Here is a 60948-nt window from a genome sequence, read left to right as displayed (position 1 = left end):
CAGGGATTTACATTATAAGAGTTTCCAAAAGAAGTACGAAGTTTCAAATTAAGAGAAAAGGATTACAAACCATTAAAGCTATGGTTTTGGCAGCGGAAAACATACGCGACGATTACAACACGTCGTTAAGACGGATGTCATGCTAAGCCCAGGCACGACATCACTCGGTATCACCAATGTTGGTCGGGGACGGATTCTATTCCACGGACCAATCATCTGGAAGAGCACAGGGCCAAGGCCAGGGAAGAGTAGGGTCTTCAAAAACTTAACCTGAAAAACATAAAACTAGCAAGGCTGAGTATACTAATACTCAGCAAGGCTTACCCGGGGTTGGGTATACTTTAGCCCGTAACTAGACTTATGAAGGCATTGCAAAGGCTCTGGGTTTATTTTCAGCTGAAAAGTAACAAAGAGTATGAACTACTTTCAGATTTTAACTTTCAGGTTCTAACTTGATTAGCCATTCAAGGTTAGCACCTACACTAAGCAAGCAAGGTAGTGATTATCATCCATCAAGATTATCTCATCAACATTTACGTTTATTTACTTAATGTGGCAGAAGTGATAAGCAATCTCAAGCTTCGTGAGAGGCGGACGATTCGAATCGAATTTAACCTTGCAAGGTAGACCTAACACACACGCTTGGGATTACCGGCAGGGCTTTCCGAAGCAACCGTTTACCTTTCATTCCGACTTGTGGGCAGGCCACCTCAAGCGACTTGCAGGACCGTACGCACATCACTCGTGCAGGACATACGTCTGTAGCGCGACTACAAAACCCGTATTCCTGTCTGCCATGCAGAACGTACTCCCACAGGTCGGTGCGTGTGAACATAACATAAAATTCGAGTGGTGGAAATATACCCACTTGCCGGGCCGATCGGTTACTAGGCTTACCGCTTTACACCATTTCACGGCATGTGGCTAGTACTGTTCAAACGCTTAGCCACCACTACCATACATTTCGGCCTTAAAGCTTTTATCAAAACAGACAGGGTAAACTTCCAGGTCATGATACAGCACATGACCCTGTCCGTCATCCTTATAGTGACTGCAATAATGTAAACATGCAACTCCTATATCGCGCGAGTGACAGGAAATCACTCGACTTCTACCGGTCCTATCAGCGGAGCATCTATCCGATAAGGACTCGGGAGCATTACATTGGATTCCTAAGATTCATGCATCTAGGGTTTCATCACAACTCCTAGACCTAATGCAAGATATAATACAGATAGTTATAGATTGTAGTGTAAATAAAATAATGGGATATGTCCGGGGCTTGCCTTTACTGGTGGGACTGAAGTCAGAAATGTTAATATCTTCCGAACTTTGGTTCGGGGCTTCTGATATTCCCTTGGTGACATTCCTTTGGTCTTCAGGAACATCTTCCGTAGACTCCGGGGAGATCTCGCAGGTACCGTTACCGAACGTAGTCGTATCTACATGCAATGCAACATTTCATTCAAAGTGTGCACATAACACTACTTTACTTCCCAATACAATTGCAATTTAGCATTCATATAACACACTATTCACCTAACACGCAAAAAGATCTGAAACTAAACTTAGATAGAGCTTTAAGAGGACATCTAATTATGATCGGCTACTTGCTGAAGATTGCAACAGAGCCGATTGGAAACAATGAGGGTTTAGCCGATGGAATGGTGCGTCGATTTCCTAGGTGATCGATAAAAGCATCGATTACCCTGGCAGAAGGATGATTCCTAAAACAGTTGTCTTAACTGAGATGTGCTTAAGTGTTACTCTAGGTAACTAAGTGTGGTTATATCGACTTGATTACGTCAACACAACAATTGAGTGACGTATATCCAATCTTTCAGTCGATAAATCGACTGATAGGAGTATGTAGATAAGGAAACGGAAACTAAGGATCGATCGGCCGTGTTTGACTGATACGAAAAACGACTAGAATCGGCTTGGGTCGGCCGATGGCAAGAACCCTAAGATTGTGTGTGCACTTTAAATTGATCAGCTGCGTGGCAGTTGAGGTAGGACAGGACAACAGAAGTATTACTGGCAGTAGCCGATATTAGAAAGATAACAACCGTTTCAGTTAACCAGCCGATGGTAGAAACATATCAAAAGAAATGTATCGGCTGACAGCTGTTACGCAGAAACATCCTAGACTCAAGGAAAAGGGTGCTTAGCGGCTGAGCTAATAGCCGACACTGAAGCACAGCTACAGAGATGTATCAGCTAAGCAGCAGATATACCTGAACTAACAAGGATCTTTATACGACATGGAACTCAAGGAAATAGCAATTAAGACGAGGACAGTGTCTTGATGGTAGGGATATGAATGTTTGTGTGATGGATTAACTAATTATCACACTTTTCCACTTGAAACACACATTTTATAATCTATACCTAGCTACAACACATGCATAACACAAAAGACACAAATCAAGCATACATTTCCTAATATTTAACCTAGACTACAAATCAAGGCTTTTAATTCAAGAGCACAACATAAAACTTGTAGAGTTTGACTTAGGGTTTCAAACAAAACTGATTTTACATTTTTATGAACTTCTTACGAAAATCTATAAAATGTAGAAGTTCATCGATTTGAAATACAGAAAGCTTTGGAAATTTTACAAAGAACACCCTAGAACTTTCTAAAACATAGCAATCAAGTCCCTGGTCCAGAAAAACAGATAACAGAAAGTTAACGACGATATCTCGACAAAGGAATTGCCGGCATTAGAAAGATTCATTGGATTAGGGCAAACCTTGGGGTAGACTTAGTCGTGGAGAAGAATACGCGGAAAGTAAATTCCCGCGGTGAATAGGATTGGCGACGATAAGATGAGCTCGACGATGACGAGATCCTGAGGATGACGAAGAAGTTTGTCGGGGATGGTTGCCGTGGGTGGAAGATGGCCTGTTGTCTTGTACACGCACGCGCTTGCTGAATCGAGTCGAGCCGGTCACCGGTAGAGCACTCTCGCTCGTATCCGTGGACGTGCTAGTCCAAATCCGTCCGGACCTTCGCTTTCGCCTCGCCGCGCCACACTCACCCTCTTTGCCTCGACTTCCGCACGGATGAAGGGAACTCGCCGTGCGTGGCTCCTCCGAGCTCATTGCACCCGGTCGCCACCTCCGCGTTGCCGCCTTTCCTTTCGGCTCGCCGCTCCTCGTGCATCTCATGAGCGAGCGAGCTCGCATCCTTCCTTTCAATTCGTCGGTCTTCGTCGGGCGTGCTCCATTGATGGCGGTGCCCCTGAACTGGCGACCGCCTCCTCCCCGTGCTTGCTAGCGTCGGCGCCGGCCTGATGATTGGGTTCGCGTCCCTGAATAACAGCCGCCATCGTCACTCCTGCACTATCACCGACAGCCTCGCCGACACTCCCACATACGTGTGCCTGCGCGTTCCCGCATTCGCGAACTCCGCGCTCAAGCTCGCGCAGACCGTTCCACAACGTGCCGCCGGTCTCGCATCCGCACACGCACGCCTGCACGTCGTCGTCCTGCTCGGCCTCCACTCCACCTGCGCGCGCTCGTTCGCGCCACGGCCGTATCCTCACCGGCTCCCTGTGTCTGCGCTCACCGGCTCAGTTCACGCCGCTCGCTCGGGCCGCTCCTGCTCTGCCGCGCTGACGCCCGCAGCTGCGCGCGTCCGCCTGCCTGGGACCCGCCAGCCCGCGCGCCTCCGGTCTTGCGCCGCACTACCGCACGCCGCCAGCGACAGCCACTCGCCCACGCGCCTTAGCTCCGCCAATGCCGCGCGCTGCCACACCTCCACATGGGCCGAGCCGTTGCGCCAACGTCTGCTACCTGGAGCCGCGCCGCTCCTGCGCTCCACCCGCGCGCCTCCCGAGCGGCGCGCATCCACGCCCGCCTCGCTCTGGCGCCACCGCGCTTCCACGCCAGGCCGCCCAGCCACGCGCACCGCTTGGGACCGCCGGCTCCTCGCCGCCAGCCGCGCCGAGCTGCCTGCCTGCGCACGCCCGCGAGCCGAGCCAGCGCCGCTCCCTGGCTCCCGCGCGCCTGGGCCCGCCGCGCGCGCCCGCCAGCGCCCCGCCTGGGCCCGCAGCTCGCGCCGCTCCTCGGGCTCGCCCGCGTGGGGCCGCTGCCGCTGCGCGCCGGCCCCGCGCGCCCCGCACCGCCTGCTGCCGCCTGGGCCGGCCGCCGTCGCCTGCTGCGGTGGCTGCTACTGCCTGTGTTGAAGAGAGGAAGGGGATAGGTGTGCTGCCCGTGAGAGGAGGAAAAGAAGGAGACGGCAGGGAACAGATAAGGCAGAGGGAGAAGAAAAACAGAGAAGAAAGGGAATTGGAACTTCCCAAGGACTTAAGCGCAAAATCAGAAAATTGCAGGGACCTATTTGTAAAGTAAAATTTTCCATCGATCTAAAACCCGAATAAAGAAATGCCCAAAACGAAAGTTGGAGAGTTTTTCAAGCTCTACAACATTGCTTTAGGGCTCAAGTTCAAAAACTCAAAATTTATATTTTTATACGTGAAGTTTTGAATAAAAGTTGGATTTGTACTGTGTTTGTCCTAAAGAATGAAATTTTATAAAATTCAGGACCTAAATGCAAGCATTTATGACATGTCATAATGACGGGATAGAATCGTCATAATGATCGGATAGACATGTCATGATGACTTGCACTTTTTACACTTTAGCCCTGAGTAACCGTGAAAATTACTTTTGTAAATGAAACATTTGCATAAAAGGACTTGTACTTTTATAAAATTACATAAACACCCTTATTTTTACCATTTTACCCAAACTTTTTACCCACTTCAACAGATGCATTTCAAATGCAACTTTTGGATAAATATATATTTTTTTACAGGGAATAAAATATGAAAAACACGTTTGCAAAACCACCCTTTACTTATTTCGAAATTACCTCCCATCCAAACACATTTTGCAAAAACAACCCTAGGTTTTCTGTAATTACAAAAATACCCTTTTTTTACTTGCACTTTTAAGTTTTCAAAAGTTTCACATAAACACACACAAGCTTTACACCTAACAAACACATATTTCACACTAACAAATTATATGCCTAGCATTACAAATACACGAACTGTCACAGCCTCCCCCCCTAAAAAGAATCTCGTCCCGAGATTCGGACGAAAGACTTTTAAGGGAAGAGAAGCAAATCATACATTAAGAGTAACAGGAAACAATCATACCAGAGAAATAAAAGTCGTTGGAATATGAGAAGATAAGTATATCGAAAACGTGGACAGATGGTATATGGATGAGTTTGACGAGAAAAGAGAGAAAAAGGTGATCAAGTTTTTCAAGAATCGAGATCACAACAGGAAATCACAACATGAGGACGATAAATATCGGTGATATTCATCAGAAAACTTATGGATAGCAAGTGAAGATAGTACGAGAGATTGATGAGTGATGTTTGAAACATTCTTGCTCAGAGTTTATTATCTGAATGATTTAGATGATATTGATTGTAAAACATGCCTATTGATGCTGATGCAATCAAGGGATAATGATAAGATGCTCCAATTCAGAGTGCAATGCTCGGTATATAACCATGAACATGATGCACTGTTGAGATGTATGATTGCGATGATGGTGCAACATGAGGATGGAGGACTCCATGCACGACCGAGATGGTGCATATGATACAATGCATTACCATGATGCTGACCAAATGATGCATACACTATGATGCAAGGATGATGATATTTGCAATGTATGCACGTTTGAAATGCATGAAGTATGATGCATACCCTCATGAGTTGATGATGCATGTGACTCGCACCCTACAACCGTTCTCTCGTAGCTAACACCTGGATAGTCCTATATCCTTAGACAAGGATTTGAAGTTAGGACACTAGTAAGACTGCATAAGAAGAGATTGCAGTGGGGTTACATCACATAGACCTAGTCACCAGTGCGCCCCTAATGGCTCAATCATATGGCTGCAGCGCACATGAGGCCTTAGGTTCCGACACGGCATCATGGTCATGTGATTAAACACCACCACAAAAGAGGAATAACAACCTTATAGTGCCAACAGCAACAAGATAGGTCTTAAGAAGCCGAAGACAACCTAAAGCTGTACAGGAGGCACACTCGTTAGTTAGTCTACGGGCTTTCGATGATGATGCAACACCATGCATTGACCAAAATGGTATATGTTATGATGCATGACTTTTTGCCGGGAGAATTGTATGCAAAATGTAATTATTGTCATACATCTTTTTAATTTATCCAAAATCATCTGAGCAAAAAAAAAAAATTGAAGGTACAGCTCTCAGATGTTGTAACCAGATTAGTCAACGATATACGGTACAACACCAAGAGAGGATAGATAGATCACTAAATGATGGATTGAAGGATTTGATGATAACCATCAAGGTTTAACCATCAAAGAAGAAACTCAATGTTTCTGCCAAAGCAGATTCAAAGCGAAATCAAGGGTTTGATTTAGCTGTCGAGCTAAGATCGGCGATAAGGTTCAAACTAGCAGATTATGTTGGCTCCTACAACACAAAGTCTAGGCAAGCATTCAGATACAAGCACATATTTCAGTATATCAACGTAACAAACAAGGCAATCGAATCAATCCAAAATGTCAGGATGCATGCACGTTGTACACGTCCTCACAACCAAAAATAACTGCCAAGTAATCTTGGTCTTACATGGTTAAGTACGGTGGCATCATATAGATACGTCTCTCCCTATATATATACTAGTCGTTCTTACGTTCAAGCTTACGTAACGAGGTTAGCATACCTGCAGAAAATCACAATATATATATATTGAACCTTCATGCCAGCATGTCATGAAAGCGCCCCCAATCATTACTGTTCACTATAGAAACAGCATCTGTACAATTACCGCCGTACAGACAACGTTAACATACGTTATCGAGATAACGTATTCACGGGGGTACCGCAAAATGCGGGGGTATGATCTGCGATCGCCATACCCTGCGCCGAACCATATACTCCCAATATAATCAACCTAAGTTGGTATATTGGCAGCATCTCAAGTAGGCCACTGCTTGAGAAACAGCGTTCGGTTCGCATCACCGACGGGAAGGCCAAGCTCCCTCAGTTGGCTGAGGATCCTTACCTCCTTACCTCACCATCGAAGATGTCGTTACAGAAAGTAAGGTTGGGTTGTGCATGAATTTAAGTTTTGACAGGAAGGTAATGCTGGTAGTTAGGATTATATATATATAGCCACCTCTATTTCCCTCATAAACATTACCCTAGGGCTTTACGGACTAGGCATAATCCTTAACGAATCCAACGCGGCTTTGCCAAACATTTTGTTGGTCAAACTTTTATACTGAAAGCATTTTTAAGGTAAAATGTATCTCTAGGGTAACCTTATAGCTCTGATACCAGCTGTGGCAGAACCAACCTGAATTATACCGGCTCAAGTACGTGAGTCCATTCCTGAGGGCTCCAACGTGCTTCAAACGGTATAATCCCTTGGCCTGTCGGGTAACGTCCCGATAAACCACCGATACACAGGATCAAATAAGGTTACCTCACTCGAAGGTGAGTCCAGAGATACAATTACCATCACATTTTTACATCACAGGGATTTACATTATAAGAGTTTCCAAAAGAAGTACGAAGTTTCAAATTAAGAGAAAAGGATTACAAACCATTAAAGCTATGGTTTTGGCAGCGGAAAACATACGCGACGATTACAACACGTCGTTAAGACGGATGTCATGCTAAGCCCAGGCACGACATCACTCGGTATCACCAATGTTGGTCGGGGACGGATTCTATTCCACGGACCAATCATCTGGAAGAGCACAGGGCCAAGGCCAGGGAAGAGTAGGGTCTTCAAAAACTTAACCTGAAAAACATAAAACTAGCAAGGCTGAGTATACTAATACTCAGCAAGGCTTACCCGGGGTTGGGTATACTTTAGCCCGTAACTAGACTTATGAAGGCATTGCAAAGGCTCTGGGTTTATTTTCAGCTGAAAAGTAACAAAGAGTATGAACTACTTTCAGATTTTAACTTTCAGGTTCTAACTTGATTAGCCATTCAAGGTTAGCACCTACACTAAGCAAGCAAGGTAGTGATTATCATCCATCAAGATTATCTCATCAACATTTACGTTTATTTACTTAATGTGGCAGAAGTGATAAGCAATCTCAAGCTTCGTGAGAGGCGGACGATTCGAATCGAATTTAACCTTGCAAGGTAGACCTAACACACACGCTTGGGATTACCGGCAGGGCTTTCCGAAGCAACCGTTTACCTTTCATTCCGACTTGTGGGCAGGCCACCTCAAGCGACTTGCAGGACCGTACGCACATCACTCGTGCAGGACATACGTCTGTAGCGCGACTACAAAACCCGTATTCCTGTCTGCCATGCAGAACGTACTCCCACAGGTCGGTGCGTGTGAACATAACATAAAATTCGAGTGGTGGAAATATACCCACTTGCCGGGCCGATCGGTTACTAGGCTTACCGCTTTACACCATTTCACGGCATGTGGCTAGTACTGTTCAAACGCTTAGCCACCACTACCATACATTTCGGCCTTAAAGCTTTTATCAAAACAGACAGGGTAAACTTCCAGGTCATGATACAGCACATGACCCTGTCCGTCATCCTTATAGTGACTGCAATAATGTAAACATGCAACTCCTATATCGCGCGAGTGACAGGAAATCACTCGACTTCTACCGGTCCTATCAGCGGAGCATCTATCCGATAAGGACTCGGGAGCATTACATTGGATTCCTAAGATTCATGCATCTAGGGTTTCATCACAACTCCTAGACCTAATGCAAGATATAATACAGATAGTTATAGATTGTAGTGTAAATAAAATAATGGGATATGTCCGGGGCTTGCCTTTACTGGTGGGACTGAAGTCAGAAATGTTAATATCTTCCGAACTTTGGTTCGGGGCTTCTGATATTCCCTTGGTGACATTCCTTTGGTCTTCAGGAACATCTTCCGTAGACTCCGGGGAGATCTCGCAGGTACCGTTACCGAACGTAGTCGTATCTACATGCAATGCAACATTTCATTCAAAGTGTGCACATAACACTACTTTACTTCCCAATACAATTGCAATTTAGCATTCATATAACACACTATTCACCTAACACGCAAAAAGATCTGAAACTAAACTTAGATAGAGCTTTAAGAGGACATCTAATTATGATCGGCTACTTGCTGAAGATTGCAACAGAGCCGATTGGAAACAATGAGGGTTTAGCCGATGGAATGGTGCGTCGATTTCCTAGGTGATCGATAAAAGCATCGATTACCCTGGCAGAAGGATGATTCCTAAAACAGTTGTCTTAACTGAGATGTGCTTAAGTGTTACTCTAGGTAACTAAGTGTGGTTATATCGACTTGATTACGTCAACACAACAATTGAGTGACGTATATCCAATCTTTCAGTCGATAAATCGACTGATAGGAGTATGTAGATAAGGAAACGGAAACTAAGGATCGATCGGCCGTGTTTGACTGATACGAAAAACGACTAGAATCGGCTTGGGTCGGCCGATGGCAAGAACCCTAAGATTGTGTGTGCACTTTAAATTGATCAGCTGCGTGGCAGTTGAGGTAGGACAGGACAACAGAAGTATTACTGGCAGTAGCCGATATTAGAAAGATAACAACCGTTTCAGTTAACCAGCCGATGGTAGAAACATATCAAAAGAAATGTATCGGCTGACAGCTGTTACGCAGAAACATCCTAGACTCAAGGAAAAGGGTGCTTAGCGGCTGAGCTAATAGCCGACACTGAAGCACAGCTACAGAGATGTATCAGCTAAGCAGCAGATATACCTGAACTAACAAGGATCTTTATACGACATGGAACTCAAGGAAATAGCAATTAAGACGAGGACAGTGTCTTGATGGTAGGGATATGAATGTTTGTGTGATGGATTAACTAATTATCACACTTTTCCACTTGAAACACACATTTTATAATCTATACCTAGCTACAACACATGCATAACACAAAAGACACAAATCAAGCATACATTTCCTAATATTTAACCTAGACTACAAATCAAGGCTTTTAATTCAAGAGCACAACATAAAACTTGTAGAGTTTGACTTAGGGTTTCAAACAAAACTGATTTTACATTTTTATGAACTTCTTACGAAAATCTATAAAATGTAGAAGTTCATCGATTTGAAATACAGAAAGCTTTGGAAATTTTACAAAGAACACCCTAGAACTTTCTAAAACATAGCAATCAAGTCCCTGGTCCAGAAAAACAGATAACAGAAAGTTAACGACGATATCTCGACAAAGGAATTGCCGGCATTAGAAAGATTCATTGGATTAGGGCAAACCTTGGGGTAGACTTAGTCGTGGAGAAGAATACGCGGAAAGTAAATTCCCGCGGTGAATAGGATTGGCGACGATAAGATGAGCTCGACGATGACGAGATCCTGAGGATGACGAAGAAGTTTGTCGGGGATGGTTGCCGTGGGTGGAAGATGGCCTGTTGTCTTGTACACGCACGCGCTTGCTGAATCGAGTCGAGCCGGTCACCGGTAGAGCACTCTCGCTCGTATCCGTGGACGTGCTAGTCCAAATCCGTCCGGACCTTCGCTTTCGCCTCGCCGCGCCACACTCACCCTCTTTGCCTCGACTTCCGCACGGATGAAGGGAACTCGCCGTGCGTGGCTCCTCCGAGCTCATTGCACCCGGTCGCCACCTCCGCGTTGCCGCCTTTCCTTTCGGCTCGCCGCTCCTCGTGCATCTCATGAGCGAGCGAGCTCGCATCCTTCCTTTCAATTCGTCGGTCTTCGTCGGGCGTGCTCCATTGATGGCGGTGCCCCTGAACTGGCGACCGCCTCCTCCCCGTGCTTGCTAGCGTCGGCGCCGGCCTGATGATTGGGTTCGCGTCCCTGAATAACAGCCGCCATCGTCACTCCTGCACTATCACCGACAGCCTCGCCGACACTCCCACATACGTGTGCCTGCGCGTTCCCGCATTCGCGAACTCCGCGCTCAAGCTCGCGCAGACCGTTCCACAACGTGCCGCCGGTCTCGCATCCGCACACGCACGCCTGCACGTCGTCGTCCTGCTCGGCCTCCACTCCACCTGCGCGCGCTCGTTCGCGCCACGGCCGTATCCTCACCGGCTCCCTGTGTCTGCGCTCACCGGCTCAGTTCACGCCGCTCGCTCGGGCCGCTCCTGCTCTGCCGCGCTGACGCCCGCAGCTGCGCGCGTCCGCCTGCCTGGGACCCGCCAGCCCGCGCGCCTCCGGTCTTGCGCCGCACTACCGCACGCCGCCAGCGACAGCCACTCGCCCACGCGCCTTAGCTCCGCCAATGCCGCGCGCTGCCACACCTCCACATGGGCCGAGCCGTTGCGCCAACGTCTGCTACCTGGAGCCGCGCCGCTCCTGCGCTCCACCCGCGCGCCTCCCGAGCGGCGCGCATCCACGCCCGCCTCGCTCTGGCGCCACCGCGCTTCCACGCCAGGCCGCCCAGCCACGCGCACCGCTTGGGACCGCCGGCTCCTCGCCGCCAGCCGCGCCGAGCTGCCTGCCTGCGCACGCCCGCGAGCCGAGCCAGCGCCGCTCCCTGGCTCCCGCGCGCCTGGGCCCGCCGCGCGCGCCCGCCAGCGCCCCGCCTGGGCCCGCAGCTCGCGCCGCTCCTCGGGCTCGCCCGCGTGGGGCCGCTGCCGCTGCGCGCCGGCCCCGCGCGCCCCGCACCGCCTGCTGCCGCCTGGGCCGGCCGCCGTCGCCTGCTGCGGTGGCTGCTACTGCCTGTGTTGAAGAGAGGAAGGGGATAGGTGTGCTGCCCGTGAGAGGAGGAAAAGAAGGAGACGGCAGGGAACAGATAAGGCAGAGGGAGAAGAAAAACAGAGAAGAAAGGGAATTGGAACTTCCCAAGGACTTAAGCGCAAAATCAGAAAATTGCAGGGACCTATTTGTAAAGTAAAATTTTCCATCGATCTAAAACCCGAATAAAGAAATGCCCAAAACGAAAGTTGGAGAGTTTTTCAAGCTCTACAACATTGCTTTAGGGCTCAAGTTCAAAAACTCAAAATTTATATTTTTATACGTGAAGTTTTGAATAAAAGTTGGATTTGTACTGTGTTTGTCCTAAAGAATGAAATTTTATAAAATTCAGGACCTAAATGCAAGCATTTATGACATGTCATAATGACGGGATAGAATCGTCATAATGATCGGATAGACATGTCATGATGACTTGCACTTTTTACACTTTAGCCCTGAGTAACCGTGAAAATTACTTTTGTAAATGAAACATTTGCATAAAAGGACTTGTACTTTTATAAAATTACATAAACACCCTTATTTTTACCATTTTACCCAAACTTTTTACCCACTTCAACAGATGCATTTCAAATGCAACTTTTGGATAAATATATATTTTTTTACAGGGAATAAAATATGAAAAACACGTTTGCAAAACCACCCTTTACTTATTTCGAAATTACCTCCCATCCAAACACATTTTGCAAAAACAACCCTAGGTTTTCTGTAATTACAAAAATACCCTTTTTTTACTTGCACTTTTAAGTTTTCAAAAGTTTCACATAAACACACACAAGCTTTACACCTAACAAACACATATTTCACACTAACAAATTATATGCCTAGCATTACAAATACACGAACTGTCACAAATACTTTAATATTTTAGCCATCGGTACTTGTTCTTCACTGCTACTCACGCAGAACATCAAGAAGATCAAGAAGTCAAGAACTGAGTACGCTCCATTGACGATGTCGGCGCAACACGCAGTCACCGGCGACCGTTCCCTGCGACCAAGACGTCCAGCATCCATCAGAAAAAGAAGAGCAGAGGTGTTCAAACCTCACCCACGGTCCCCAGGACAGGCCACGACGACGACTGCAGTTCGCAGGAAAAGAACTGGCAGCCCCCCACAGACAGGACTGTACATTCATCAACAACAAAGATTTGGCCTGAACAGATGAAGAAGATTAAGAACAGCAATTCCCGAGTTCAATTTGTCTATACATTCTTTCCTAATCTTGTCCTTGCATTGCTAATCCACAAACATGCAGGAATATTTCATTCTCCGGCCAACAAGAAAAACAAGATTGCTGCAAAGAGAAAGATCAGAGGCAAACTTTTCCCTGGTAATCCAGAAGGGCATCTGGTAAAGAACAATGACTACCAGTGCATAGTGAATCCAAACGGTCAAATGGTCTCTGTAAATTGCACCATCATGTGTAATTTTACATTTTACAAATGGATATTCAATCTTGAGACCCAATTTGATCCGGATATTATTATTATTTAATGTGTTTGTGTCTATGCAATCACTAGAACAACATACAGTACATAGTGGTCTGTTAGTTTTGCAATTTGCTACTTGTTGCAATTTTAACGACAATAATTCATCTTGATTAAGCACCAAATGTCATGCAACAATGCGCTTAATTCAAGCGAAATTATATGCAAAAAAACAAGTGTCACCTCATCATTTTGTACAATATAAAATTCTAAAATTTATATATTGGCCATACGCAAGGTAGTATCTTATTACTACTGCAGGATATATATACTCATCCTCAACGTGCATATCATATCAAAGTTTGGAATAATTAAAGGCTACACCTTCTCCAGTGATTACCTTAATTCATAAATCATATTGGCCCTACACAAGATAGTATCGTAATACTACTGCGGGATCTACACTATCATATAGTGACTATCCTCAACGTGTGTACCCAATTTTGAATACGAATTAAACAAGGTCTACACCAACATGGTGATTGTCAGGGATAGATCCCCTGGATACCGCAAGAAAGCTACCCGAGAGCTAAAAGAAGTCTGATTCCTATTAGGATTCCGATATAATCCTATTAGGACTCATATGCTGTAATCCAATTGGGACTCCTACCTTGTAATCCTACTAGAAATCCCGCCCCCTGGGATATATAAAGGAGGGCAGGGGTACCTAGATAGGCAGAGCAACTAGAAGAGCAATCAGAGCCACCAAGAGGGAGAGATCCAACAGAGAGCCGCCTACAGGCAGCTCAACACCCAAGCGCAGGGCGCAATATTCAACACCACCAAACAGGACGTAGGGTATTACGTTACTCTAGCGGCCCGAACCTGTCTAAATCTGTATCTTGTGTCCTTGCGTTCACCTTCAAGTTCCAGATCCGACGATCCCTCATCAAATAAACACCTACCTTAGGGTATCCCTAGGTAGGCCGACGGTAAAAACACCGACAGCTGGCGCCCACCGTGGGGCTGATCGTCGCGATCATTGGGCGAATTTGAAGGACCTCTTCATCAACATTAATCCACTCAAGGCGGCGGATTGCTACTTCATGCATATGCATCGGCGGATCGATTCATCGAGTTCGAGTTTGGATCCTTCAGCAAACGGCTACATCGACCTCGACTACTCGGCTCGACTTCACCTTGCACTGCAGCGTTGATGCACCACGGCCGCCGACCTCGATGATCCGGTTCAACTTCGGCTTGTGCCGCAATGTCCGCATGCAGTAGCGACGAGTTCGACTACTTCGACCTCGCGAGAAGGCTCGGCGGCCCGCCGCCGACTACTTTGACTACTCGTCTCGACTTGAAAACTAGTCGAGGGCGAGCCTCACAGCAACGACTACATCAACTACTCGTTTCGACTTGAAAACTAGTCAGAATCGACTCTGACTAGTCGAGCTTCATCAACAAACCGTTGCAGCTCCATCCACGAGCTCCACGGCTTCGTCGACATTCGTCCACGAATCAAGCTAAGTAACTTATACCTTTTCCGACTTGTTCTTCACAAGATCGGCTACCTTTTGGGGTATGCCTCTCGACGGGTATGAAACTCTCGGGGGCTACACCATGATCGGCTACCTGTCTGTGTACGTCTCTCGATGGGCATTGAAACCCTCCAAAGCTACACTTCGTCGACTACTTATCCGTGTACTACTCTCGATGGGCAATGAAACCCTCCAGAGCTACACTTTGTCGATTGCTTTTGCGCGCAGCGCATCCTATTTGTCGCATGGCGACTACTTTCCGCTCGTTGTCTCCTCTTAACGGTCGCTAATCTACTCGAGTAGCAAATGCCTTAATCCGTGAAACCTCGAGTCCCTAGTCATGACCTAAGCGACCCGTCCTGTATGAGCGAAGGCAGGAGACCTAAGCGTCTCGTACATGATATGAGCGAAGGTAAGAGACCTAAGCAACTCGTACATGATATGAGCGAAGGCCGTAAGACCTAAGCGACTCGTACATGCTATGGGCGAAGTCTAAACTGGGACCGAGTGAACGTAAAGGGTGGACTACTCGGGAGATTTAAATGGCCTAAGAAAAAAGAGCTCGACACAGCAAATTTCACACCGAATAAATTTTGGTGTCTTTTTCACATTATTACTGAGTCCTACTCGGTATCTTTGCATTATGCTACATAATGTATGCATTATCTTTTTTCAGATCGAGCTTCGGCAACAACCCTTCAGGCAGCAAGGCGTGCCATCACGGTTCCGCCAGTTCCCAGGCTCGGGGGCTGGACGATGCACACTACTCGACATGGCTCCTTCGGCTCTCCTGGCTCGTAAGCTCGGGGGCTGGACGCTGCAAAACTACTCGAAGATGACTCATATGAAGACTGAGAGTGCAGAAGAAACCTTAAGTCACCACGCGGTTAAATAAACCAGCGGGAGGTGAAGAGTTTCACTGTGCAGAAGGCGAAGAGTAACACCAAAGCCACGATTCTTGGATCCTTTTTCCAAAGTTTAGATTTGGATTCAAGACTCGGGGGCTGTGGGATACGTGGCATCGACTACTTATTTTTTCGAAAGTACTCGAAGAGTAAGCAAAGAAGACTCAAGACTAATTTGACCTTCAGCCTGATTCTTCGATTCAACCTAAGGCTCGGGGGCTACTCCATATGGAGTGCGATTATTCATCGCACCCCATACAAAAGAAGGAATTCGGGGCATGAGCACCTCATAGCTTCGATGCAGCTAAAAGAATACTCGAAGAGGAATTTCAAGACGGAGCTTCGAAAGAAGTCGAAGACTGCTTCAGAAGTACTCGAAGAGCCTGCAGTACTCAGCTATGAAGAGCTCGGGGGCTTGTCAGGGATAGATCCCCTAGGTACCGCAAGAAATCTACCCGAGAGCTAAAAGAAGTCTGATTCCTACTAGGATTCCGCTGTAATCCTATTAGGACTCATATGCTGTAATCCAATTGGGACTCCTACCTTGTAATCCTACTAGAAATCCCGCCCCCTGGGATATATAAAGGAGGGCAGGGGTACCTAGATAGGCAGAGCAACTAGAAGAGCAATTAGAGCCACCAAGAGGGAGAGATCCAACAGAGAGCCGCCTACAGGCAGCTCAACACCCAAGCGCAGGGCGCAATATTCAACACCACCAAACAGGACGTAGGGTATTACGCTACTCTAGCGGCCCGAACCTGTCTAAATCTGTGTCTTGTGTCCTTGCGTTCACCTTCAAGTTCCAGATCCGGCGATCCCTCATCAAATAAACACCTACCTTAGGGTATCCCTAGGTAGGCCGACGATAAAAACACCGACAGTGATTACTCCTAATAACCACCTCTACTAGTATAACATATATGAGTGGAGTCTAAGGCATCTATTGCGATCATGTCAAACTATGCCAATAGAAACGAGTTTATCGTCCACTAATGTGAGGTCTACACCACCATTTAGGTGACTATCTTTGATGTGTTAAATTGCAAGTACATAATGATAGAGTTGGTATCTAGATGATGAGTATCATTCACCTTTGATATATAATAGCAGCTATTTTATCGCCTATTAACTTTGAGGTCCACACACTACACGTAGATCAAGTAGCTTTTTGGATCTATAAAATTTTGCATATATCTATTCAAGACTCATCTTGAATTCAAAGTTTAAAGCATTCATCTTTGCTTAGTTAAATAGAAGAAATAGTGCAACATATTTTGCAGACTATCTTCATTCAAATAAGCAGAGCCTATATTTTAACAATGATCCTTGCATCGTCTATTCATTGTAGAATAGAGTTCAAAATAATAGTTGTGACTTTTTGCCACTTATTAATTATTGGATGGTCCACTTATAATCAAGTATCAACTTGGTTAAGAAATATGCACATCGAGATAAATTAATTAGATACATGATCAACTCATGTAGGACATTACTAATATTTCCAAAATAGGTTTTTTTCTTAAACTCGCATTGAATGGGATTAATTATCTAGTACAGAAACTAGATATGATATTATTAGGATGCTCATGACACCATTGTCACCATAGCTCCACCCAAAAGAAGTGCTAACCCATTCCTAAAATAACCACACATGCAACATAGTGTGTTCCGTCTACTCATTTCTTTTAAAAAAAGATGAGCATTCAAAGGAGAAGGTTCATAAACTTTTACAATTTTCATCGAAATTGCTAACGAAGAATGTAATATTGCCTAAAATATAAGCAATTGTTTACTTAGTCATTTATCATAATTTTAAGTTAAATGGTAATTTACAAAGTAATGGATCTCTAAAATACATATGTCAATAATGGCAAGTCTCACATTGTTCCAAAGGTGTGGTTGTACAGCTTACATAGATACCAAATTAAATATTTGGATGAATTATTCCTCCAAACCATTGGAGATAGTCGAGTTTAAGGGAATAAGTTTGAAGTTCATGAGACCCACAAAAATCTCCATATTATCCTGGAATTAACATTAGTTGAATATTATACTACTACGCATAGTATATTGTCCATCATAGATATCATATAATTAAACATGATATTCATATCTTGTATAAGTTAAAATTTATACTAAAATTAATTTGGGATCCAACCAGATAGAATGTGAGGTTATTCGAATATGATCCACAGATCATGTGATTGATCTCCAAACTTGCTTATGATTTTTTTCTTTCGAGATTTCCCATATGAGTTTACGACGAGATAATAATCTATATATGCCATATCATTTTCTTCTATTTTTCATTGAATTTTAAAGGAGTTTTAATGACATATTAACGTACAATTTGGTTTCTTCTCTGATTTTTCCCACATATTTTTTGGAGGAGTTTTTACCATACAATAATGAAGGATGTTTGAACAAAGATTACATGAAGTATATAAGGAGGGGGGTGTTAGAATTAAGTTTGTTAGTGATTAGTTAGTTTGCACCTCTTCATAGAAAGACACATCTTGATAGATAAAGAGGAGCTTTCACGAAAGGGTCTGAACCTTCCATGAAGGGGCCATGGACGCCTGAAGCCTGAAGGGACGTGTTCTTTGAACACACCCTTTCATCGTATATAAATATGTAATCATAATATCCATTCAATCAATTAATAAATCATTTATTGATTCCATTATACTCTCTACTTCCTACTTTTAGCACCAATAATCATCCCACGTTGCAACGGTGCCCACCAGCGCCAATCGCGGAGCCATGAACGTGAGCTCACGTCTCCATGTCACGATGTCGACTAATAAAGGAAATAGGCATATATATAGAAAAAAACCCTGCTAATTGGAGACCAAATGATCGTCTTTCAGAATGTCTATGGAGAATCGATCAACTCGTGTATGTGAAGCCACTGGCACGTCCCTGGCGACCGGCAGCCGCGGCGTCGCGTGCCTACGACGTCAGCGTACCTGCACCCAGCAAACACACGCATTGGAGTGGACTGGACACGTTCTTCCGAGGGTTGCCGCACCGAGTCAAGCCACGGTGGTAGATTACGCCAATGCGAAAGGGGGCCTGAAAGCAACATGGTACGATTTTTTCTGAAGATGAGAGGCAACATGGTATGGTAACAGACCGTGTCTGTAGCCATCCGATTTGTTTCCAGGAACTGGCTCGATCTCTTACCAAGTCCGCGTCCATCAACTCGTGTTCGCTGGAAACGTCGTGCTCCGCAGTCTCTTCTGCATCACCATGGATCCTGGACCGACCGATCCGTCAGCGGCCAGCCTCTCCTTTTTTCTCCTTCACAAACTTCACATGTCGCAAGCGCCGCAGCCCACGGCCCGGTCCCCAAGCCTGCCATACAGAACGCCTCCTCGGCACATGCGCGGGGCCCACGCAACACAAGAGACAGAAGCACCCATCCGCCGCCGTCCCCCGACCGTACACGCCAGAATCGGACGGCCCACCGCGCATCCTGCCCGCCACCGCGGCGGAGCCGCTGCCCGTACCGGCGGGCGGAACCCTACCGTTTCCACAGTCCCCGCCTCTCCGCGTCCGCTGCGTCACTACCAGCTGGGCCCGAGCCCACGCGCCGCCGACTAATCAACGTCAACCCACGCTCCTCCCCTCACCTGGACGGTGGACCCCACTCTCCCCCGACGTCGTCTCGTTCTCCTCTCCGGCCGGCGTCGCTTTCCACGCCCTTTTGTTCAAACCCCGATCATTTTCTGCAATTTTTTTGGGTAATAAACAGCACGGAGACGGAGGAAGCAGCAGCCAAGCTACGCACGCCGCTCCCCCAGTTCAAACCCACCAGGCCACCACCTCCTCCCCCCCCCCCCCCCCCCCGCGTCTCCCCGTCGCCCCCCAGCTGTGCACGCGCTTTCCGATCGCTTCATCTACCTCGCCACCCCGCTCCCGCCCAGCGCCAGCTCCCAGTCGCCAGCCCACCGCGCGCGCGCTCTCCCGATCCAGCGATGGCTGCCTCCGCAGCTCCCCAGGTCGTGGTCCTCGGGTTCCTCCTGCTCGCGGGGCTCGCGGCGGCGCAGAGGGGGACGACGCCCGCGGCCGCCGCCCCCGCGCCCGACCCCGGCTGCAACGGCATCCAGCTCACCTACAACTTCCAGGGCCGCACCAAGATCCGCCCGTTCGTCAGCGACAGGAACAAGCAGCCCTACGCGTTCCGCGCCAACGCCACCGTGCTCAACTCCGGCACCCGCCCGCTCAAGTCGTGGGCGATACTCGTCGAGTTCGCCCATGGCGAGATCCTCGTCGGCGTCAACGGCGCCGTGCTCACGGGCAGCGGCGAGCTGCCGTACAACACCACGGAGGACGCCGGCAATGCTACCTCCTTCTCGGGGTACCCGCAGACGGAGCTCCTCACGCCCATCGCCACCGCCGGCGACCTCTCGCAGATCCAGGCCTCCGTCGGTATCGTCGGCACGCTCTTCGCCGGGCCCGGCCCGTTCGTGCCGCTCCCCACCAAGCTGTCGCTGGACAACCCGGATTACCGCTGCCCGGCGGCGAGAAACGTCACCGCGGGGATCCTGTCCACGTGCTGCGTCCTCAAGCCGGAGGCCGAGGCCAACGCCACGGTCATCGACGCCAACGCCACCGATCCGACCAAGAACTTCCTCACGCGCGGCACCGGCGACCTCGTCATCACCTACGACGTGCTCCAGGCGTACCCCTCCAGCTACCTCGCGCTCGTCACGCTCGAGAACAACGCTAAGCTTGGCCGCCTCGACAATTGGCGGCTGTCGTGGGAGTGGCGGCGCGGGGAGTTCATCTACTCCATGAAGGGCGCTCACACGTCGGAGGTGGACACTTCCGGCTGCATCTATGGGGCGCAGGGGCAGTACTACCAGAGCCTTGATTTCTCTCAGGTGCTCAATTGCGACCGCAAGCCGGTGATCCTTGACCTGCCGCTGTCCCGGTACAATGACACCCAGATTGGAAAGATTGACAACTGCTGCAGGAATGGCACAATCCTGCCCAAGTCCATGGATGAGAAGCAGTCCAAATCGGCGTTCCAAATGCAGGTGTTCAAGATGCCACCGGATCTGAACCGGACCAAGCTGTTCCCCCCTGCCAATTTCAAGATCGCTGGCGCATCATCGCTGAACCCAGACTATACCTGCGGCCAGCCAGTGCGTGTCAGCCCAACGGCATTCCCAGACCCAAGCGGGCTTGACTCGACGACACTGGCTATGGCGACATGGCAGGTGGTGTGCAACATTACCAGAACTAAGGGGGCCAAGCCCAAGTGCTGTGTGACCTTCTCAGCATACTACAATGACTCGGTGATCCCCTGCAACACTTGCGCTTGTGGGTGCCCTGCAAACAGGCGAGGGCCAACCTGCAGCACGACAGCGCAATCCATGCTCCTGCCACCGGAAGCGCTGCTTGTGCCGTTCGACAACCGGACACAGAAGGCGATGGCATGGGCTGAGCTGAAGCACTACAATGTGCCCCGCCCAATGCCTTGTGGTGATTTCTGCGGTGTGAGCATCAACTGGCACGTCTCGACAGATTACAACAAGGGCTGGAGTGCTCGAGTGACATTGTTCAATTGGGAGGATGTTGACATGGCCAATTGGTTTGCCGCCATTGTCATGGACAAGGCGTATGATGGCTTTGAGAAGGCTTACTCTTTCAATGCCACTGCGGTGGGCAAGAACACCATCTTTATGCAGGGCCTGGAGGGGCTCAATTACCTTGTGAAGCAGACCAACATGAGTGGATCAGACTACCTTGTACCCGGGAAGCAACAGTCAGTCCTCTCGTTCACAAAGAAGCTGACCCCTGGGATCGACGTGGTGGCTGGGGATGGCTTCCCAACAAAGGTCTTCTTCAACGGCGACGAATGTGCCATGCCGCAAAGGATTCCTATGAGCAGCGGATTCAGGACCCGTCTCAGCAGTGCCTTTGCTTTGTTGTTGGTCCTTGCTGCTTCAGCTTTCCTATTGCTTCAGCAATGATCCACGGGCCTCTGATTCTTTTATTCTTTCAGGTGGTTTGATCGATGCCATTTGTAAGAAAGCCTTTTTGTTTCTGTTGATTTCTTAGTAGACCTTATTTAGCTGCTGTTTGTTAGTCGAATGGAGCAGCAATCGTGCAACAGTATGAATACTTGGATAGTGAGGAAAAAAGAGGCGAGGACACCCATTTGTTGCGGGTTTGCAACATTGGTTCCTCCCTCTGATGACATTTACATGTTTACACCAGATGAGTGATCTGTACATCTCTGATCTAGCTGTGTCTCGTTTGGTCTGTCATACGGAATTTACCATTTCTCACTTCTCACTTTGACTGTTAATAGAACCGTATGGCTGCTCATCTGATGGTGCTTTGATGCCTCTGTCAGGATTTCTCATCCGAGTTTGATGTACATAGTACTTGCACAGCCCCGTAGTTCGTGGCAGAGGGTACAAGTGTACAATATGTTGCTGTTGCATGTCCTGTGGAGAAACATTGGATGCTTCTCAGATGAGAGATAATGTCAAATCTATATGAATGGTTCGTGCTTCTTCTATTCAAAATTCGAAACATCTTTGGCGGACAATTGTTCGTTAAGGGGGACCACTCCAGGGTCACCACCAGGCTCCATTTCAAACTATCCGCAGCTTGCGCATTTTTTGCAACGTTCGTTTCTCGCTGTCAGGAGGGAACAAGCTGAAGCACCAATGAAACCCTCTGCTTTCTTCAAAGTCGAAAGCAACTTGCTGTGGTCATTTGTTTGCTTTTGCCAGTCATCTCCTGACACCAGGTCATACCCAGTCTATCTATGCTTTCGATCATCACCTACCATCCCATTCGGCCATTCCCACCTCGGAGGCTCGGATTTGGTCAAGGCACAGCGTGTATCCTCTGCACACGTAACGTATGGCCACCTCGACACCTCGTGCCTGAGACAACATAACTGGCACGCACCACCCTGCATTTTGTTATCCAGGCTGCTCATGCGAGGTCATGGAAGCCAACAAACACCGTGTTATCCAGGCTGCTCGTTGCTCGTGGTGACAAGGAAAGCTGAAATGTTCAAACCTGAAGAATCATATAGCGTGGGAGCGTGTCCCCACGGGCCACGGCACGGCGTTTGTATTGGTACCCATCATCATGTTGTAAAATACTAAAAAATGCAGATCTTTTTGGGGACTGAAAACCTTCCAGAAATCATGGTTGGCTTCCATTTCCAGACCCCCATTTCAAACCTGAGTCGTGCACCGAAGAATGATCTCAGGATATCCCCCCTGCAAATTATATAGTCTTGGATTCATGGACTAACATGCTAACACACTAGTACTAGTAGGAAAGAAAGTTAGGTACAAATAAAAATAAAGGCGAATTAGCCAAATATATCCCTCAACTTTGTCCTAAGAATCACTTCAGTCCCTGAAGTTTCAAATCGTCCATCCAAATCCTTTAAGTTTTCTTGTTCGGTCAGAATGGTTCCTGTGCTGATGTGGCACGCCACATGTTCATACCATGTTAGCTATGGGCATCCTTGAATGAGTTAGCATGTTGGCATTGTCTCGTTCACCTTTTGTTTAGTGAAATTAGAAATGATACTTGATGTGAACTCAATAGATTACGAGATGCCTACCATTTTATGAGGCTGCTTGAGAAGGAATGGGCAAATATAGTGGCATCATACTAATTCACATGCTGTATTATTGATTTTTTTATATGATATATCATTATATATTTCTTTCCAATCTGAAATATATTTGATGAACAATAATGTGATGTGTTAGCCTTCATATCTAAGATCTCAGCAAATGAAGATCGAATTGTATTTTATTAATTTTATATATTGCTACAACAGTCGTATGGAAAACAAGGTATAGAAAAGACAATTCAAATATGCTAACTAATCCATGAGCACTTAATGCTGACATGGCAAGAACATGTGGTATGACATGTCAACTTAGGGATCATTTTGATCTAGCAAGGAATTTTAAAGGATTTGGATGACCTATTTGATACTTCAAGGACTAACTTGAACCTTGGAGCAAAGTTTAGGGATGAGTTTGACTATTTTGCCAAAGATAAATGCAAAACGTGCCCTGGTTCATGAAGGGCATGATCTTTCCAACCCTGTGATATCATTGCTGCAAGCATAGCATCATTCAGTTGACTTTCTTCAGACTTACTTTTCCAGAGCACATGCAGGTGCGAGATGGATCTGCTCTCTACATACTATGGTACTAGCCTTCACGCGATCTCACATAAGCTGTACATCACCATTCACAGTTTGCGGTGAAGAACAGGTCGCTACGGCCTCCTGACCGTGCCGAGTAATTGATCCGTTCCTCGTTTGACCGAGCACAAAAACATGACGTGCAAGATTTTTACATCTGAACCTGATCTGGTACACAAGTGCAAGAACCTGTTAATGGGATGGAAAAAAACCTCAAAACAGACGTGCTAGGCGAATTCTTCCATTGCGGAGCTTCTGAAAGTACGCAGCTCTGATCTGTGATCGTATTGGAGACTGATTGTTTCTGTAGCTTTTTTTTTTAGAATTGTCCTCTTCAGTGTAAAGTAGTCAAAATGGGCCTATTCTTTCAGCAACTTTCGGGGAGGGGCCTAGCCCAGTGAGTGACAGGGGACCCAATGGGCTTATCCCCCATTGCCATTTTTCCCTGCCTACTTCGGTTCCATCGAAATCCAGCTCGGTAAGTCCATCATAAGAGCGAAAAAAACCGCAGGCCCAGATATTTTTTTTTAAAAAAAACCGCAGGCTCGACGATCCACACACGTGCGCAGCAGGCCGGAGCGCATCTGAGATTCTGACCCACGACGAAGCGGGGCCAAGGTCTGACACCATCGAGCGAGCCGAACCAACCGTTTCAAAGCGAGCGCTAAACCAGACGCCTCCACTCTAGTCTAAAGCACGCCGCCAGCAGGCACATTTCGCTTGCGGAAACGGAGCAGACCACAGCACCACCACCCCACGCCCGCGGTTCGGTTGATCCGCCAACACCGGGCGCCCGCCCCTTCCGCCCCCGGCCTCCGGTTCCCGAACCCCCACTCCTCCTCCCTCCTCTCCGCTCGCCACATCCGCCGCTCCTCCCCTCCACGCCTCCCACGCTCCCTCCCTCCCTCCGCGCCTTCGCATCCCCGCAAGGGATATACCTTCCGTGGCGTCCCCTGCTTCCTCCCCATCCTGTATTAGTGCGTCCCTGCCGCTTGGTTTGCTGGTCTCCCTGTGCTCTCTTGCCGTCGGTTTGGATCTTGGTCGCCTCGGCGGGTTCGCAGGTAGCTTCTTTCATCTTTCTTGGGAACCCATTGATGCGTTGTCTGGTTGTTTTTGGTTGGGGCATTTCGTCGAGCACCTGGGATGCGTGGCTCTTACTGCTGTGGAACTTTTGTTGTAGCCATGCTTGCTAGAATTTTTGTCTGGTTCCCTTGGTGTTCTGCACACATTATGGATGCTTATGTACTGCTTAGAGAGTTCAGTGGATGATTGCTGTTTTTACACCCTGGGTTCTACCGGGCCACATTTATTGGTGTCTTCTGCCCCCTACTTCTAGCGGCCCTCAGAGGAGTGTTGGTAGTACGCGTTAATTACACATGCTCTGCAGATTGGTGAGTTGCTGAGCATGCGATCGCTATAGACCGCAATATGTAAGATGCACAATTGCACATAGAGGAGCAAGACAAGGACTAGGTGTGAAATGATTTGGTCTAGCGTTGTCGATAACTACCAGGAGTATCTCAAATCATCTCATGTTACAGAAGCATGATTATTGGGCGCTGCTAATAAACAATCTCCATGAGATTCATGAGCGCAATGATGATAATTAGTTACCAGGAACCTGTGGCTGTTCCATGTGCAATATTCTTAATACTTTGTAGCTTTCATAAATTCGTTCAAAAGAATTGATAGCCATTTTGTTCGTTCATTTTCAGGATAGTCAACGAGCATAGAGTCCATGTTGCCTGATTACCTTAGTTGCTGCTATGCGATTTAAGGTGCTGTCCAAACCATTCTGGATAAATTAGGTTGCAGGAGGACTTTAAAAACTAGCTGCCCGGTGAAATTCAAAATTTTCTCCTGCGATCTAGTGAACTCACTTCGGAAACTTGTTTGCGCTATGTCCTACGCGAACTGTTTGAAGAAACATCCCTATAGAATTGTCTTTCCATATGCCAACTCCATCCTCAGAGCTTCTTTAGAGAAAGGCTATCCACAAAAGTCACTAAAGGACTATAGCACTTTGCTCCATTTCACTGCTTTCTGCCCTGATTACAGAACTTATGCTCTTCTTCTCAGAGCTTGTGCAAGATGCTCAGACCTCTATGCTGCCATGGAAATCCATTGTCATCTTACTAAAGTTGGGTTGCTATCTAATCGACATATTACACCTTCTCTGCTCAAGTTATATATTGCTCATGATCGCATGTTGGAAGCACGCGAACTGTTTTGGTCAGTGCTGGAGTGGAGTACCGATCCCTTCCATGGCAACCTGATGCTTATGGGATTCCTGAAGAGTGGACAGATAGATAAGGCATATCAGATTTTCAAGAGGATGCCTGTCAAGGATTTGGTCTCATGGAATTCAATGATTGCGGGTGCTGTAAGAAGCTCACACCTGAAAGATGCAATGAATCTTTTTAGCAGGCTGGTCAGTTCAGGTCTTGTGCCTGATGGCTTCTCATTCTCCTCAGTTCTGTCAGCATGTGCTCGTGCTGGTGCTCGGCAATATGGGGTGTGGGTGCATCAACTGATGACAGAATTGGTGGTGGAAACGAATCATATCATTAGCTCAGCACTTGTTGACATGTATGCCAAATGTGGAAGAATTGATGTGGCAACTGAGATATTCAATACAGTCAAGAGAAACCATATTTCTGTGTGGAATACAATGATTAGTGGCCTGGCAGCACATGGTCTTGGGTCCGACGTAGTGATTTTGTTCCGCAAGATGAAAAGTGAAGAAGTGGTTCCTGATGGGGTTACATTTGTTGCACTCTTGACAGCATGCAGCCACTGTGGCATGGTTGAAGAGGCTCGCCAATACTTCAAATCAATGACTACAGAGTATTCTATCACACCAGAGGTTGAACACTATGGTGCATTAGTGGATGCATTGTCACGAGCTGGATTGCTGGATGAAGCATACAACTTGGTAAGGTCGATGAATGTAAAGCCTGATGCTGTGATATGGAGGGCTTTACTTAGCGCCTGTCGCAGGTATCGCCAAACCAAATTAGGTGAGGTCACTGTTGAGCATGTGGCATGCTATAGCAGTGGGGATTATACCCTTCTTTCAAACATCTACTCATCAGCAAATAGATGGAATGATTCAGAGGAACTATGGAAACAGAGGAAACAAAAGAAAATCAGGAAGAGCAAAGGATTGAGTTGGGTTGAGTTAGGGGGAAGCACACACGAATTCAAAGCTGGTGATCGATCTCATCCTGATAGCAAGGATATATACCAAGTGCTGCATGGTTTATCTAAAAGAGCCAAGGTTGAAGGTTATGCTCCATTGACTGAACTAGTAACAAAAGATGTCTCAGAGGAGGAAAGAGAAGAAAACCTTACCTTCCACAGCGAGAAGTTGGCAGTGGCTTATAGTGTCCTTAAGACTGGTCCAGGGACAGAGATAATGGTGTCAAAGAATCTGCAGACTTGCAGTGACTGTCATGAATGGATGAAGATAATCTCAAAGGTACTTTGCCGTGTTATAGTTATGAGAGATAGAATTCGATTTCACCGGTTTGAAGGCGGATGCTGCTCCTGCAAGGATTATTGGTGACCTTTTTTCGGAGCAATAGAGATGTGATCTAGTTAATACTAAATGAGCCTACATGATCCAGTCACTTTCATCACATCGAGGCTTTGGTGCTATTGCTGCATAGCAATGACAAAATATTCCTAGGAGACATTTGGTTACCAGTTTAGCTGTCTGGCACATCTCCAAAGGGCTTGGCAACAGACACATGCATATTGTACACTCCTATGATGCATTGAAATGAAGCAATGCAAGTGATTAGTGAGATCAAGATCAAAATCTTCTCTGCTTGGTTCGTGTTTTCTGAGATATTCAGTGCTCTTATGTTTTCCAATTTGTGTCATGTAAAACTGTTCGCTGTCTTGTTTTGGACTTTTGGCTGATTGCTTGTGTTGATATGTGGTGCGATATATGTGATGGCTACCTCACTTATTTGGATGTTTCTCTTTCATTTCTCTTCCTGGATTAGTTATTGTTTTCCATAAAACTTATTGTTTGCTTATCATTTCAGGATTAACACTGAAGGGACATTTAATATTCAGTCAACTCGAGCTGTACTGAAGAATAGGACTAGCAATACCTTTGATGCCCCATCCACTCCATTTCTGCAATGTCCTTGTCTTCTATTTGCTGTGGGAACTTCCATCTACTAAAGAACTCAATAGGAAGCACTTGCAGTATCAAATTGCTTAAATACCATAGCAGATCTATATATGAAACTTTATTCTCTATCAGAAGACATCAAAGTAGACCTCTTAGTACAACAGTACTAGCAAGAAGCACAAGAAAAGGGAGTAAGCAGTCATTTAGCAATAGCCGTCATTTGCATGGTGAATCAGTTGAATCATCTATTGAAGTGTTCAAGCAGTCAGAGCTTGAGCAGCTTAAATCGCTACATACCTACAATGTCGAGGAAAAGTTTTCTGGAGTCAAGACCGAATGGCCTGCAACTATCCTTGTTTTTGATATTGAAACTACTGGCTTCTCACGTCGTGAAGACAGAATTATTGAGTTTGCTGTTCGTGATCTTATGGGGGGGAAGAATAGCACTTTCCAGACACTCATAAATCCTGAGAAAGACGTGAAAAATACATATATTCATGGTATTAGCAACAACATGCTCAGCAGGCCTGATGTTCCAAGGTATGTTCATGCTTTGTTATGCCAGATATGCGAGGTATCATTCTTACTTCACTAGCAGTAAAGTGTGTTATGAAGTCCACTGTTGGACACTAAATTAGGACTGAAATTGAGACTGCTTTCTCTACCACCTGTATCCTTTGTTTATGTTTTTCTTTGCATGCTACATGTTCTAATGTCATTACTTTACTGTGATATTTTTGAAAATTGTTCCCAGTTTCCTTATGTTTACTTTTGGTACACGTGTTGATAACCATGAGATCAGGAAATAAGGCTGCTACATGATGTTCTGAAAATGCAGTAATTTGAAGAAAGAACTATGTTCTGGGATCAATCTCCCATGTTTTACTTCCTAGAAGCAATTTCCTGTTATGGTTAAACTTAATTTATTATCTATAATTTATAAAAAATATGACGACCCTTATTATTTTTATGCACTCCTTGATTTTTTTTAATAATCATGGATGTCTCGTGTATGACTATGCAGATTTGGAGAGCTTATCCCCATTCTGCTACAATATGTTTGGAGTCGTCAAATGGATGGTAAACCAGTTCTGTGGATTGCTCATAATGGACGTTCCTTTGATGTACCGTTTCTCATCTTTGAGTTCCGACGGTGTAAGGTAGAGATGCCTGGTGACTGGCTTTTTGTTGATACTCTTCCTATTGCAAGACAATTGGTTGATTCTGAGGGTATGCTCTCTTTTCAAGTTTACCATTTTCTTCGTAGACAAACTGTTCTGAAGAGCTTTCTTTTTCAGTAATAAATTAATGAAATACAGCAATGTAACTAGCAAGCTAAACCTAGTTGTGCTATTCTAGCTTCTTCTGTCTATAGTATTATAGTTTTGTGATTTAAGTGCTAGTGTGATTCAGTAAGATGCATCCGATCATCTGTAAGAAAGTATTTGAAGCATTTTATCTCTGGATCCTGTTGTGTGTTTATTGCAAGAACAAGAAAGCATATTATATTACCATAGAGCAGGTGACTAAATGTTAAATCTCTCTTTCACATTTGGTTTGCAGGGTCGAAACTCAGTTCTGTGTCATTGGAGAAGCTGAGAGAACGCTACAAGATTCCCCTCACAGGGAGCGCGCACCGTGCCATGCAGGATGTGACAACCCTATGTTATGTGCTTCAGAAGTTGACTTTTGAGCTGAAACTAACTGTTCCTCAGCTGCTGGAGAAGTCTTTCCGAGCATCAGATCTTCCGGCGACACGTCCTGAAAAATAACTGCATTTGCCTTGCAGGGAAGGAAAGACCGCCTGAAAGCCCTAGATTGTTCAATTGTTGTTGTATTATTGCAGAGATGTTATTCTGAGATCCCAACTCTGATTTCATTGATGCACCTTCTAACAACAGAATAAAGACAGCCTGATTGTCACTGATTCATATCAGTAGTACAGTAATCAGTATTACTGATACTCTGCCTTTGTAGGCTTGTATACATTACTGAATATTAATTAATTCGACATACATTTACTTGATTGCAAAATTACTTCTGTGTCCTGCCCAACCACGGAGAAATGTAATGCTCGAGACTTGACAGCTTCTGCGGGGTGTAAAGTGTGCTGTCGTACTGCGTTTTCAGACTTTCACTATTTCTGAGATACGGTTCTTACAGCATTACCAGCTTCTGCAAAAGTGCATCGTGTCATTCCACGAATGCATTTTTCGACCTCACTCCTTTTTTGTACATATTCAACCATAAGTTAATCTTATGGTCATACAGGTTAAATCTGAGATTCAACCTATAGTTGTCTCAATGTTTTTTCTTTAGAAGAAATCAAGTTTCAGTTATTTACGAGTATGAACAAACTGTTGTCTTGCAGGTTCACCAGAGGCTCGTTGTGTCAGTGTCAGGGAGAAGAAAGAAAAAAGGTCGATTCTGCCCTCGTTTTTGGGAGGGCAACGGACTCTATATATAAGCCAGGGCCAGTCAAACGCCAACGACCCCCTCTTCCCTCCAACTTCCCAAATCCCAACCCAACGGCGACACCAAGGTACCACCGCGACCTCCTCCTCCATCCTCATCGTCTTCCTCACGATTCGAACCCTAGCCTCGTAACTCTGCTGCTCTTGCTTCGCAGCTTGGGCACTCGAGCTCGAGTGGAGGCGATGAAGGGGGGGCTGCGGTTCCTCTCGCCCGCGAGGCCGTCGCGTGTCTCCTCCGAGCGCGGCGATGGTCGCGGCTTCGGCTCGCCGACATGGTCCTCTCCGCTGGGAACGCTGCTCGACTCGCCCTCATCGTGCGTTTCCGAGGGCCGCGCCTGCGAGGACGGGGTCTCGGGCTTCAGCTCGCCGACATGGGGATCGCCACTGGAGAAGCTATTCAACACCCCCTCATCGGGCGTCTCCGACGACAGCCGTGTCGGTGGCAATGGCTCCGGGTTCAGCTCGCCGACATGGGGGTCACCGCTGGAGACGCTGTTCAACTCGCCCTCATCGTGCGTCTCCGACATCCGTGGTGGCGGCAACGGCTCCGGGTCCGGGATCATCAGCACGCCGAAGCAGGCGTCGCCGCTGGGGATGATGTTCGACTCTCCCTCATCGTGCGTCTCCGACAGCCGTGGCGGCGGCAACGGCTCCGGGTCCGTGTTCAGCACGCCGAAGCACGCGTCGCCGCTGGAGACGCTTCTCAACTCGCCGTCATCGTGCGTCTCCGACAATCGCGGTTGCGGAAACAGCTCTTCGCTCAGGGTCTCGAAGGAGCGGGACGGCGAGGTGCAGAAGGCGGAGATGCTCCTGCGCGCGATCACCGAGCGCTACAACGGCTGCTTCCTCCACCTGCGCAACGCCACGGCCGAGCTCGCCGACCTCCGCCGCGAGCGCATCCGCCTCGGCGCCGAGAACCTGCACCTCTCCCACCTCCTCGAGGAGCTCGTGGTCGCCGAGCAGAGCAATCAAGCATCCGCGGTGGCTCTGACACCGTCGCTGAAGCCCGTGCAGGCTGAAGCAGCATCCGGATGCGCCCCGAAGAGCATCTCCATACGCTCGAAGAGCTTCATCTCGCCGAAGCAGCCGCTGCGCGAGATCCAACCACAGCGCCTCCGTGTTCGCGCGTCCCCGGCGAAGGAGGTGAGACCCCAAATCTCACTATTCGATAGCCGCAATTTCACGCCGCCCAGAACCTTGCCTGCTCAATGTTCATCTCGCTAGAATTTGCACATAACAAATCACTGTTTCCTGGAATTTGGTAATAATTAAGAAGCAGTTTGGCTTATGTTGGGGGGAAAACTCAACACCAAGCTTCCAAAATCACACGAGCACTGGTAATTTTCTGTTGGTATCATCTGGCATTTACAACTGCATAAATGGTCAGGATATGTTGAATGGGTTTAATTCAGAATAGTGTACTGAAAATTCGAAAGCACGCAGCTCATGGTTACACAGGGCAGGCAATGCTGAATTCCACAAGTTGGAATTACACCTCGAGTTTTATACTCATCTTTTGCATCTGCCTATGCTGCAACTGGATGTTGAGATAGTGATCTTTAGTTTTGGGAATGCCCAAAAAGGTGTGGTGATGTTATGGTTTGCTTGGTTTTGGTCAATCTGAATAAGCAGAATAAGCTGAAATAGAAGATTCAGTTAAAAATGGCCTTAATTCGTCAGTTCATAAATTTTTTCTTTTTGGTTACAAACTGATTAGCAGTCTCTATTAGTTGATAGGTCGTTGATTTGGCTTAATTCGGCAAACCAATTCTGAACTCAATATTTGTTACACGGATTCTATGTTTGACCTCATAACTAGGAATGGCGATGGCAGGACACAGGGGGCAAGGAGAAGGATGACGGGGAGGTGGAGATGGAGGCGTACGGGCAGGGTGCCCTGAAGACGGAGCTGTGCAACAAGTGGGAGCGCGGCGCGTGCCCCTACGACGGGCGGTGCAGGTTCGCGCACGGCATGGAGGAGCTGCGCCCCGTGATCCGCCACCCCCGCTACAAGACCCTCGCGTGCCAGTTGTTCGCCGCCGCCTCCGGCTGCCCCTACGGCCACCGCTGCCACTTCCGCCACTCCCTGCCGTCCACTGCCGAGTCCTGCTAGGCCGCCGGCGACCTTCCGCCACCTGCTGCTGCCGCGTAAGCGCAATGCCTCTTCTATCCTCCTGCCTGTCAAGTTCCGGAGCTGCTTCGCCTGTCATTCATACTAGATCAGTTATAGCTTAAATAAAGTAGCATCATGCTGCATGCATTTTGTTGTTATGATCAATTTAGCTCAATAATATTGTAAAAGTTGCCAAGTGTTGGGCCAGTGATGAGTTACGGTTGACGGGCCAAACGGGCAGAGATTCGCTGACAAAAGAAGATGGGCCAAATTGGCCGTGTATGTCGTGTTATCGCTGACAAAAGAAGTGGCGCGCGTTGTGTCATGGAATAGCCCATTGTAAGGCTTTGTATGTTGTTATTTTTTTGAAAAAATATTTGTATGTTGTTATTTGACTTAGACATATTGTACATTAAATCTGAATACTACTCCTTCCATTCCAAAATATATTATTTTGACTCTTTCAAATTTATAAATTTTGTCTAGATTCATAACAAATACAATGAATCTAAAAATTCCCAAACGACCTACATTAAGTGTAATGGAGGGAGTATCTTTTTGATCTTTTTTCCTGTTGAAGATATTTGTTTTGTAACATTTCCCGTTGTGAAGGGGAACTGGGGATGCCGTGCCGGATGCTTCTGCTCTTCCTGTGTGTAACTGAATGAAATCTGCAACTGGCAGAAGCATTGTTTTCGAGAAAACTGTGTACCATCCACCGCCCCTGGGGAGTCACCTCATGACCTTTCTAGTTCCCTGTTACGTGTGCGCCAGAGGACTGACGCACCATGCAGATTTCGTTTCAAAAGAAGTGATATGCAGAGAGGAGCTTTGACCCTAAAGGGAGATACTGCGTTCTAAGCAGTCATGAACAATTCATTTTTCACTTTTTTGGGGCGGGGAGTTCAATGAGCGAGCCATTGTGAAAGGTGCACGAAATTCATTTTAGGGGCTGCCGAACAAGAACTTTTTTATTAAAAAAAAGGGAACAAAACTGGGAGCATAATTGCCAAAAAAGAAAAACATTCTCACACCTCCACGACTCCATCCAGGCTACAGGGAGCATCGTTTGCGGCAGGTCACCTCCTGCGCCCTGCCTGCGTCCCGTTCTCGTCAGCCCTAGCCGACGCGAGCCAAAGCGCCGCCGCCGCCTCGGATACCATGCGCGGCCTAGAGAGCTAGGGACAAAGGACAGGGCGCACGCACACGCCCAAAGCGAGCGCAGAGCATCAGCATCGTGTGCTAAAGAAGGCCCCTTTCTGCTCACATGGACGGGGCGTGGTGTGCCGCTCCGCTCCCAGCTTTCCGAGGGGGGATTTCAAGATAGCACAGCCTGCACAGTGCCCAGGCGGCAAAAGCCCGGCCGGCAGGGCCCCGGCGGGCATGGTGTCGTGAGCGAGCATGCCCGCTTTCTAGGCCCAGCAAAGGCGATGGTAGAACTGAGCCACCAGAGAACAGGGCAGGGGCAGAGCAGCTAACGCTATCTGCTGCTTATCCTGGAGGGAAGGAGTGGCTGCAGATGCCCTGATCCGGCACTTTCTAGGATTCCTTTTCGGGAATTAGGGGGCAATTGGAAATCCAGTTCTCTACTCACCTGTCGTATTTGCAGGCTTGTCTGCATCTCTGCAGGTCAAGGGAATAGGTTCGATTTTCTAAGTTGAGTACTACTTCGACCCTGATTTTCTAAGATCAGGAGAAATGGTCTGATCATTTGAAGAACTCCACCTTTCCCCTTGCATGATGAACGGCTGGACATTGGTTGACGTGCGTGCATGGGCACGGGCAGCTCATTCACAGCCGAATTATTCGATCGGGGAAAGATGGAAAAGGAAATGGAAAAGCACTATCATTATTTCATCTCGGCCTCTCCACGATCCAGAGGCACACAAGCTCATCATGAACTCGACGCAATGTAAGGGGGAGAAAGAGCGAGAGGAGGAGAATCCCTCCCTTGCTTTGTTCCGCGCCGCTTTGCGCGCCCCCTTTCTTCCCCGGCTCCGAGCGCCTCCCCCCGGGCGGAAAGCTCTCCTTTGTACCCATCTTTGAGCCCCCAAAAGCCTACCCGGCGAGGGCATCCGCCCACGGCGGCCCAGCCCGGCCATGGCCACGAACCGCCGCTCCAACTCTGCTTCCTGGAAGCTTCTCCAATCCAGCCACGCACACCCCCCGCCCGGCCCGGCGGCCCGCCTCCCGACGCGCCCCGCCGCTGTCCATTCCATCCCCATCCCCGATCGCCTCCACCGCCGCCCCCCCCCCCCCCCCCCCCCCCGCGCACGGCCATGCATGCGCTCGCTCGCAGGTCACAGCTAGCCGGTGGTAGCTCCGCCCGGCCCCCGCCTTTGCCGCTTTCCGGCCTGACAAAATCCCGCGCCCTTTCTGCAGGCGTACGTCGGCACTGAAAGAGAGGGGGAGCCGAGGAGGAGGACGGAAAAGCCGAAAGCCATCCATCCCCTCCCTCCCTCCCTCCGAATCTTGGCATTTCTAGGGATTCTGTCATCCCGGTGCGGTGAGGGGTGGCGGCGCTTTACGGTCTTTTTGCCCGGCCGGGAGCGTGTCCGTGACGAGACCGACCCCCACACCCGTGGAAGAAGCTTCCACGCTGCTTCCTCTGCTTTCCTGCGCCCCGGGCTATTTATAGCCGCCGCGGTCACTGCCAGGGGGTTTAAGCTAACGGTGCAGGCCGCCAGCCCCCCAAGGTGAACCCGAGTGAGCCAGGTGATCCCGACCGCCCGAGGGTGTCGTTGGCTTTCGCACGTGCTTGGCCGCCGGGCCGGAGCGTCCGCCATGGACCTGAAGAGGGCGCTGGACGTGGAGGAGGAGGTGGTGGATGGCGACGAGGAGGAGCTCGCCGCCGGATGCCCCGACGCCAAGCGCCGCCGGACGTTCCTCAAGTGAGCTTTTCCGTGCTGCATTGGATTGGCGCGTGGCCGCGCGGAGCAATGCTCGAGTTCTTGGGTTCTGACGCTTGTGTTCGCCTCTGTCCTGTCCCTCTTGCAGCAGCTCGATGCAGGAGGCCATTGGCGCGCAGTACATGCAGAGGCATCTGCCCAAGCTGGAGCCGTTCCTGCGCAGAGTCGTAAGCACTTCTCCTCGCAGCCATCCGAAGGCCATTGCATTCCGTTGCACTGTGGCTTTTTTTTAAAAAAAATCTCTGGCAGAATTCTGATGGTCATTTGCGTTCTGAAATCAATCAGGTGCAGGAGGAGGTGCATAATGTTCTTATCCGACACATCGATTCCGCACACAGGTTAGCCTCTAGACACTGAAATACTCAACTTCTGCAAGCATTTATAAGCTCAGAGTGCGTTAGTTCTTCTGCTCTAGCCTCTACACACTTTTCTAAAAGCGCTTAGTTTCTCTGAATTATGAAAGGTTTACATGCTTCTTATTGACGTACTACAGTCGGTTAATGTTGAACAACAGTGCTAACAATGGCTGGAGCAGTACAAATCTGTGCATTTTGAGCACTTCAAATATTATAGCTGTAGGGGACATCCTGCTCTAATTTGCTACTCATGCTGCTGTTAGGATTCCTCTGAATAATTGCTTTTAGCTGTTTCAGAAATTATGCTGTCAGTGCAGTGTTAGGCTTTAACTCCTTTTACTTTTACTGTCAAATCTACTTTACCCCCAACTGCCAATACACCTCTTTTCGTTTCCAGTTCGAATGTGTCACGACTGAACTTGTGTTCTGCATTGTTCAGGCTCCCACTGCAACTAAAAACAAGCAGCAAACGGTACAAGCTGCAGTTCCAGGGAAATCTGCCGCAGACCCTTTTCACGGGCAACAGAGTGGAGGCGGAGAGCAAGCAGCCGCTCCGGATCGTCCTGACCGACGCCGCCACCAACCAGACGGTCACCTCCGGCCCCTTGTCCTCGATGAAGGTCGAGCTCCTCGTCCTCGACGGCGACTTCAACGCCGACGAGCGGCTGGAGCACACGGAGAAGGAGTTCAGCGAGAGCGTGGTGTTCGAGAGGGAAGGCAAGAGGCCGCTCCTGTCCGGCGAGGTGATCATCGTGCTCGAGAAGGGCGTCGCCTCCATCCGCGACATATCCTTCACGGATAACTCGAGCTGGATAAGGAGCCGGAAGTTCAGGCTCGGCGCGAGGATGTCCCGGGCCAGCTCCATCGAAGAACGGGTGCAGGAAGCTGTCAGCAATCCCTTCCTAGTCAAGGATCACCGTGGAGAAGGTAAGTTGCTAGTTTTATACCTGGCCATGATTTTGTGTTCATGAAACATTCATCCTTGTATTTTTTTTAAACTAGCTACTGATCAAAATCGTCTTAAATTCAGTGTACAAGAAGCACCATCCTCCTGCATTAGCTGACGACGTGTGGCGCCTGGAGAAGATCGGCAAAGACGGCGTTTTCCACAAGAAGCTTGCTGACTTTGGAATCCACACCGTTCAGGACTTCCTCAGGAACCTGGTGATGGATCAGTACGGACTGCGCAGTGTAAGAAACTTGCCCTATATATCACGTACTGATACAGTAGAGCTACTTCTGTTCCAGATAATTTGCCGAACGTTCTCTTCTCAGTTCTCACCCTGTACCGTGTTTCTTTTTTTTAGCTGCTCGGCAGCGGGATGTCGAACAAGATGTGGGAGTCGACGGTGGAGCACGCCCGGGAGTGCGTGCTGGACGACAAGCTCTACTCCTACTGCAGCGGGCACGGCATCGTCCTCCTCTTCAACTGCGTCTACGAAGTCGTCGGCGTCATCGTCGGGACCAACTGCTTCACCTTGAACTCCCTCACTCCGACGCAGAAGGTACGCAGCAGCGCTGAACAGACGAAGAGGCAGGAGGGAGGAGGCACGATGATCATGTCGCGAACGGCACCTGACGGAACCTTTTTTTTTCCTGCAGGCGCTGGTGGTGAAGCTGCAGCAGGACGCGTACAAGTTCCCGGACCGCATAGCCGAGTTCAAGGTGCAGACGCAGGGCGCCGCGGACCAGCCACCGGCCGCGGTGCAGGCCCCGCCGGGGCCCTTGCCGGTGCCCGGCGCGGGCCCGGCGAGCGCGCAGGTGCTCGGCCTCCCGCAGGGCCGCGTCCACCTACCGGGCGGCGCGCCGAGCTCGCACGACGGCGGCGGGCTGCTGCTGAACCCGCTCGTCCTCCAGCAGCAGAGCGAGGCCCTGGAGGACGTGCTGCAGTCGGCCGGCGCGGCGCACCACCAGCTCGGCGGCGCCGAGCCGTGGTCGTTCCCCTCGTTCGCGGCCGGGGCGGGAGGATTCGACGCGCGGGACCCGTTCGACGTGCAGTTCAGCGGGTCGCAGCCGTGCGGGCTGCTGCTCTCCAGCACCGGCGCCAGGTTGTGAGGGCACGACGCGAGCGCTGCGCGCGCGCGTTTGTTTTCGCTTGGGCACGCCGCGCCTTCTTCCGTGCGGTGTGGTGCGGTGTGGTGGAGGATGGCGTCATGCCGTCACGCGGAAGGAGCGGAGCAATCGGCGCCGCCGTTTCGGCTGGATGCCTTGCTGCCGCGGCAGGGCACGGCAGGTCGGGGTCGGGTTCCGTCCAACCGTCTGCTGACGTTGACCGGTGTTGCTGTTTGCCTGAGGACGCCTGGGAGAAAGGCATAGCTGGTGCATGCAGAGAAGATAAAAATAACTAGTAGTGCAATTGGTAGGATCAGATGTGATCTTTTTCCATCTTTTGTCATTTTGGGATGTAACATGAGTCGTGAGAGAAAAATTAAAGCACTGTTCTGATGTGTATTGACTGTTCGCCAGGGTCCCTCCCCACGTGTGCAAAAGCATAAAAAAGGTGCTCTGTTTTCCTTTTTTTTTAAACACTGTAGTTGTAAACAACAGTGAGATGAATGGCTGACTTTGGGGTAGATCATATCATGTATGCCGTAACATGGACTGATGGACATGGGTCCTGGCCGGAGTACTCTGGCCATGGCATCAACACCACGCAAATAATTCAGCATTTCAGTCCAGGGCAAGGTAGCTGGCACGAATGATGAGTTTCCAACCTTGCAGCACTACGTGGACATGTTTGTACGTCTCTCGTCCTCAGACTACTGTTATGGGGAAGAAATATATTTGTCAGTTGTACGACCGTTAGCTCATGGACAGTTGCACAAGAAAGAAAGAGGAGAAAATCAGAAGAGGCCAGCTTATCAGCATTCATGGCATCCAACTTCATGGAACAAGTTCTTTCTTCCTGGCATGTACTCAACTAGCAGCAATATACTCGCAGAGGATCGCAAACAGAAATCAGAAGACAAATACAATCAAATCCACTTCAGCCACACACCAAATACTGTCCTAGATTCACTGGGATAGGACAAAACATTTGAGCGATCAGCTCCATACAAAATGCATTGCATTCCAAATCAGCAACAAGGGGCCGTGCAATTGTTATGGAAATCATTGTTAGGCTACTCATTTCTCTTTACACGCTAAGGTTCAATACTAAAGGCTTCAAATTTGTCAGCTATCTTCTCAGGGCAAACGGAAATGTCATCCGCACTGTTGATAGAAACCATGCTTGTTAGTACCCCCAATTTGTTCAGTTCAGGCTGGAGTGCAGTTAGTTTCACCACACAATACTTGGATCAAACAACAAACGGTTTATTCTTCTCTTTTTACAAGGAGTAGAAAACCGAAATCGAAGACTAGTTGGCATGGACAGGCACCAGTGATTTCCTATCAGTACTTTCACCTGCACGTCGTCGAGTGGCTCGATCTTTTACCTTCCATTGCATCCTTCTTTTTCCTACAGTCTGAACAAAGATAAGGACCACCCCATGGTGTTGATGGGGCTGAGCAGCAGCCACCTACATTGTCCGTCAATAAACCATTGAATGGCTCTTGGTCCACCTGGCAGACAGCACAGCGAAATGGGGGCAGATTTGCTTTTGACGGGAAATTTCTACCCAACCTGCAAAAGGTATAGATTACAAGTTAGCACCCAGCTCAGCAGGCTCAAATGAGCAGACAGAGAAGTAACACCAGGGTGTCCTTCCTCTTCAAAAAGAACATCTATAGGCGATAGATCTCCAACAGCCAAACAAGCAAAGTTAATCATAAGGCAGCCATGTGATCGGTATATATATTAGTTTATTCACCTAAATGAAATGCACCTGGTAGTTAAAAAGTTCTTCCAACTAGCACTAACTGCTCCTGGTAACCTCAACCTTCTACTGATAAGATAAGGCAACAAAATTGTGTAGGAATGACAACATGCACTCAAGGATTCTAGCGAGGTTAAACAAAAGGGACTCTTGTGTTGTATAACCAAATATCTTAGATTACACATTACAACAAGATAAACATAGCCTAGCAAACTAATATTCTTTTTATATTGCAGAAGTCCTTGAACTGTAAGAAGCAAAATGGCATACATGGCTTATCCAAATATAAGTCTATCGTAAAATCCTCGTCAACCACATCCAGAAAATGGCAATAAATCTCTTGGCAGAATATTACTTTGTTATCTTTTAGGTCTACATTTTTTGTCCTCAACAAGAAAGGTACATATTCAAGTGATGCAACATGTCACCAAAAAAAAAAATGTTCAGAAGTTTGATTCCTATCCAGTGCCAAAAAAAATACCACAAAGAGTCATATAAAGTGAAAAATGACATGAAGAAAGAATAGGGTTGAAGTGAGAGAACATACTATGGAATTCCAGGGGCACCAGAACTAATGAAACATCCAAATATACTTAACCAGGCAAGAATGGACAACCTAGGTTTCTAGTTTCTATTGCACAGATTCTTAAATCCTGATGCAATCCATCCTCCGCCAATGAAATTTTTATTTCCATAACACCAAGAGACACCAAAACATGCAATAGAATTTATCAAGCATTTCTGTATTGTTTTCTCTTACTTTACTAACCAGAGACATTCGGCAAGCAGAGTATCAAGGAACGAATCAACCACAACAGAGAATCCACATATGCTGAAAGGCTGTATGACCAAGAATGCGCATAGAAATGCAAAAAAGGTGTAGAAATACATGAACTGCAAGACAAAACAAGAACATGCCTTTCTTCCAACATTGCAGATCCCTCCTCAAATATTTCTTCCACAGAGCCCAATGAAGCAGATTTGCTGAGCTTTCCGACAGAACTATGAGACCTCCGACCAAAAATAAGAGATTTCAACTTGTTCTGATTTTTCTTTGGAGACAATGCTGGGGGTGTTGAACAATGATCAGATGGGATGATGTCAACAACCACACATGTAGTGTCATCTTTCAACCCGCTTGTCTTCAGAGCTTGCTGAACAAACAAGATGGATAATAATTAGATGATTGAGACAATTTAAGCATAACATAGAAAGTACAGGATGATGCAGTAGCCCAGCCACATGCATACTCACCTTAACGACAAGCTTTGCAGCCAGTTCTGCAGGCAATCCCCGACACGACTGAGCAGCAGCCTCTGAGGACAGAGCGTCCCATATTCCATCTGAAGCAAGTATTAGTCTTCCACCAGTATTGGGAAGCTACAATTACCGAAAGAAAACCACATGTTAACAAATACATGTTAGGAAGAGCTAAATTCCTTCTGTTTGATCCAATCATCCAAAGTGATGACTTCACCTTTACTTGCTTGACATGTGGAATCGGCACGATGAACTCGCCAACATCAGTATCCCCAATTGACCTTGAAAGGCACAATCCACCAGGCCAGCATCGGAGAGGACCGACCTGAGAAAAGAGAACAACGATTAATAACAAAATCCACATCCAGAAGTAATTCCAAAGCATGCAGATGTAATGCTGTATCCTAGAATTCTTCTTCATTCGCAATCACTGATGAACAGTGACCATTACCTCTTGTCCACCACAGAGATTAAGCCGGCTGACCTCCCCTCCACTTGCAGTGACCCGCTCCCTCTCCTCCACATTCTCCTCTAGCCGGTGATCCACAGTCAGCAACGAGACCTCGCCACCCTGTGTATCTAGAATGCACCTGGAGTCTCCCACTGAAGCCACGGTGACCGTGAACCCATCAACCACAACCAGGGTCGCCGTTGTCCCTGAAGTCTCCCCTGCACCAATTCCCGAAGTTAAGCATATTTCAAGCCAGGTTTGCCCAGAGTACCAACGGCATTGCAAGGATCACTCAGTGTCATCTCACCCTTGCGCTGGAAGTCAATGTCTGTCTTGACGAATCCTGCGACGAGCGCACGCGGGAGCGCCTGTAGCCAGTCCTCGCGGCTGATGCCCCGCGGCACGGCGCTCATCACGTGCTCCAGCAACTTCTCCTTGCTGAACACCGCCGCCGACACGCCATTGTGGCCGTCGAATACCTGCGAACCGCAGATCCAAGGAACCCAAAAACAGGCAATCACATCACCGAACGCAAACGAGACCGAAAAGGCAAGACAACGAAGGGAAGAGCGGGCCGTACAGCGAAGACGGAGAAAGCGGAGGAAGGGTCGCCTGGGACGCGGAGGCAGTCGGGCTTGACGAGGAAGTAGTCCTCGCCGCGCTTGGCGAAGCCGGAGTGGCCGTACCGCACGAGCGGGCGCTCGGAGCCGTCGCCGCGGAGCTCGCGGCCGATCAGCGTGGCCAGGGGCAGCGCTGGGGAAGGCTTCCCCTCCGTGGCGGCGCCCGCCATCGCAGCCTCTCTCCGCGGTCCTACAGAAGCAGCACCCTCCCAACAAACCGCCGGAAGGGCAACATGCCTTGCGCGGAAAATGTCGGGCCCGAGGCAACGGCGGTGAAGACGCCGAGCTGGATCCGGGATCACGCGACGCGCTCTCGGATTCGGAGGCAATGGCGACGCAATGCCGTCGGCGACGCGCTGGGATTGGGGGGAATTTGGCGAGGGGAGTGAACAGGGAAGGGGCTGGAAATGGGGACGAGGATTTTAATCCGCCGATCAGAGTGAGAACGCGGACGACGGTGTTGTGATTTTGGTATAAAGCAGGGGGTTTCATGTAAAATCTCCCGGCCGGTGTGGTCACTGGTCAGCCCCAGCAGGCAGGGCTGCGTGTGCAACCGTGCTGGATATAGGTGGTGGTCAATGGTTTACAACTTTGGGATTGAGAAAACCGTGTCGACACTGGATTTTGTTGCTGTCGTCTCGTGGTCATCGTGTCGGTATCTATACTTTGAACACCAAACTGCCAGCTAAAATGGATAACTTGGACCATACATGTCGTGGTGTCAGGTGGCTATGGACCCATGTGGCCGTCCCGTGAGTCAGCATGTCCACATGCCATCCACTGAGGAAAAAAGAACGAGAAAAATATGTCCACGTAACATTAACAATATGAAAAGGCCTATTTACTTAAGCTTTAAGCCAGTGCATGTAAATCAACAAAAAAAATTATTATTATTTTGACTCAATCAACTGGGAGACCTGTCTTAGAATAACACAGTACGAATTAGTCCCTCCACCAATTAAAAAGAGTGTCATTTTGGACATTAAACTGAGCACAAATCACTAGTGAAAAATTAGCAAAACGAAAATGTGTTGTTTGAGGAAGATATAGCGATGACATAGCCAAGACTCCAATGAAAATATTGAAAAGGTATTCATAGTCAACCGCAACAATTGGAAATGAAGCTTTTTTCGGATTGGAATAAATTCTAGGCAGCGGATAAAATTTGAACAATATAGATAAAAAAGAAAACAATAGCTATATGTATTTCCTAGCTTATATTGAGATTTTAATATTATATCCATCATGTAAAAAAAGGTATATGTAAGACGAGTTCGCATCTAAAAACAGGTGCTGCCTGTTTGGATTTAGAGCCCGGGTCAAAGGACACTAGCTGCCCTAACTTTCTCAGTCTCTCCTGATTATAGGGATCACATGCATCCACAATTTGCCCACTATGCATTTGTCAACAATACTACACGTAGCATGTCTGTCGCAATGATTAGTTGGCTAAGCTAAACAAGAGAAAAGAATCGCTGGCAAAGATCCTTCATGGATCATGGTGGCTTGTCCAGTGAGCGCTTCAGTGAGATTAACCGGCCCAAGTGATAGTACTGCCATTTTCAATGGGCCAAAGTTCATGGTGGCTTGGCCCATCTGTAAGAACGGCATTGTCTAGTCGCAATTCGCAAATCCTTTTGGTGTTTCCTCAGTAGGATTTCAGAGCGAGTCTCTTCGTCGCAAAGGTTTTGCCTTCTGTTCTTCAAGTAGACCATCACCAATTTGAGATGTTTTCATCTTATGCACAATCAATAGATCTATTTGTAGTTCATATATTTCTTATTTCAAGATCTAATCAACCTAAACATTTTCTCATAGATCAATTGATTAGTTCATATAGATCAAAGTGTCTATAAGCAAATGCGTAAAAAAATATAGATATTATAGGATGCTGAATTTTTCTCATCACTAAACCACCATATGATTGCAGTCAATGCCTTACCAATTCCTATCAAAATAGAAGAATGCAGGCTCACAACCCTCGTGCGAGAAGCTTCTCCTATTCTTATCCTCTCCCATCCCCTTCTATCGTAGCTCACCAAGATCCCATTACTTCTAGATCCCTCCCTCTCCTCCTCCGGCGTCTTGCCGATGGTGAGAGGGAGATGGGACGGCCTCTTCTCCTAGTGTATATTATAGTATATTATATGTGATTTGTTGTGTCCAGATGGATGCTCGGCGGCTGCACCGCCTCTCCCCTGATGCTGTGGCCATTGCCGGTGCCACCGGCGTCCTCGTTGCCTTCTCCGTTGCTTTGGCTTGCTGTGGTAGCTGCAGTGCAGGCTCGAATAAAGATTGCTTCCCTCCCTCTTCTTCTCGCTTTTGTTGTGCTCAATCGAATCTCCTTCCCCTTTCTCTATTTTCTCGGCCCCGTAGTTCGGCTCCTCCTCTTACTCATTATTCCTCCTACATCTTTTCTCCCTCCTTTCTCTTGCTTCCAGATTTCTACCTAGATCTACTTGTTTTAGTTTTTATTTTGGTTAGAGTCACGGTAGATTTACTTGCTTGTGTTGCGTTCCTCACAGAAGTGAATTTGTGCAGTCTTTGCTTGCTGATTTTTGTCATGATTCTAGTTTGCTTCTCCTCTTCCCCCGACGCCTTTTCTATTGAAGCAGCTTCTTTCTCTCTAGATCCCTGTAGATCTCTGTCGTTTATTGTGTTGCAAGCTTTTCCTCGGATTTGAGGACTCTGCTTTTCTACTCGCTGGCACCACTTTCATTTGCATCCTTTGGTCGCCGATGTTGGTCTTCATCAACGGAGTCTTCTTCCTCTTCAAGACTCCTAGCAAGACTTCTCCATCTCGACTCCAAGCATTATTATGGATCCCTTTAGTGGCCTTTGCAAGCGAGCTTCGCAGCAGTGATGACAGTGTTTTGTAGCTTGCCTGTGGATTAATGCGGGTTCTCGCCTCTGCGATGCGTGGAGGTGTTCGCGTGTGTATGGTTGTTTGGATCTAGTTTGTAATTGGCTCCTCTTTGGGGGATATTTCTATAAGACTGCTGCCTTGTAATATATGTTATAAGTTTGTTTTTTTAAAAATGGCTTAGTACAGCCAATCTACATCTTTATCAATTTTTTTAGTGTAACCAATCCACATCTTCATCAATTTCTTATCACTGTCTGATTAGGTTGTGGCCGGACACATTGATGTCTACCGGTTATGCTTCCTCTGTCACCTAATTATACTTTGCAACAATTAAGTGTTGTCTAATCTTTAATTTTTTTAAAAAAGTTTTTATTAAATGCAGATCAATATGGCTCATCGCAAATTATCTATTTACTCATCGTATTCGGCTTGGATACCTTAGTCATATCCTAATTTTTTTAATTTTTTAATTCAAAAAATAACTATTTAATTGTATTTGATATGAACTCTTAGGTTTCCTTATTTTCCAATTTCAAATTTATCTATGTACTAATTGAATTTATAGACTCTCTTGGCTAACGTGGTGACTTATTTTAACACTTCTTAAAGTTGAGTTGCGGCATATATAGTCCAAAGGTCTCTGAATGATGCAAGGTGTGAGGCTAAATTGCACTCGATGAGCCGTTAGACCCGTTGAGCAGCTTGGCAACGAAGGAGGAGGTGCATGGTATTGTTACAGGTTCTAATCCCAAATCCATCAACCTAGGTGAGTACATTCGTTTTGCATCATTGCATTTCCTCGGCAGCAAAAGGATAAGTGCACACATGGCTAGGAGCGTATTGATCTGCTCCTCATTTTATCTTGTTTCAGCTATTGACTTTTATCGAATTATCTCATATTGAAGATGAATCAAGCTGCGGTATATATAGTCCAAAGGTTTCTTAATGATGCAAGGTGTGAGACTGAATCCCACCGATGAGCCATCGGACCGCTGGGTAGCTTGACAATGAAGGAGGAGGTGCATGGTATTGTTACAGGTTCTAATCCCAAATCCATCAACCGAGGTGATATATATTCATTTTGCATCGTTGATTTCCCGAGCAGCAAAAGGATAAGTGCATACATGGCTATGCGTATTGATCTGCTCCTCATCTTTATCTTATTTCCGCTATTCATTTTTATCGAATTATCTCATATTTAAGATGAATCAAGCTCCATCCGCTAAAAGTCATCCAATGCTTCTCGAATCAAGCTCGCAACAAACTAAAAACCAGTGCCAGACCAAGCAAGCGGACTCCATGGATGGTTTGATTAATTAATACAATATAAATATATATTTATTTTTTCGAAACCTAATAGGTTTGAGTTACATTACCAAGTTACATGGGAACCTTATAGTACAAAGGACATGATGGTTCGTATCTGTTTATTATTACAACAATAGGAAAGGACCTCATACTTCTGTATCAACCGTATAGATCTTTCCCTTTTTCCAAAGCTTGCTAATGATATTTTTTTCGTTATTTTCATCCTGAAATTAGATATTTACTAATTATATTTGGCATGGGCTCTTTATTTAGCTATTTTGCTTCTCAATTGGTGTAGAATCACATGCTAGTTTTATTATTTTGTAAAATTCCGAATTTATATATGCTATTTATATTAGACGTATTTGATATGGACTATTTGATATGGACTCTTCTGATTAATTTAGACCGTTACATCTTCATAAAATCTCATGGAGCAAATTCTTCTTTTTTTAGATTAATATGAGAATTTTTAGATCCTCTCGGTGAACATGGTGCCTTCTTTTAACACTCTCTTATTAGTATAATAGATACGTTATTGCTCTATCTTTACCAATTCGCTCTGCTACAACCAAACCAAATGGAAAACGACCACGAAGTTGCAGTTACTGAGTTACAAATTCATCAGTGCGCATTATATGTGTAACATCCCGATTTTTGTTCTTGCTTAAACTACTGCTTAATATTAAATAATCAATTTAATCAAATAAAAGTACTCCAAATACAGTAATCATATAAGTTACTTAAAATTTTCTCTCACTCTGTTCTCATCCCAAAATAAATAAATAAATAAATAAATAAATAACATGTCCGTCATGCTCTTCCGTGTTGACCCACAACCGATCCGTGTCGATACCCTTCGGAGTAAATTGGAAACCTAACAAAATTTCTTTCCAACGTAAGCCTGTAAATTTCCTATTACCCTTCTTCCTCCTCACTACAGAAGCGTCACCAAAGCTTGCCATTCCTTCTCGCAGAATTCTCCCGAACCCACCGTACAGCATACTTCATCCCAGCCACCGTTTACCTTTCATCCCGAAACCTGCGAAGTGTCGCAGCACGCTTGCTAGCTTTGCGTGATATTCCGGCAAATTTGCCCGTCCTCCCTCTGCCTTTACGCACACCGCGACGGCAAGACGGATAGCCTCGGCAGTCGTGTACTCCACCGATTTCGCATGCGCCGAAGTCTCCGGAAGCAGCCGTACGCAGGCTTTACTACGGTAAACGATCACCAGTGCGAAGCCAGCCCGCTACCAGCCTTCTCCTACCTCTGCACACCGTGAAAACGTATCACTCTGCTGACCCGTTGAGTGAACTCACCCTGAATAGCGAGCGAGCAGTCCGCGCTCATACTGTGCGTGCGTCCACGCGCACAGGAGCCGGCGAGATTTTTTCCGGTGAAGCATCGCCTTTCTTCCTCTATTTAAGAAGAGCCCGTGGCCTCTCGAGCACCCCTGCTCCATTCGACCACCATCTCCCGACCAGCTGCAATTAATCAATCGAGCTCGAGCTTCTTCGTTCTTCCCAATCCCCAACTCGTTGCCTTCATCGATCTGCAGCAGAGAGAGATTCCTGAGCCGACCGGAAGCAAGGTGAGCACCAGCAGATCCTTCTCTACCTTTCCCCTCTGTTGGAGCACCCTGCTTGTCGATTTCCCTTGCCAATCCGAGCTCAGCTCGTGGCCATGGCGGCTGAAGAGCAGAGCAGAGAGCGCTGCCTCCGTTTCCCCCTATCCCCATCTGCCTAATAAGCTAGAAGCCACTAAACAGGCCTTGGGCCATTGTGCCTTGCGCACAGGCCAACCAGAACTAAACCAAGCCCACTTAAGTCTAATCACGTGGAGTAGGCCCACGACTAATCCATTCCTTTTATTTTCGTATTTACCCAAACCCACTACACTGATCAGACCATAGCTCACTCATCTGAACTCCGTTTGACCCAATTCTTTTTCCTAAATTCATATAAAAGCAATAGCTATCAAAAGAAACCAATGTTTGTGTGATGTGCTGATGTTTGCTATGTGTATATGCTGTGTGCTTGCGTGTTGCGAATCGGAAGCAGAACCCGTAAACGAAGGAGACCCGGAAGGACCGAACAATCCGGAGTTCGACGCGGAGGACAACTACGCCAACGAAGGCAAGTCTCATCGATCCCTGCTTGATCATATTGCGCCTATTGTGATGATCTACCCGTACAACTTTTAGCATAGGTTATTGCATGCGACGCTGAAATTTGCCGAGTGATTGAGATGAACCTAGTTACTACCTTGTTAGCATGTTGTTGTGATGTCTTGCATGATGATTGCCTAATGTTCTTGGATATGCTAAGTTGAACCTGATGTGCGTTGAAGTGTCGACCGGGCAGTGTTGGGATAGTGGATGTGTAAGCGCTACCGTGGTGGTAGACTTACGTTCGAGTGCTACCAAGGTGGTAGGCTCGATGTTGAGATGTTGAGGATGGTTACTGCCCTGGTGAAACCCAAGGACCAAGTTGTTTTGCCATCTCACCTAACCTATGTTCAGTACGACCACGCGTTCCGGAATGGGACGGACTTAGCCTAATCCCACTGGCTAGCCTGGTAGTCGCGCCGAGGTGGATGTGTTTATGCATGGGTGGAGACCGAGAGTGGTCAGGACCCGAGGGTATGTGGGCGGCTAGGCGAGGTTATGCCATGGCTGGGTGTCGGCTATGTCGATGCTGTCGCTGGCAGCATCGTGCGTGTGGGTACAACGTGCTACCTCTACAGAGTGTATAAACCCATTCGAATGGCCGTGTCCTCGGTATAGGACAGGTTACGGTGTGGACATAACAACGAGGGTCCTAGCCCTGTTTGAGTTAGTTACTGGTGAGATGAACCTAGAAAGCTTAATGTTTCTCACCTTTTTATTGCATTCGTTATTGCATTATTTATCTACTTGATCATTGCATGAGTATCTGCTTTAACCCCCTCTCATAGGGTGAGGTGGGACTTGCTGAGTACTTTTGTACTCACCCCCGTTGTTGCTATGTTTTTCAGAGGATCCTGATTACGTTCCAGAAGACGTCGAGTAGTCCGTGCCCGCACCCAAGTTTGTGTTCGTGGAGCCATAGTCTAGTAGTAGTGTTGATGACGTGCGAAGAGCAGCTTGGAGCCTATATGTTGTTCGTAATCGTGTTCCTATTGTTTGTGATCTTCGTGATGAACTGTGTAAAAATAAAGCTTGTATGACTTTGGTTCCACCTATGTAATGTATTGTACCAGAGACTGTTATCTGGTATATTAATACATTATAAGAACCGATCCTCTGGGTCGGGGCGCTTCAATATGCAAGCTCATCAATACATAAATTTCTAACCGATTCCACTCAGAAATGGGTAGGGCTGGACGAAATGCTCGTAGCTCGTTAGCTCACTTGGCTCGCACGCGGCTTGGCTCGGCGCGGCTTTGTCCAATTCCTAACAAGCCGAGCAGGACTTTGTGCTCGTTAGTATAATGAGCGAGTTCGAGCCAGCTCGCGAGCTCAACGAGCTGCGCCCCACTAGCGGGGTGCCAGCCCAAACATAGGGGCCCAATAAGCTCCCGGCTCATTTAACCACCGAACTCTAGAGTTACCAGCCCACTTGAGCAGTTCCATCTCGGTCATTCCAATTCTCCCTTGAGTCGCACCGCCAGGGACGGTCGCCGGCTGCCTGGCTTGCCGCCCGCCAGCCCTGCAGCTTTCCCGCTGGTCGCTCCCCTCCAGCTTCCCTCCTCCCACTCCCATCTATCCTGCCCGGTCCCCTCCGAGCTCCCTGCTCTGAGCGACACGCGCGCACGAGATGCCGCTAGGCCACTGGGGCACCACGTGCCAACGCGCCGACACCAAGGACCGCCGTCAAATGCCCAGCTCGCTGCCCATCGACCCCCTACACCCGCTCCCCTCGAGCCTCTCCCTCCGACCCCAATCCGCTTGTCGCCGTAGATTTGCGTGGCCGCGCAGCCTTGCAAGCGCGGGCACTGGCGCCGGTGGGCCGCCGTGCCCCGGTCCTCCCGTTGCCTTTTCTCCCCAAGCTCGTCCGCTTGTCTGCCTGCCCACAGACCCGCGCGGCCGTGCAGACTTGCAGGCGCCGGCGTCGGCCTCCACAGGCCGCCATGCCCCCGGCTCCCCCGCTGCGCAATCAAATCGGTGCCCCCGGCAACCCCCACCGCCCGCCCTATCGGAGTCTCGAGTTCCTTGTTTGGCTCGCGAGCTGCCCGAGTCAGCTCGCGAGCTGGACCGAGCCGAGCCGAGCAGACTTTTCTGCTCGTTAAGATAACGAGCTGAGCCGAACCAGCTCGTTAAGATAACGAGCCCGATTGAGCCAAGCCGAGCTGGCTCGTTATCCAGCCCTAGAAATGGGTGAGACGGCAACCAAGTTTACAGTGTTGCCAGAAAACAACCGGAGTCCAGAGGTGTAGAGCATCCATCCAGGCTCCAGAAGATGAACTGAAAATTTGCATGTTCAGGTTCATTACATATTTTAGCAGGCACCACAACTCTGCAGCAACGCCATACTTCAGGTCGGCGGCATCGCCGTGCAAAATTTGATTGCATGTAAGGTTGTTGGCTGTATGTCACATTAGCTGAAAACAAACCTATGCCACCAAACATTGCTATTGTAAACTTCATTTGTTTCATTCATGGTAGGGTAGGGTGGACCCATGGAAATCATATGTTGATTGCAAAGGACCACAGCAAAAGCAAAAGCCACACCTTAGGATGCTCGATTGCAAGAATTGAGGCACATTGCAAAGAGCCTTTATCAAAAGATAAAAGCATTCGAGTAGTAAAGAAATTAGGCGCTAGCTTTTGATCAATCAATTTCCTTTCTTTTCATTATATATTATATTATGAACAACATACAAAGAATTAGCAAGAACTCAACATAGCCTGATAGGCCAATAAGAAAAAAAAGGTTAATGGCCTCACACACCAGTTGTTGAGATCACAACTCACCACACTGACACAATCAATTGGGTTTATTGTCACTCACTGCTGTACTCGAGAACAACCTCGCAATCTCTCATGACAAAGGCTGAGAAAAAAAGGCAAAAACTGCACACGATCATGGTAAGAGTCCCTACTTTGTACCAGCTTGTCTTCCATTTGATGAAAGCCTTCTGCTGTCGCTTCTGCTTAAAGGTTGCCTAACAGATCTGCTTGAACCGTTTGTGGCTTTTCTTGACGCTGATGGTATTTGAGAATGAACTGGAGTCCTGATGTACATGGAAATCCATGGAACAAAAGAATTAGTCTTCAAGCCAAATAAACGGTTAATATATTTGAAATGGTCTAGCTTTGTCTGTTCCTTGATTTTTCTCTTTTCTGGAACATCACAAAATTAAGGGGTTGTATAAGAGCAGAAGACTTTTTAGACAAATAAAAGGTACGCGCCGATAAATATTTTCACACTAATAGAATTTCAGATGTCCACTACCCCTTTGATTAATTAACCTTAGCAAACAACAGTCTTGAAAGTTGAAATTACTGTGATCCACATGTATGAATGGAAACTTTCACTGCTTTCGATTCAAATTAAGCAACAGCCTAACTGTATTTTCCAATATCTGAACTTATGATACTGTGCTAATGTAGCAAATGATTGAAGTCATAACTAACAATGCACCAAAGTTTCAAGAAATAGGTCAATGGTAATTTAATTTGTACGGTAATAGTGTTTTTGTTTAATAAATTGTGTTTTTATTTTCCGTGGTGACAAACAAGGTAATACACAATTTTATTTGCCGCAATATAGATGCTTCATTTGTCAAAGATAGTTACCTGGAATCTGAGCCATCTCTTAGCTTTGATTGTGGTTTCTTAACCTTCGATCCGCTCTCACTAATTGAGCTATTCATGCTTTGGACATTGAGCTGCCATAGCGCATCTGATTCTGAGGAATCACTTGTCGCCATGTCAATGTCATCAGAATCATCCGTATTTGTAGAGTAAAATCGAGGCCTTTGCTGTTCATACTCATGGTCCTCCTTTTGTCTTGTGTTATTTCTCTGGTACTGCTTCTCCCTCATACCTGAATGATATCTCTGGTAAAAGAAGTCCGGTAAAGCTGCACTGTCCCCCTCCCAATCACCGATCGAGTTATTATTGTTCACAACAACCTTATCTATCCAGTCCCCACTAGCTGCTTCCCTTTCATCTCCCATCTGAAAACTCACCCTTAAATTGCTGTCTGGCCATGAAGGATAATCATTTGATGTTAATAAATCCTGCAGGTCAAAGCTTGGTTTCTTTTGCCTCAATGTAGGATTGGCTCTAACCTGAAACATAAGAAAATAAATAACATATGATTCATGATAATACAAAAAATATTGAAGAATCATACGACAGCTGAAATAACAAGAGTGTTTGGTCATAACTCCTTATGCCACGTATCTTAATCACCTAAAAATTTGGATTGTAAAGGATACATGGAAGACATAAGTAAGAAGTTCACAACATTGTTACCTCTATGTTTCCGACATCCTCCATTGGTTGTCTGAAGTTCGTTTGGCTAGACAGTAAATCACAACTACCCTGTCGCTTATTTGAAAAACCAGGCGAAGACATCTTCATGTTAAATGCCTCAGAGTCACGACTCATTATTTGCTCCGATCCTGAGTCTTTCACAGCTAAAGCTGATTTAAGTCGAGCAATCTGAGAATGAAGAGTGAACATAAATATCTTGAATAGAGCAAAAACAGTATGAAAGATGATAGAGCAACGTAACAACAGAAACAAACCTGCTCTTTCAGCTCTCTAACTTCTCCAGATTCTTTATTTAATCGAGCAGCACCAAGTTCAACAGTTGAGACACGCTCAGCAAACTTCAAGGTGCTGATGGTTTCTCCTACAGCATCACTCTCTGGGCTTATATGAACAAACATCAAGGTTTTAGCCTGACCTCCTGTTGATAGAATCAATATAGTTCGATTGAAAAAGAATGTTCAGTATACTCCACCACCAGCACCAGTGTATGAGGAAATTGTTGGAGTTATCTTACCAAGTGAATCTTGAAGAAGTTGTGTTAATTTGCTGTTCCTGTAAGGTACATGTGCATTCTTTTGGGCAAGGGAAGCAATTACATCCCCTAAGGCCGACAATGATTTGTTTATATGCTGTGCTTCTTTTAACCTTTCTCCAGTGACCTCTGACTTGTCAACCCGTTCGCTGCCCGCAAGATCAACTAAATGCATGCAACCACGAAGAATGGTCCCTGATGTAAGATCCCTTCCCTGAACATGAACAGTTAAACAACTGCAGGATTACAAGAATATTGTGTTACTTTCCATTTTAATGTTAAAATAACTTATGTGATTTCATTACACATAGAGGTTGCAAACTTACCTGTGGGAACGACTACTCCTGTCATTTAGAGCAGTAGCACCCACGGCACGATTCTTCTGCCCAACATTCATCAATTCCATGACATCCATTGTTGACGCCACGCGGACAAGGCTTGCATCCGGCACATTAAGCCCATTCTGAGAGTTATTCCGAATCTCTAATGTATATATTTGTTAAGGAAATAAATTTCCTTCAGCAGCACAACATAACATAAAGAAACTGAAACTATTTGACAGAAATATGATTGCACCAAGGATATCTTTTGTTCAGACCATCAGTGACAAGGAGATCCCTGACTTGTTCGTTGTAAATTTCGATCATTTGCACAGCAATATCATATATGAAGGCTCCTCTCCTTTGTTCAGCAAGCTTAAATAGATCACCTAGTGCCCGATAGTTGACACCTTGGGTTTGCTCAGTCATGTTCTTGGGCCCACTCTACATAAAACCATTAGAAATAAACATTGAGATAAACAGAGAACCTCAGTACTAGTATTGTTTAGGGCCTCTCTTGATTGTTACCATTTACTCTTATTTGGCAAAGATTGGTGTGTATTACTCACCATTGTGTATGTCTTCCCTGATCCGGTTTGGCCATATGCGAAGATACAAACATTGTATCCATCAAGAACCGAACGAATAAGGGGTTGGGTATCTAAGAACACCTCATCTGCACAACAAACAATTATGTGGACCTTCCATTTCAGATAGAGAAGAGCTAGATAGGGACAATGTAGAATACCTTGTGTTGCTGATGGGCCAAAAACCTTATTGAAGCTAAAAGTTTTCCGGCCTTCCTTTCCAGACTTTGAAGGGGTGACAATGGTTATGTTGCCCTCGTCGATGGAACCCACAGTGGAAGGACTTCCTTGTCCAGGTAGAAAGGGCCGTACCCTACAGTATACTCTGATATTTCCTGTATACGAGGAACATAAAAAAAAAGAAATTAGGATTGCATATTTTTCTTTTTCTTTCAAAGCACCAAACCTTTGCCTATTCAGGTTAGAATATCCATGCATAAAAATTTAATGTAACAAGCGCACCTTTAAGATCCTGCACCTGGTTGTATAGCTTTCGATTTTCTTCAAGAACTTTGTGATAACCTGAAGCTGCATGAGCCAGGCTAAACAGGTGCCTTCCTGAAATAAATTGCAAATGTGTACTTTTGTTAGTATTTTTATGTTAAAGCAATTAATGAATCACAATCACCAAAACTTCGAAAGCATACTCATATTACCAAGGAGGTTGATGTCCTCAGAGTATTTCATTTGCATATACTCCATACCCGCCTTAGTAGTTATCAGATCAGCCTTGAGTTCCTGGAGGCAACAAGAACCATCGACATTTAGGTAAACCATTATCAAGATGTTAAGGAAGACAATGAAAACTGAGAATGTACCTCAACATTCTTTGACTGTTGTTGGAGAATTGAATGTTGCTTCAGTGCCACTTCTCTTGATGTTTCTTTTTTTGTTTGCTTATGGTTACAGTAAATATCTGTTGTATCCATCTATACAAAATAAAATTTTAGAAGCTATCCTAACTGTAATTGAGATAGCAGGAGGAGTTACTTGATGAGTAAAACAAGAAACGCAATTCAAGCACATTAAATAAGAGTGATCTACAACTTGCCTTTCTCCCACTAGTATTCGGAGTAGTCTCAACCAGAACCTTTGATTTCGAAAAGGATTTTGTGCTGTCAGCACCATTTTTTAGAGCCGTTTTAACCTGCCCCAGTGTATTGAAACTTCAATTATTATATTACCAACTGCTTGCTAGCATATCGCCATACGTCGTATGCAGAAGGTATTCAAAAACAACATATAATGAATGGGCAAATAATACCAAGCATACCAATTCATTTTGGCTGTTTAGACGATTTTCGAATTCTTCAACAAGTTTACTCAACATGGACTCCAAGAGCTGCATACAAACAACAGCATAAGAACTTCATGGAACTGGCAATCTCATAAGAAAAAAATATTGAACCAAATTAGCTATCTCCCTTGAACTGGTAAGTAACTTACAAAAGATGGGGAAGCAAATTAGCATACCTGTGGAACTTCATCCGGCCTCTTGTCGGACAAAACTGCACTAACCAACATTTTCAGCGGGCGCGACGTCGACTGCTTGGAAATAAATGCAAAGGGAGCAACGATTCAACCAGATTGCAACTAGATAGAGAAGCCAATGCAGCTGCAAGGTTAAAGCGTGGAGCTAACCATGTCGCTGGAATCAAGATGAGCGTCGGCATTGAATCCAGCCTCCTCATAGGGCACTTCACCTTCATTCATCGACTGACTCCTGCGGAACGGCTCGGAGTTTTTCCTCCCGAAGGACTTGCCGGAGGCCGACGGTTTCAGATTTCCCCCATACTTCCACGGACCGGTGCCACCGCATTGCTTCCAGTCACCGTACGACTTGAGTGCGAGCACGCAGTTCACCACCCTGGCGCTCTTCCCTCCCTGCGCCCAGAAAGGCAAAAAGGCACATCAAGGTCACAGCCTCCTCGGGAGTGTGTGTGCAGAAAGCAACGGTGTGGTGACAAGTTGCTGCAGCTGCAAGCAAAGCCAGGTGGTGGCGCCCCACCACCCCTTGCTCCGAAACGGACCTGCTCCAAATCGGAGGCCTCGAAGCAGGGCAGGCCGATCTCCTGCGCCGCCACCAGGAAGTTGCGCACGTTCTCGAAGTACTGGAACGCCGACAGCGCCGCGCCGTCGGCCTGCAGCACGGAGTCCGCCGCCGTGTTCACGACCACCTGCAGGCGCGCGCGTGGCACAACGGGCACCGTCAAGACACGATGGCAGCGGCCGCCGGAACGAACGGGGCAAATTAACGAACACGAGGAACGCTTGCCTTCGGGACGGCGCCCGGGTGGACCCGGTTGAGCGCGCCGCAGAGGATCTGGCCGTTGCGGAGGCCGAGGCGGAACTCCTCCTCGGACGGCTCCTCCGGCAGGTCGCGCGCGGCGACCGCCCCCACCGTGCGGCGCAGCCACCCCGCCGCCTCGTTCCGCCTCGCCGCTGCACCCACCAATTAACCGAAGCAAACGAAATTCAGAACAAACCCGCCCGAGCGAACCCGCCAAAGCGGCGGCGGGCGAAAAAACGGAAACAAACACAAGCGAGACGGAGGGGCGCGAACCGCACCGGCTTCCTCGGCCCTGCGTGACGCGAGGTCGCGGTCGCTGAGGCGGCACCCGTGCTGCCGCAGCACGTCCTCCACCACGGCGGCCGCGGAGAGCGAGAGGATCGCCGGCGCCTCCGCCATTCCCTCCCCCCCCAGAGGCGCGCGCCTGCCCGCTGCGCTGCTGCGGCTCCGCTCGGCCGGTCCCGTTTAAAATGCGAGGCGGAGTTTAAGCTGTTGCGCAGTCCATCAATGGGAGCTGCTGGGTTCTGCCTCGGCGTGGTGGTTTTGTGGGAACGGGGTGGTTATAATGGAGGGGTATAGCGGAGGTGGGTGCTTTGTGGCTTGCCCGCTCTCCCTTGCCTCCTTTTCTTTCGGCTGCTTAGGGTTTTAAAATTGTGGTTAGTGAAGTGGAAATATTGCCCCCCTTTCTTCTCCTGCCCTTTCTTTGTTTTCGCCGCTCGGCTCTTTTGTTTGAGTAAAGTGCACTGTGATCATGACTCCGGAGCTCCGAGCCTCCGACCTCAGGTTGGGGAGCTGGTTAATTACTGCTAATCACGCCAGTATCCACAACCATAATTGCTGATGACCAGGCCTTCAGATTTTCCGGCTCATTCACATAGTTTGGTTTTATTTTAATTTTTTTGTTTTTAAACCATACAAACCGTGCCCCTAGAGTGCTGATATAGATGAAAATCTCCATAATTATGAATGTTTAGATTACATGTATGATACATAAATCCTTTTGTGAGGTAACAATTTTTCTATATTTTATAAAATATATCATATTAATATCAGTAAAAAAATCTGTCTGAGGTGGCCTTTCTAGACCCAAACCGGCATTTTGTATCCCCAGAGGAGAAGTCTGCAAATGGCCGAAGCAATTGGTGGAGAAAAATGGCCGCATTAGTAAATTTGGACTTAAATTCTCGTCACTGACAAAGGACTTAAAAGCCTACTTTTTTTCAATATTCCTTGGTTGCCATATTCGACGTGGCTAGGTCAATCAATCGATGATAAAGGAACATCAAGTATCTACCAAATCCATCTTGTTTTGTTAGAAAAATCAATTTACTTACCCACTCACACGACGCGTCCTTTTGCCAAATGTTCTCTTCCCGTTTAGCTCCCATCCCCCTGTTTGTCACCATGCACCGTACCGTGGACAAAGAAAGCACACCATATAGAACGAAATCGTGGCAAGTTTTTAGATCAAGCTACGTCACCGGGAAAGGAAACGAGAGGTGAAGTGTTCCATTCAGCCCTAACTACGTGCTCATCACTAACAAACTCTGTGCAGTACGATCACCTTGGGATCGCCGACTCGGTACCTCGTGTGTTTTGACCTGGCCTTGGGATTTTGTTCCATCCAGCCCAGGTAGGGCAGGGTATGCCCACTTCTTTTGGATGAAAAAGGAAGGGTGCGACTTCTCTGAGACCAATGCGTGTTGTCGGTAGATGCGATTTGTTACCGAGCATCTCGCGGTGACTTGGTTCATAGCTTTTCGCTGGATTTAAAGTTTGTTGGTTAAACTAAAACGATTTGTCTCTATTTGAAGTCTAAGTCAGAAACCTTGAGACAAAAGGAGCTCTATGGAATTTGGAGATCAATAATTTTAGAACTGAAGCTCTGCCAAACAAACTCGGAATCTCATTAAGGCACCATAGGCAGCTGTAGACCAAAGAGAGAACCAATTTAGCAACACGAGCATGGTCTTCAAAAAAAATATGAGCATGACTAGCATCTGCTAGACTTTGATTAACAAAACTGGAAGTACTTTAACAGGCAATGGGCGAATACATTGCTACATGTCAGAAGTTTTATAGGTTGTCTCGTACATTTCCACGTAGTATTTTTGATGGTGTGGAGGAGAGAGAACGAGTCTGTTGCTTCTCGAAATATTTGAAAATTAAAGACTACGATACATCTCTCTCACCATTGTACGAGTTGTTGTCATACTACTTATAATATTTTTTTTCATTCCACAGATTAAAGGATATGGTATACTGTAAGGAAAAAAAAGACAATGTGTCGTATGAGACCGTCTATTAGACGACTCCAATATACTTGCCCGATTTTTATCTAGCATTTGCCATTTATATGAACGAAATACTATCTAATTATCTATATTTGTTAAGACTGCTAAAGATAAGTGCGGCTATCAACCAAATACTCATTGCCAAGTCACCAAATTAATGTCCACAGATCCAAAGGGAAATAAAAAAAACAGTCACTCAGGTGCTGCTGAGTTTCACGTGCCACGTGAGATGATTCAGTTCTGACATCACATGATCGAGGAGAAGTTCAGCAATCCAATAATACAGGACGGTGGCAGTAGCGGTAATATATTGTGAAGAGCATCAGTTCAAATTCCAGGCTCAAAAACGACCAAAACAAAGATCCAAAACGCTTCCAATGATAAAAATCCCCTGCTGGCTGCTGCGACCGCTACTTCATCGCCTCCCCTGCCACGTCTACGGCCCCACACGTGCTCTGCTCCCGTAACGGTCGCCGAAGGGTTCGAACGGCGGCTCGTGTGCTCCGACCCTCCAGGCTCCAGCCACCGCTGCCCTCTTCCCGCTACAACCAGGCTCGGCTCCTCTCCTCGGCGGCGGTGGAGCTTCTTCGGCGTGACGAAAGCGAGCTGGCCCACCGCGCGCCGTCGCCGGGGGGGGGGGGGGGGGGGAGGGGTCCGGCCGGCGCGTCTTTGGGAGGCCTGCTGCCGCCACGAGGAAAAGAGGGAGGCAAAGTTGGTTGCCTTGCCGCCGGCCCATGAAAGCTACGGGGGAGCGCGGGCCCAGGGCGTCAGCGGCGCGGTGCATTTTTCGTTGTCCCTGTGTTGCGACGTGCGGCGGTGGGTGGTAGCGTGCTGAGGGGCCGAGCAAGCGCAGGATCCAAACGCCTGATGAAAGCAGAACAAATGGCAGATTCCATTGCCCGGAAATGGGTTTCACGACCTTTTCCCAAGCTGGGTTTTGGAGGATGATGCCATCGTGATTATGGATGCCAAAAACCAGGTGAATCCGACGAGTGCTGACAGGTGTATTTAGATTTTTTAAATACTCGATGCCTCGGTTATGAAGGTATGGATTGTTTGCTAGACTAGATCAAGTGGCTCCTGAATGCGTCTGTTATCACAATCGAAGCTAAACGGGGTACTGCGGGTAGCGAAAAAAGTGGAATTGTGAACATTGTCTGCCGCGAAAACTATGGCACGTTACACTTGCGCATAGAAATGTCGCAAACCAGAACGGTAATCGAAATAGGGCTAAAGTAAAAGCAGTACGGTCACGGTACGGTGCAGATGCCAAGCATTCTTCAGCGAACTACAGGATCCTTGAATCTTGTTCACTTACTGGTTCCCGTGAATTAATTTCCTCTCGCCCACAAATCAAAAGTTCCTTTTTTTTTGAAACACCGCCCGCGAATTAAGAGTAGCAGTGTGCCGCGAGCCTATGGCCATAATGTTGCTTGCTGCGAATCACCCTTTTTAGCATAGCATGATGCCTAAAAGCGCACCCGTCGCCATCCATTTTGTTCTCAATTTCCGGCGTTAGGTGCGAATCATGGGGTCCGTTCCGTCCGAAACTCGGAGCATGTCATACGGCAATGCACTCACCACGTCCCAAATTGCCGCCACAAAACGAATTAAAAGAGTACCACGGCGGAATAATTAAATTTCGCGATCTGTACTTGCCCATTCAATTTTTGTTTGTTGCGGACACTCCAAAAAAGATGAAGAGCCTAGGTCAGCTTCATCAGAAACGAAGACATGTTTTCTGTTTAAAAAAAAGGAAGGAGAAAGGGGATGACCTGATCCTACTCTACATTTTTTTAAAAAAAATCCTTTTTGTGAACATGTTTGGATGGGATTGGCAAATCTGCCTGTCCAAAATTAGAGTAGCACGGAGGCTCCTAGTCTCTACCAATAGCGTAGCTTCCACTGTAATGCACTGTTGCAGCATTTGTGAGCAAGCAATATGATGGGCGTTGGTTAGTACACACAAAAACTTGCCTTCATCTGATGAGAGCGATCAATGGCATACATGGTAAACATTTATACGTGTCCTCTCTGCATGTATGCCTGACGAATGCGACGTCAAATAACTCGACGCATCCCCGTATTCATACGGCATCCCTTTCGCCTTCTGAATTTCGGCGGTTTGCCTCACCTCGGCAAGTGGTGGCTCAACGGTCGTCGGACGCTGCGGCGGCGACACCCGTATCCGCATCGCGGCGTCGCTCCAACAGCCTCTCCGGGGGGTGCCGTTCCCCGCAACCTCAGACCCGTTGCC

The 60948-nt window shown here is 47.2% G+C and overlaps 6 protein-coding genes across 8 annotated transcripts; 4 read left to right on the top strand and 2 right to left on the bottom strand.

Annotated features, from left to right (window-relative positions):
* Window positions 1-19525: 19525 nt before the first annotated feature.
* LOC112876440 (COBRA-like protein 7) lies at window positions 19526-21997 on the top strand. The gene has a single exon (XM_025940560.1). The coding sequence runs from the start codon at window positions 19636-19638 to the stop codon at window positions 21637-21639; it is 2004 nt and encodes a 667-aa protein (XP_025796345.1). The 5' UTR covers window positions 19526-19635; the 3' UTR covers window positions 21640-21997.
* Window positions 21998-24562: 2565 nt separating this feature from the next.
* Window positions 24563-30042, top strand: LOC112876628 (pentatricopeptide repeat-containing protein At5g50990-like). Its single transcript, XM_025940771.1, has 6 exons — window positions 24563-24922; window positions 25577-27425; window positions 27974-28037; window positions 28280-28548; window positions 29033-29238; window positions 29572-30042. The coding sequence occupies exons 2-6, from the start codon at window positions 25762-25764 to the stop codon at window positions 29778-29780; spliced, it is 2412 nt and encodes an 803-aa protein (XP_025796556.1). The 5' UTR covers window positions 24563-24922; window positions 25577-25761; the 3' UTR covers window positions 29781-30042.
* A 40-nt stretch (window positions 30043-30082) lies between these two features.
* Window positions 30083-33025, top strand: LOC112876627 (putative zinc finger CCCH domain-containing protein 21). 3 transcript variants are annotated; one of them, XM_025940770.1, is made up of 4 exons: window positions 30083-30279; window positions 30380-30550; window positions 30638-31625; window positions 32302-33025. In XM_025940770.1, exons 3-4 carry the CDS (start codon window positions 30666-30668, stop codon window positions 32593-32595), a joined length of 1254 nt encoding a protein of 417 aa, XP_025796555.1. In that variant the 5' UTR covers window positions 30083-30279; window positions 30380-30550; window positions 30638-30665; the 3' UTR covers window positions 32596-33025. The 3 variants fall into 3 exon arrangements, with proteins under 3 accessions (XP_025796555.1, XP_025796553.1, XP_025796552.1); XM_025940768.1 differs by having other exon boundaries at window positions 30113-30550; window positions 32317-33025; XM_025940767.1 differs by having other exon boundaries at window positions 30113-30550.
* A 1822-nt stretch (window positions 33026-34847) lies between these two features.
* On the top strand, window positions 34848-38041 carry LOC112876649 (calmodulin-binding protein 60 D-like). The gene is made up of 7 exons (XM_025940803.1): window positions 34848-35486; window positions 35593-35671; window positions 35790-35842; window positions 36300-36787; window positions 36891-37051; window positions 37168-37365; window positions 37463-38041. The coding sequence occupies exons 1-7, from the start codon at window positions 35380-35382 to the stop codon at window positions 37913-37915; spliced, it is 1539 nt and encodes a 512-aa protein (XP_025796588.1). The 5' UTR covers window positions 34848-35379; the 3' UTR covers window positions 37916-38041.
* Window positions 38042-38845: 804 nt separating this feature from the next.
* On the bottom strand, window positions 38846-42524 carry LOC112872573 (probable protein phosphatase 2C 33). The gene is made up of 7 exons (XM_025935609.1): window positions 41970-42524; window positions 41697-41868; window positions 41390-41607; window positions 41156-41263; window positions 40933-41058; window positions 40597-40832; window positions 38846-39485 (listed from the first exon to the last, which is right to left on the bottom strand). The coding sequence occupies exons 1-7, from the start codon at window positions 42177-42179 to the stop codon at window positions 39263-39265; spliced, it is 1293 nt and encodes a 430-aa protein (XP_025791394.1). The 5' UTR covers window positions 42180-42524; the 3' UTR covers window positions 38846-39262.
* Window positions 42525-50989: 8465 nt separating this feature from the next.
* LOC112877760 (kinesin-like protein KIN-14F) lies at window positions 50990-56862 on the bottom strand. The gene is made up of 19 exons (XM_025942121.1): window positions 56676-56862; window positions 56383-56549; window positions 56138-56284; window positions 55749-55991; window positions 55581-55652; window positions 55381-55449; window positions 55159-55254; window positions 54926-55036; window positions 54764-54845; window positions 54570-54665; window positions 54269-54442; window positions 54090-54196; window positions 53786-53964; window positions 53527-53688; window positions 53183-53436; window positions 52923-53086; window positions 52648-52836; window positions 51964-52460; window positions 50990-51398 (listed from the first exon to the last, which is right to left on the bottom strand). The coding sequence occupies exons 1-19, from the start codon at window positions 56794-56796 to the stop codon at window positions 51263-51265; spliced, it is 3066 nt and encodes a 1021-aa protein (XP_025797906.1). The 5' UTR covers window positions 56797-56862; the 3' UTR covers window positions 50990-51262.
* Window positions 56863-60948: the final 4086 nt, after the last annotated feature.

The sequence above is a fragment of the Panicum hallii genome, chromosome 9, assembly GCF_002211085.1.
Source record: "Panicum hallii strain FIL2 chromosome 9, PHallii_v3.1, whole genome shotgun sequence".
NCBI lineage: Eukaryota > Viridiplantae > Streptophyta > Magnoliopsida > Poales > Poaceae > Panicum > Panicum hallii.
The sequence above is the reverse complement of the archived record's forward strand: the minus strand, read 5'-3'. Positions and strand labels throughout refer to the sequence as shown.

Coding starts and splice junctions, on each gene's coding strand:
- LOC112876440 (XM_025940560.1), top strand. CDS start 19,636: ATGGCTGCCTCCGCAGCTCCCCAGGTCGTGGTCCTCGGGTTCCTCCTG.
- LOC112876628 (XM_025940771.1), top strand. CDS start 25,762: ATGTCCTACGCGAACTGTTTGAAGAAACATCCCTATAGAATTGTCTTT. Junction 27,426..27,973: donor TGCTCCTGCAAGGATTATTG/GTGACCTTTTTT, acceptor ACTGAAGAATAG/GACTAGCAATACCTTTGATG. Junction 29,239..29,571: donor ACAATTGGTTGATTCTGAGG/GTATGCTCTCTT, acceptor TTTGGTTTGCAG/GGTCGAAACTCAGTTCTGTG.
- LOC112876627 (XM_025940767.1), top strand. CDS start 30,357: ATGAACAAACTGTTGTCTTGCAGGTTCACCAGAGGCTCGTTGTGTCAG. Junction 30,551..30,637: donor AACCCAACGGCGACACCAAG/GTACCACCGCGA, acceptor CTTGCTTCGCAG/CTTGGGCACTCGAGCTCGAG. Junction 31,626..32,301: donor GCGCGTCCCCGGCGAAGGAG/GTGAGACCCCAA, acceptor CCTCATAACTAG/GAATGGCGATGGCAGGACAC.
- LOC112876649 (XM_025940803.1), top strand. CDS start 35,380: ATGGACCTGAAGAGGGCGCTGGACGTGGAGGAGGAGGTGGTGGATGGC. Junction 35,487..35,592: donor CGCCGCCGGACGTTCCTCAA/GTGAGCTTTTCC, acceptor TCCCTCTTGCAG/CAGCTCGATGCAGGAGGCCA. Junction 37,366..37,462: donor CCCTCACTCCGACGCAGAAG/GTACGCAGCAGC, acceptor TTTTTCCTGCAG/GCGCTGGTGGTGAAGCTGCA.
- LOC112872573 (XM_025935609.1), bottom strand. CDS start 42,179: ATGGCGGGCGCCGCCACGGAGGGGAAGCCTTCCCCAGCGCTGCCCCTG. Junction 41,869..41,969: donor CCGCTTTCTCCGTCTTCGCT/GTACGGCCCGCT, acceptor TGCGGTTCGCAG/GTATTCGACGGCCACAATGG. Junction 41,059..41,155: donor CACATGTCAAGCAAGTAAAG/GTGAAGTCATCA, acceptor CGGTAATTGTAG/CTTCCCAATACTGGTGGAAG.
- LOC112877760 (XM_025942121.1), bottom strand. CDS start 56,796: ATGGCGGAGGCGCCGGCGATCCTCTCGCTCTCCGCGGCCGCCGTGGTG. Junction 55,450..55,580: donor GGCCGGATGAAGTTCCACAG/GTATGCTAATTT, acceptor GTTTGTATGCAG/CTCTTGGAGTCCATGTTGAG. Junction 54,846..54,925: donor AACAGTCAAAGAATGTTGAG/GTACATTCTCAG, acceptor TGTTGCCTCCAG/GAACTCAAGGCTGATCTGAT.